The sequence below is a fragment of the Diadema antillarum genome, unplaced genomic scaffold (assembly GCF_040938485.1).
Source record: "Diadema antillarum isolate AM-2024a unplaced genomic scaffold, OU_Dant_1.0 scf00000148, whole genome shotgun sequence".
NCBI classification, from domain to species: Eukaryota; Metazoa; Echinodermata; class Echinoidea; order Diadematoida; family Diadematidae; genus Diadema; species Diadema antillarum.
The window spans coordinates 400,114-470,765 of NW_027271037.1; the positions used below are offsets into that span (position 1 = coordinate 400,114).

The 70,652-nt window shown below is 39.6% G+C and overlaps 2 protein-coding genes across 2 annotated transcripts in view; one reads left to right on the plus strand and one right to left on the minus strand.

The window, feature by feature from the left end:
* The window catches only part of LOC139721709 (uncharacterized), a 3,050-nt gene extending 1,472 nt beyond the window's left edge, over positions 1-1,578 (minus strand). The window contains exon 1 of the mRNA XM_071633036.1: positions 1-1,578. This exon is cut by the window's left edge and continues 134 nt beyond it. Within this exon, the coding sequence (XP_071489137.1) occupies positions 1-1,578 (1,578 nt within the window).
* A 16,259-nt stretch (positions 1,579-17,837) lies between these two features.
* Positions 17,838-60,193, plus strand: LOC139721710 (sodium- and chloride-dependent neutral and basic amino acid transporter B(0+)-like). Its single transcript, XM_071633037.1, has 13 exons — positions 17,838-17,879; positions 40,673-40,814; positions 43,746-43,877; positions 44,304-44,649; positions 45,668-45,800; positions 48,696-48,830; positions 51,239-51,342; positions 52,851-52,975; positions 53,809-53,921; positions 54,361-54,489; positions 56,052-56,267; positions 59,045-59,209; positions 59,984-60,193. Exons 1-13 carry the CDS (start codon positions 17,838-17,840, stop codon positions 60,191-60,193), a joined length of 1,992 nt encoding a protein of 663 aa, XP_071489138.1.
* The last annotated feature ends 10,459 nt before the right edge of the window (positions 60,194-70,652 follow it).

Consider the following 70,652-nt stretch of genomic DNA (forward strand, 5'->3'; position numbering starts at 1 on the left):
CTTCTGAGGACCGGTAAGCCATGATGAGCCTTTCAAAGACCGAGCTGAAACCGGGCGATTGCCACAGTCTGCAGGATTGTTGGCTGTAGGCACATACCTCCATTGTGAAGGTTGGGAGAAACTGAGAACCTTGTGAACCCGGTTTGCCACATAGGTATGAAATCTTCTGGTCGTGTTGTTCAGGTACCCAAGAACAATCCTACTGTCCGTAAAGAAAACTACTGTTGCGGCCTGAATGTTCAACTCTCTACACACCACATTGGCAACTTCTGTGGCCAAGACCGCAGCACAAAGCTCCAGTCTTGGTATGGTGTGACCCGACTTCGGAGCCAGTTTGGACTTTCCAAAGACAAAGCTCGCACTGGGGTTTTCAGCATCCCCATCCATCATGTACGCAACAGCAACGACTGCTACCTCTGAAGCATCGCAATAGACATGCAAGGTCCCTTTCTCAGGACAGGTAAGGTAGTTGCGAGGAATCGATAGTGACTCCAACTCCGACAATCCTGAGGTCCAAGACTCACAGATAGGCCTGTACACCTCAGGGAGCACAACATCCCACTCTACCTTGTGAGTTATCATTTCTCTGAACAGGACTTTTGCTTGAATCATAACTGGGTCAAGGAAACCCAATGGATCGAACACTCCATTGATCATGAACAAAACTCTCTTTGTGTAGGGTTTTGTCGTCAACTCGATTTGGAACCTAAAAGTGTCGTCAGTCAAGTTCCATTGAACACCCAAGCTCCTTTGAGTTGGGATACAATCGCTCAATGTGAGGTTCCTGATGTCTTTCTGAACCTCCTCTGGATCAAATGCATCGAGCACTGTTTGGGAGTTTGATGCGATCTTGTGCAAGTGAATGCCAGCTTTCTCCTGCAGCATGGCCCGTGTCCTCGTCATGAGTGAAACGGCTGTTTCTGCATCCTCACATGAGGTGAGTCCATCATCAACGTAGAAATTGTCGTGGATGAAATCCCTAACGTCTGGCTCAGCGTCTCTGGCCAGGTCCTTTAAACCATAGTTTGCTACGGCTGGAGAAGGGGAATTGCCAAACACATGCTTGAGCATACGGTACTCGATGAGGGGTTTGTCAAAGTTGTTGTCCTCATGCCAGAAGAATCGGAGGAAATTCCTGTGCTGTTCAGCTACTGAAAAACAGAAGAACATTGACTCAATGTCTCCGCAGACTGCAACAGGTCCTTTCCGAAACCTCAACAGCACTCCAACCAAGTCATTGGTCAGATCAGGACCTTTCAACAAAACCTTGTTCAGGGAGTGTCCCATGAACTTGGCCAAGGAATCGAAGACTCCTCTGATTTTGTCCTTCTTCTTTGGATGATACAGGTACCAGCACTCTTCACGTGCATCAAGAGGTGGTGCCACCTCTGCATGGCCTTTGGAAATGACCCCTTCCATAAACGTCAACATGTGTTCCCTCTTGATTGGATCCCTCACCATATTCGTCTGGAAGATCTGAGCTCTTTTCAAAGCTTGTGAACGATTATTCGGAAGGCGATCCCTTCGCTCTTTGAAGGGGAGTGGAGCTGTCCACTTGCCATTTTTCAGGCCTCCCATCTCTACCATTAGACGGACGAGCTGTCGTTCCTCGATTGACAGACTAATACTGTCATCTTCGTTGTCAAAGAGATGTTTCAACCTGAACTCGTTCGGACAGGGTTCAAGACATGTGGGCCGGCCCGTAGAAAGAATCTGAGTGCGCAAGGGAGAAATCCTCACAGTCTGTCCAGCACTTCGGTGGACCCCTTGAAGGCACACATCACCAATGATAACCCAACCAAGGCATAACTTCTGTGCGAATGGTGAGTCAGGTGGCCCCCAATCTTTTGGTCTAGGACATGGTGCGCCTCAATCACATCCCTGCCTGTCAAAAGAGTTCCTGTGCAATTGTGGTCGACTGGTGGGATCTCTACACTCCTCAAATGATCATATGCCAGGACTATCTCCGGAGTAGGAATCTCATCCTTGAAATCCGGAATGTATGAACACTCTGTGACTGTTGGCAACTCCGAACAGACTGTGCCGTGGATGTCCTCAACCACAAAATCGTCAGCACATCTACCGTGAGCAGGCACTTCTCCACTGCATGTGCGTAGAGTGTAGCTAATCTCGTCATAGGCAACATCGAACTTATCTAGGAGTTTAGATGTGGCTATGGTCTTATTACTTTGGTCATCTATGACTGCATATGTCTTGACCACAATGCTCTTATCCCTCTTTGATCTCACAAGTACTGGAACAATCTTTGCACAGGACTTTCCTCCTATGCATTTTGAACCCTTCATCTTAGAGCATGCACTTGTGATGTTGGTTCGAGGATTGTCTTTGGGAGGATCTTCAGGTTTCTGCGTACTCTTCGCAGGTTTGTTACTATTCTCCCAGTGAAGAATCGTTAAGTGGCGTTGAATACCACATGATTCGCATTTCACCCTTGCCTTGCACTCCCGGGCTGCATGTCCCGGGAGACAGCACCTGAAACACAGCTGGTACTGTTTGAGAAGATTCTTCTTCTCAGGTACCGTTTTTGCAAGGAATACCTTGCACTCAACGATCGAGTGTGGCTTATGGATAGGACAAAACTCCTTTGAAGCTGAAGGACGAACCTCCTTCACGTCAGTAGCCCTGACACTGACCGTTTTCCTCGCAACATCCTGATGCTTCGTGTCACAAGGCAACATGAAGCTGGGATCATTGCGAATCTTCGCGTGATAGCGAACAAACTCGCTGAACACCTTGAAAGGAGGGAAAGTCACCCGTCACCTTTCCTTGTACCGGGATCCCTCCATTACCCACTTCTCCTGGAGATTGTATGGCAACTTCTGTACTAATGGCTGCAAGCCTCTGGCAGAATCCAAATGCAGAAGACCTGGGAAATCCCCATTCTCTTTAGCATACTCGATCTCCAGGAGCAAATGATCAAACTGCTCTAGTTTTTCGTTCTCCCTATGTGTAAGTCTAGGGAAATCTTCAATCCTCTGTTGAAGATCGTGTTCTACGTGGATGTCATGGATGGCAGAGACCAGTTGGGAAGATTCCTTACCCAACCACTTCATGATCAAACCCATCTCTTGGGAGGGTGTCAGCTGGAGCTCTGTGATAACGCGTCCGAGCGTAGCCTTCAAGGATCTATAACTGAATGCACGGTCATTGAATTTACCCAAGCCACTAGACACTAATTCCTTCTTAAGCATTACATTATTTATGTCAGAAATTACGTTTACAGTGTCTAGGTTAGATGGGATAGCAGTACCTTCCCTACGATTAACACTCTCAACCTTTGTTTCATTGTCACACTTTGACATTTCAACATGCTGGGATGAATACACACCCTCTTCAGGAGGTACATCAAGTTTTGTTTGTACTTGACCTTCCTGTTTTTCTTTTACAAACTGAGGGGAAGGAATTGAACTCCCCTGGTTGATGTGATTTCCATCAACTGGAATCTTACCATCTACATCAGGTGAGGACAAATAATCCTCCACACGTTCATTGACATCTTTTTGCGAAAGATTCAATAACGCCCTTTACAGACTCTTCGCATTCAATCAAGCCTGCTTCGAAAACAGAGACTTGCGCTGCTGCTACAGCAGCATCTCTTTCTCCCTCTAACACAACACGTTCTGCCTCTTGAGCAGCCCTTTGCTTTGTAAGATTTGCTTCCTTTCGAGCAAATTCTAATCTAACTCTAGTTCCCTCTGCTTTTGCACGAGCTAATAGTGCTTCAGAGGCCACTGACGAATGTCTACTTGCATTAGACGGTCTTGTAGACACACTCCTGTAGCACTACGGGAGCACTACATGTAGCACTACGCTTGCCTTCATGTTTCCGCAAAGTAAATGATTTCCTTTAAGCCAGAGCTACTTAACGTGCTATACCACTTGCTTTCACATTAAGATATAGAAATGTTTCAGCCTACACAATACCGTCATAGGACGACATACTTGTGAATGTAATACGTAAAACACGTATGTCAAAACACAAAAACACAAAAGACAGTCTTTTATTCATACTGACGTCTAAATGCATTATTTAGACTGAAACTGCATGTCCACACAGCAAAATTATCACTAATCTTCATCATTACTAGTATCGAATCCAACTTCATATCTACCTTTGAATCTTCACCTGGAAATCTTACTCAACAAACTGAGTTGCTTAACTGTATGAATCAAACTTCTTATCTTTACAGGAGTTGTGAATTAATTCTGAATGTATTACCACCATATAAACCAAGTTCTGAATACTGCTCTACACATCATATCAGCTCACGGCCAAGTGATAACACAAAGAGCCACTGCGAGTCTACAACACTACAGCTACAGTAACGCTACATGCAACGCACAATGCACAATGCGAAGCTGTCAATCCTACGCTATATCAATATGCACCGTACATGTGCATAACCTACACTAGCGTCACTTAAACGCTAGACCGTTCCTATCCGGACACACAAAAGGCATTGAAATTCTCTTTTATCAAGAATTGTGAACAACGTAATAATCGTAAACTTACGCAGAACAATCAAATGCAGGACTTCCATCCGGAATTCTGTGATTATCGTGAGATAATCTTACAAAATTGTTGCATTTTTGCTAGAGTCACGAACGAGCAAACCGTCGGTTCGTGCGCCATCTTTCTAGCCCATTATGGAAGGCCGAAAATCACACTACTATATATTGCGCGCGCGCATACATTTAACACACAATCACCGCTGCATTTGATGCGCTAATACTAGTACTAGCCTACGTATGAGAAGCCGAAATTGCAAAAACAATTCAGCGCGAACAGCACAAATTAGCCCGCATTTTTTTCGAGCTAATTCGACAGCTGAGTATGTGCAAACAGCATCAGTAATGTGTGTGCCATCTCAAAAATTCCTCATGATTTGTGTGCAGTTTGCCTCGATCGATCGGGTCACACACGCTAGGCATGATGGGATGCATCGCGCTAATTTCTCGAGTCGCTTTCACATTATCAAATAGCGCGCTACTATCCCGCTATTTCAGAAATTTCCCGAGTTGGACTCGAGAAATTTTCTCGATCAGGGCGATACAATTAGCGCGCTAATTTGTGTTCACATTCGGCGTTTCACATCAGCCCGATGTTTCGAAATAGCGCGCTATTTTCTGACTTGGGAAATTAACCCGATCACGAAAAAAAACCGCTATTTGATATTAGCCGGGTTCACACGTACAAATTAGCGGGATAGCGATCGCGATGCTCATCCCGAGTTTTTTTGCGAGCGTCCACACGTACCAAATTAGCGGGATAGCGATCGCGATCGGTATCCCGCTAATTTGGCGAGCGTCCACACGTACCGAATTATCCCGCTAATTGCCGATAGAGATAACAGCAAAGCCTGCAAACTGGGTCACGCAGCGCCCTTCTCTATCACTGCCTGCGCGCACTTCTCTTTGTCCATTGTCTTTTACGCGTCAGTGGTGTGGTTCGCGCGCTGTTGTTGTTGTGCTCCAAAGAGGTGAAGGACCTCTTCGCAGAGGCCTCGCTGTAGTGATGTGCGCATTGCATGATGGGATATAAAAACTCGAGATTCTAATCCCGACCGTTCACACGTATCAGCGCGGGGCCAATTATCCCGCTAATTGATGAACCAGCGCAAGATTTCTTGGGATTAGCATCGCGATGCTTATCCCGCTAATTTTCGGGTTTTTTCTGTCCACACGTGCAAAAAACTCGGGATGACTATCGCGATGCAAATCTCGAGATTTGTATCCCGCTAATTGGTGTACGTGTGAACCCGGCTAATGTGAACACAAATTAACGCGCTAATTGTATCGCTCTGATCGAGAAAATTTCTCGAGTCCAACTCGGGAAATTTCTGAAATAGCAGAAATATTACTGTAATATACAATACATTTACTGTATATTCATGAGAGTTCATGATCATTGCTCAACAACAGTGCATTATTTCAAACAAAATACATTGTAACCTGTTTGACTCTGAATTTTGATGTCAGAGAAATAATTTGATATGTCACAATTTCTTATTACCGTGTATAGTAGACTCTCATTACACATCAAAAACACAGGATTAACACAAACTGGTTACCAGTTATGTCAAAGAAATCTTCCTGGTCCCACTGTAGATTTTGTTTTTTAATTTGTTGTCTTTTACAATTCTTGGTTAAAAAATAATTGCTTCGAAGTTCAAAAAGAAAATAAATTTATTGCTACACAGTTCAAACTACAGGTACAAATGTTCATGTGCATTAACAGAACTAGTTTTATTTTTATCAAAATGGGCCAAAGAACATACTGTACTTCTCATGAATGACTTTGTATGTAAAGAAAGTATATGTAAACAAGTTCTTGGTAATTGTACAACTCAAAAACCGACTCTACACATGTGTACACTTGTATGTATGCATAGATGAACATGCGATGTACAATTACATGTGCAGACAAACGGCATAACAGTTCAATTTTCAAACACCCACCCAAACACCAAAACACACAGCCCATCCCCACTTGGCATAATTGTACCTGTATCTACATGTACATGTACATGTATGTAATTCACTTCATCACAAAAACACAACCTTGAAATAAAATATTTCAACTTTTCCATAATTATATCACTTGTAATTACGATATGTACCCATCAACATGTCCAATGAAATGAAAATATTCACGCCTAAAAAACAAAGTACAGTATGAAAAGTAGGTGTGTAAATGTACATTGTATTTGCTTCTATGAATAAGAGCAGGGTACAGTAATTGCAGTGGTAAAAAGAAAATTATTGCACATGTAGCATGGAACTGCAAAAATTTAGGTACAGCAGAAAGCAATGTACCAACCACTCACCATTACAAACCTTAAGGAGGAAAAACACTCACAGTGGATTCTTGTTTTAAAATAATCATATGAATTTTCTAACAAACAATCTTCAAAGCCCAAAGGTACAAGCTACATGTAAACGTAGTATTTTTCAGTTTAAAAAAAAAAATCTGAGCTGCGATGTACAGCTGTACAGCTGTACATGATTCTTCATGTTACCAGTATATCTGATAAGGCCTGAAAATTGAGTGCTTTTAAAAAGTGGATATAATCGTCTGGATCACTTGGGCATCCACACAAAACCGTAGTGTGTTCGTTGCTTACATCAACACCCAGGCCAGTATATACGCAATGGTAGCTATCAAAACTCTAATTTCACCATCTGGTGCCAACATGCTGTCCTCAATTTCCTTTCGGATATCAGTTTCCGTGTTCCGGTGGTACATATAAACGTATTGACATACCTGTGCCAACCTTCTGGAAGCAGTGCCATAAAGGTCGCGTACACATCACTGCACATTTTTCTTATCATCCTTTCACAGCATGCACCATGGATCTTCAAGTCATCTGCCAGCCACTTGAACATTGTATCTAAATCTCTTGCAGCAGACTTGACAACATGTTTTAATACTCTCGTATTACCTCATCTAAACTACTTTGCAATAGCTTGGGCAAACTCAGGTGTGACCAATGCCAGGAGATTGTCTTTATTGCAGAAAAAGCTGGTCCGTATTATTAATCACTGTGATTTTCTTGCCCATTAATCGCCTATATTTTTTAATCTGAAGATTTTAAAATCTAAATATAGGTCCTATATATTATTATCAAAGTGCAATTCTTATGTACTGTATGCTTTAGGAAGATGCTTACAAAATGTTTGATTAACTATTTTCAAATGAGTGATAATAGAAGATACGATATGAGAATCAAAGATAGATTTACATTGCCTTATGCCAGAACTATACCATCGTATAATTCTATATTTTTTAATGGACTCAAAATTTGGAATGCTATTCCGGTCGAAATAAGACAGAGTTCATCGCTGAATGTGTTTAAAAGAAAATTAAGATTGCATGTTTTAAATCAGTGTGCCGAAATGGGTGATCAGTTGGTGATAAACTTTTTTCTTGTAAGATATGTCAGTGTGTGTGTGTGTGTGCGTGTATGTATGTGTGTATTAACTCATAAAGAAATGTATTCATTCAATATCTTAATATTTTATGAATGAAATAGTATGGGGACAGGACTTTTATATAGGGCATAGCCTTTCTGTCTGTCTCCGAACACTTTCAAATGTATTGTATTTTCGTAGTGATACTTATTGTGATTATTCTTTTCTTGTTATTATGGTGTTGTCAACTTTCTGTATTCTCCTGTTTTTTTTTGTTTTTTGTTGTTACTGAAAGTGTTGAATAAATCTGAATCTGAATCTGAAAAAAAAGTTCTGGTTCTGCTGCTGCTCCCTGAAACCGTCAACGAATCCAAGCTTCTCAGCAGCACATTAAATGCTCTTCTCAATATCGCTGTCAGAAAAGCCACGCTGAGACGCTGATATTGACATCATTGATCATAAAATATAAACAAGATTTGGAGGAAATATTTGAAATACTGCACAGATCTTGGTCGGAAAACGCAAGACTCGGAATCAATACGAAAAGCACATTACACAAGCTGTATACGCGATCCGGGGATCCCCGATAGAGAAGTAAAAGCCACCTCGAGATTAACATGTACGAAAGGTCTCGATACTTTACATGTGCGAATATCTGTTCTATTCATATTTATAAGATTTTTCATTTGTAATTTCCAAATTATAGTTTTTTTTCCTGAAAAATGGATTCAAAACGTTAATAATTGTGATATTGATCATTTAATACATAACAGTTATGGAACAAGTATAAATTAGTCTTAATCTTATGCACGGTTTATGCACGTTCTGATTTCATATATCTTCTTATGATCTCTAAGATATATTATTTGAGCAATTTTTAATAGAAAGAAATATAATTTGGAAATTCCATTAATATATGATGAGAATAATACAAATATTGGCGTAAAATACGGTATGTTATATTGCTAAATGCAATGTACCTGTTTTGCAATAAGACTACAAGATTAGAGATCGATCGACTTTTTTCCTTGCCTGGTGGAAATGATTGACGCGATCTCATCGACCAATCAGGATGCTCGAAATGAATATAGGCGGAGCCTCATCTCGAAATATTTCGGGAAGACTTGGCAAACCAGACTGGACTGTTTTGGAGGTCGAGATGCGTGCGTGCGCGGCAAATTAATACACGAGCGTACGGTGGGGCATACGCGTGCTGTAGCGGTGTGTGCGCGCGGTTAATGATCACACAAAACAGTCCAGGCAGTGGACTAGTCACACACAAGCACAGCTGATTAGTTCACACCAGGGAGGTGAGAAGTCCCTGTTGACTCACGCGACCAGTGGATCAGTGTGCAGCGACGTGAAACGGATTTTCTGATCACTTTTCTCTTCCTTCCGGCGTACCTGGCGTCTCCGAACAGCCTGATCATAAACCGCAGATTAGATCGCGCACCGTTAGATCAGGGAGGTGTAAGAAAAGGAGAGACAACTCTTCGTAATTCATGCAAACACATGTTTGGGTTCAAAGCGTTACATTGGGATTTCTAGCATTCCACTACACGCTTTGAATGCTCTGCACCGCTCTAGTTGCAAGGCGAAGTTTGGAGACGAAGAACGCATTTCACCTTTCGTTGAATTACAAGCTTTATTTTCCCGTAAAATTTTAAATTAGAAAAGAATTCAATATTATAAACATGTATTTCTAGTTTCTTCGTAATGCGCAAATCGAAATGAAATGAAATTAGGCCCTCTTAAAAACCTAATATTTTTCTATAATGCACACATTTCCGCATGTTAGTGTTCTATCCTTTAATCTGGGATATTTTGATCTTTCAAATAAAGTACTCCGCTAAAGCGTGCTTCAGCGTGCTTTTAAACTATTTGCTGTTCAAATTGTCAGTTTTACACTGCAGTTTGATTCGCTGCTCCAATTCAAGGTACACAAATTCATTGTTGCCATCACATTGAAAGAAGGAGAGCGAAATGCAGTAGGGGCAAGTATCTCTAGATGTGAGAGCGCTGGTCCCGATTATTGATGCTCTCTTTTGTCAAAGCACCTGATTTCCACCTGTAGTTAAGGGCATAACTTCTCGGCGGTGCCGCGCATCCTTCAAAGGAGAGCATAACCGGGGGGCCAAAAGCTAAAAACAGAGGTCGAGTTGCACTCTCTCTACAAACTAAGTAGACCATGCTTATTTTCAAGTTCTTATTGTAACAAACAACATTCCACTGGTCTACCTCAAAAAATTTGTTGCGAAAGCCTCCAAATCCAAGATGGCGTCCAAGATGGCCGCCATATTTACTGAATTTGTTATTTGAAAGATAGAATTTGATTGAAACATCAGACTTCAACAAATTTGATGTCATATGAAAGAGAATAAAATTCTCTACAAGTTGATACCATTTTTGTGGGTTATTGTGATAACTGGATTGAGATTTTAAGGAAAAAACACTCATTTTTTGATATTTTTCTGAAAAAAGGAAAATCATGAAAATGCTTGATTCAGCATAAATCAGAGAAAGACTGAAGAATTATCTTGAAACGTTTCAAGAATTTTGTTTGACATTATTATAATTAATATTTGGAGAAAATTAAGGGTCAGTACCATTTTCGATTCAGGAGTTATAATGTCTCAAACTTGAAAACTCACTACGTAAAAATGGCCACTTTAGTTGTGACCAAGACCTTGTTGGTCATAAAAAAGTCTGCGCACGCCAAGACTACTACACGCACCACTGGCACTGGCGCTCGTAGCAGCACCAGTGGTGCGTGTAATAGTCTTGGCAAACGCAGACTTTTTCTTTGACAAACAAGGGTTTGTGCCTGCAAACTAACTTTTAATACCAAGTGGTAGCTCAGGTGACGCTGATTGTTATTATTTCAAAGTAGATTGTTCTAAAGCAGATGAGATGAAGCAAAAAAAAAAAAATCAAATAGAGGTAGTAGCTGGAAACTTGGCACCAATCTTGTTATAGATAGTTTAAGACAGAATTTAGATCAACCGCTCAAAAAAAATCAAGATGACAGCCATCAAAGTTGACATAGTGCATTGCGCCAAATTAAATGTATTATTTCGATTTTGATACAATTTTGTCTGTTGCGCTATCTTAAACCGTCTTGGGTTTTTATGGACACATTTTTAAAACCAGGGATATTCTACTCTCCGAAAAAGAAAAAACAAATCGAGTGGAAGTTTTTACTTTTGATGTGAGGTGTGAATAATAGAAAACGGTGAATTTAGAGTGAAATTGGAGTGACTTTTGAGTAAAAATGTTCATTTTCACTCATTTTAGAGTGACTTTAGGCAGGGCCCCACACTAACTTTTATTTTTGGTGGCCCAAAGGCAAATATCCGACCTTTTTCGATGGCCCGATCAGGCCACCAAATTTTTCATTTCTGACATTTTGGTGGCCCGACGTGCGTTTTTGGTGGCCCTGGGCCACCGAACCACCGTTAGTGTCGAGCCCTGCCTTAGGGATCACTCGTCACTCTTCGAGTGATCCCCGAGGTCACTCTAAAATGAATGAAAATGAACATTTCACTCTCGAGTGATCCTGATGGGAAAGCATCTACCAATGGCATAAGTTCAGATCAATTGTGACACTATAACCCACATGAAATCAGCCTAAAAACAATGTAAGAAAAATCTGATAACAGTAAATGCAGTTTCAGCATGCTTATTTGTAAATGTGAATATACAGCACGAATAATCAATTTGGACGATTTTATTCGAACAATATACTGAAAAAGTAATTTCGCACAACACATTTAAGAGCAAAGTTGAGAAATTGCCGCCATGTCGTTTTTTGTTTTTGTTTTTTTGTTTTTTTTTGGGGGGGGGGGGCTCGGATCAGAAGGGCTTTCAAGGACATCTGCGGATCAGACATTATTACACATATTATACCATCATCATTCACGTTTCTACAACAGCAGAGTAACATACAAGTAAAAAAGCATATCTTTGATACAGAAGCATTTCTTTTTTATCAAAGATTGGGCCTTACCCAAACACTGGAATGAGCTCCACCCCCCCCCCCCCCCCAAAAAAAGACCCTCAATACGGTTTGCATTAGTACAATATCGTTCGGATGTATAGAAACATGTAATAGACAGCAATATAAAGTTATAAGTTGAGATTTAACTTTCACGCAACACACTAAAGGTATTGTTTACCATTGGGAGAGATATCACATTCGATTTATATGTGCAGGTGTTGTATCACAAAACATTCTACCATGTAAAAAAATTATAATAAAGCCAAAAACATACGGAGATAACACCATCTCTTTTCAAGAAACCATGACCATGATAACTGTTAACAATTTAGTATATAAAAAGACATTCTTATCAGATCTATTTAGTATATCTAACAATATTTAGCATTAATTATACTGATTTAAGTCTGTACATTAGTTGTTCTATCCCTAACTCACAGTTTAGAACTAGCTTTAGGAATTTAGTACAGCTGGGTTTTTGTTTTACGTGCACTAATGGTAAATGATGCCTTGAACGACAACCTCGATTAATTACCGCCATCATGAATTTTGTGTGGATACAATTTTTATCGCTAAATATTACACGTTGGCAAAATTTGTGCCAAATTCCAAGCTCCTATCTCTTTTTGGAAAATACTTTCTGTTCAATCTTATCTGCTTCAGAACAATCTACTATGATGAAATGCTACAGTAATAGCGACCAGCGTCACCTACCACTTGGCATGAAAAGTTAGTTTGCAGCAACGGCGTAGCCAGGATTTCATCTTAGGGGGGGCGGTTAGTGTGCGAGGGAGCGAAGCGACCGAGCCCGAGCGAGCGGAGCGAGCGAGGGGGGGAGGGTGTGGGAGGGGGGTGTCCCCCCTCCCACGTGAGAACTTTTTGCATTTTGATGTTGTAAATGGTGCAATTTCATGCATGTTTTTGCGCGTTTTATCGACGTGAAACAGTTCCACTTGTTTAAGGTAGCAGTTTATTTTGATGTAGAATATCATTGAACAATTTGCCTATAAAATGGTATAATTTAAATACACTTCTTGTATTAATTCTTTTCACTGAATATCATGAACGCGACTGAACCCGAGCGAGCGGAGCGAGCTAGGGGGAGGGGAGGGTGTGGGAGGGGGGTGTCCCCCCTCCCACGGTAAGAACTTTTTGCATTTTGATGTTGCAAATGGTGCAATTTGATGCATTTTTTGCGCGTTTTATCGACGTGAAAGTCCCACTCGTTTAAGGTAGCAGTTTATTTTGATGTAGATTATCATTGAACAATTTGCCTATAAAATGGTATAATTTAAATAAACTTCTTGTATTAATTCTCTTCACTGAATATCATGAACGCGACTGAACCCGAGCGAGCGGAGCGAGCGACGGGGGAGGGGAGGGTGTGGGAGGGGGGTGTCCCCCCTCCCACGGTAAGAACTTTTTGCATTTTGATGTTGTAAATGGTGCAATTTGATGCATGTTTTTGCGCGTTTTATCGACGTGAAAGTCCCACTCGTTTAAGGTAGCAGTTTATTTTGATGTAGATTATTATTGAACAATTTGCCTATAAAATGGTATAATTAAAATAAACTTCTTGTATTAATTCTCCTCACTGAATATCATGAACGCGACTGAACCCGAGTGAGCGGAGCGAGAGAGGGGGGAGGGGAGGGTGTGGGAGGGGGGTGTCCCCCCTCCCACGGTTAGAACTTTTTGCATTTTGATGTTGCAAATGGTGCAATTTGATGCATGTTTTTGCGTGTTTTAACGAGTTGAAACAGTCCCACTTGTTTAAGGTTGCAGTATATTTTGATGTAGGTTATCATTGAACAATTTGCCTATAATATGGTATGATTTAAATACACTTCAGGGCTTTTTACACTTGTGTTTCTTAACCCCGGACTTTCTCTGACCCAGGACTATCGTTAGTCCCGTACCAATTTTTCAGCTTTTTACACTCGCCAATTAATCCCGTACCATCTCTTGTCCGGTGCTAAGGAGAAAACTGACCTTTTTACACTCGTATTTCTTAGCCCCGGACTTTCCAAACCCCATGAATATTCATAATTACGCTGTGTACTGTACACGTACACGCACGCACCGGCAGCACTTGATTGCCTCGTTTCTGATTGGTCAGTGAGGGTCGGACTTCGTCTCCGTCGCTTAGCCCAGGATTATTTTTTCGTTCTGTTTACACTCACTTGCTTGGCACCGCAATTGCGGTGCTAACCCCTGCTATTTTGCAGGGCCACATAGTACCGTACTATCGGTGGGGCTAGCCCACTTTGGCAAAAACGAGTGTAAACAGAAAGTGGGCTAAGGATAGTCCCGTACCAACGGTGGGGCTAAGGCCCCCCCTTAGCCCCACCGTTGGTCCGGGGCTAAGCAAAATTTTTACAAGTGTAAAAAGCCCTTTCTTGTATTAATTCTTTTCACTGAATATCATGAACGCGACTGAACCCGAGCGAGCGGAGCGAGCGAGGGGGGGGGGGGGAGGGCGTGGGAGGGGGTGACCCCCCTCCCACGGTGAGAACTTTTTGCATTTTGACGTTGCAAATGGTGCAATTTGATGCATGTTTTTGCGCGTTTTATCGACGTGAAACAGTAACACTTGTTTAAGGTAGCAGTATATTTTGATGTAGGCTATCATTGAACAATTTGCCTATAAAATGGTATCATTTAAATAATCTTCTTGTATTAATTCTTTTCACTGAATATCATGAACGCGACTGAACCCGAGCGAGCGGAGCGAGCGAAGGGGGAGGGGAGGGTGTGGGAGGGGGGTTTTCCCCCTCCCATGGTGAGAACTTTTTGCATTTTGATGTTGCAAATGGTGCAATTTGATGCATGTTTTTGCGCGTTTTATCGACGTGAAACAGTCCCACTTGTTTAAGGTTGCAGTATATTTTAGTGTAGATTATTATTGAACAATTTGCCTATAAAATGGTATCATTTGAATAATCTTCTTGTATTAAACAATTCTTACACTGAATATTATGAAAGCTGTCTGTTCAGCAATCAAACAGAAAAAGCACAGGGTGTAGATAGGGGCATATCCCCTCCCACACGAAGGTGATTTTGCGTTTTCAGACCTGAAATTCAGCGATCATGTGTAAATTTTTGGTGCAATACTTTTTCATCGAAGTGAAATCACGGAATTTAGCTCTTATTCCGAATGTACACCATCTGTATGTATAAAGTCTAGTGAGGTAGAGCTTAGGGGAAGGGGGATTCCCCCTCCCGCTCGCGGAGTTTTTGCGTTTTTAGAATTGAAATAAAGCGATCTGGGTATAGCCACAGTCTTTTTCTATGCATGGCGGAAGGGGGGGGGGAGGGGCGGGCGAGCAGGGAGAAGGCGTGGGCGAGTGTTATCTCCACCCTTCTCTTCCGATGGAGCTTTTGCCTTTTTAAGGTTGAAATTGAGATATCTCGTATACGCATATTTGATGGAACCAACATTTGGGAAATCAAAAAAAAAAAAAAAACTGATGGGGCGGGGGGACTGAGGGAGGAAAGGGTCGATTAAAAGGGGAAATTCCCCTTATACATGAGGGAACCTTGAGTTTTTCGGAATATAAGTGATAAGTCTTGTGCACTCAGAATTATTCATATTTTTTTTTTTAATCTAAAAAGTGTACTAAGCTAGGGAAAGAGGCACAGAGGGGGAGGGTTTGGGAGGGGGATACCCCCTCCCAAGCACGAGAAATTTTGCATATTTTGAATTGAAATTCAACGATCTGGTGCACACTTTGAGTGAAATATTCAAAAAATATCTTATTTGATGAAAGGTTCAAAAGGAGACCCGCTTCATGTGCATGCATACAATATACACGCTTTTTTTTTTCCGCCTCCCAAATCCCCGGTCCAAATCTTAGGGGGGGCGACCGCCCCCATCGCCCCCCCCCCTGGCTACGCCAGTGGTTTGCAGGTACTTACAAGTCACTAGACCATAACAATATTACATGTGACCATGTAAACACATTGTATGCAAAATTTATAATGCATAGATATAATTTTTTTCAAGTTTTAGATGTTAACTTGTCAACAGTGTATGATATTGCCTATAATTCCAGAAATATGAATTATGTCTTAATCTCAGTAAATCTCAATCTCAATCGCAGGTTTCAAAACAATTCTTCAGTTCTTCTGTGATAGATATCAAATCATGCATTTTTACATTTCTTCCTTTTTTCAAAACAATATAAAGATATGTATCCCCCCCCCCAAAAAAAGAGAAGCAAACAACACCCCCCCCCCCCAATTTATCACAATACACAGCTAAAGTGGTATCAACTTTTAGGAAGTTTTGCTCTCCTTCATATGACATCAAATTTGTTGCAATCCAATGTCTCTATCAAATTTTATGTTTGAAATGTTAAATTCAATAAAAATGGCGGCCCTATTGGACCGCATCTGTACTTCGGAGGTTTTTACAACAAGTCTACAGAGGTGTACTTACGGAACATTGCTTAGTATACTTAATATTATGTATGGTCTTGTTTATAGAGAGAGTGGAACTCGAAAAGTAAGCACGATCTTGGATTTGACCCTCTGTGACGTCTTTGGGAACAGATGCGTGCAAATATATATTATGTAAAATTGGATTTCAAGTTTTAGACATTATAACTCCTGAACCAAATACAATACTGACCCCTAATTTTCTCCAAATATCGATTATGTTATGGTAAAGACGTTAATTTCTGCATGGTTTTCATAAACATTTTTAATTTCATTTATTTTTTACTTTTTAGAGAAATATTCATGGTGCATTCTGCAAAATGTCTCATTAAAAACCTAAGATGGTTTGAAATACCATTAAAATGTTCAGAATATATAAAAACCATATAAATAGACAGCAAAACAGACAAAATTGTATCAAAATCGAAATGATACATTTACTTTGGCGCAATACACTATGTCAGCTTTGATGGCCTGCAATTTTGAATTTTTTTAGTGATTGATCCAAATTTTGTTTTAAACTTTCTATAGCAAGGTTAGTGTTTCAAGCTTCTACCTCTATGTGAAAGATATTTTTTGCTTCATCTCATCTGCTTTAGAACAATCTACTTTGAAATAAGAGCAATCAGCGTCACCTGAGCTACCACTTGGTATGAAAAGTTAGTTTGCAGGCACAAACCCTTGTTTGTCAAAGAAAAAGTCTGCGTTTGCCAAGACTATTACACGCACCACTGGTGCTGCTACGAGCGCCAGTGCCAGTGGTGCGTGTAGTAGTCTTGGCGTGCGCAGACTTTTTTATGACCAACAAGGTCTTGGTCACAACTAAAGTGGCCATTTTTACGTAGTGAGTTTTCAAGTTTGAGACATTATAACTCCTGAATCGAAAATGGTACTGACCCCTAATTTTCTCCAAATATTAATTATATGTCAAACAAAATTCTTGAAACGTTTCAAGATAATTCTTCAGTCTTTCTCTGATTTATGCTGAATCAAGCATTTTCATGATTTTCCTTTTTTCAGAAAAATATCAAAAAATGAGTGTTTTTTCCTTAAAATCTCAATCCAGTTATCACAATAACCCACAAAAATGGTATCAACTTGTAGAGAATTTTATTCTCTTTCATATGACATCAAATTTGTTGAAGTCTGATGTTTCAATCAAATTCTATCTTTCAAATAACAAATTCAGTAAATATGGCGGCCATCTTGGACGCCATCTTGGATTTGGAGGCTTTCGCAACAAATTTTTTGAGGTAGACCAGTGGAATGTTGTTTGTTACAATAAAAACTTGAAAATAAGCATGGTCTACTTAGTTTGTAGAGAGAGTGCAACTCACTCCTTAAGTAAGCGACTTTTTGGGGTTTGGCCCTCCGGGTAGCAGGAGTTGTCTCTCCTTTTCTTGCACCTCCCTGGTTAGATCTTGCTCTTGGTACTCTGGAAAGGGCTACGCCTCACGGAGCAAACGACATGACTTCCCGAAAGACATGTGACAAGGCCGTAGAAGACTGCGTAAGTGAATTAATGTTTCCCTTTTATCTTTTTAGGAAACTAACCTGCCAGATTCTACTTAACACCGCCACGTTCAGAGAGTGAGGTTACCAGCCATTGGACATTATAGTCACATCCTATCATCACCGCAAAAAGCGGTGTCCTATTAAAAAGTAATCCTGCCCCAATTAGGTCACATTGGTACACCTAGTTTTGACTTATCAAGCACATTGACTGTTCAGAGTACAGAGCATTCAAAATGATTACTACTACGATGTCATTTCAAGCCTTGTTTAGTAACAAGCATCAATCGCTTTCTTGGTGTTCTTTTAAGAACTTCAAGCCTCCTTGCCTATTGCTGTAGAAATTATAGTGAAATAATTTTGTATCAAAGTTGTAAATTTGATAACTTTCATTCAAACAAAAAATTCACGAATATCATTATGGAAGATTTCTAAGAAGCTGTATAAGTGAAATGGAATTAGCCTATTTGCAATTTTCTGCGTTCGCACTGTCTTCAGTGGATATCCCCAAATAGGTTCAAAGTTTGTTGAATACATACTTGAAATAGGCCAGTTTACAGTTCCACTTTGTGCCTGAGCAGAAAAGGTCATTTGTACAAGCATCCCTGATGTAACGAGTTTTCATGCAACCCTTATAAATGGTGCTTACTAGCACATCCACCTGACAGCAAGCCTGGTATTTAGCCATGTTGGTAGAAAATGTGTGTTTATGCATTTAACATAAAACAATAAAATGACTGCCTGCTGAAGTGTCAACTGACAGACAATTCTTGTCATCTGCTCTGCGTAAGTTCATTCTTTGCTTGAACGTGAATTCCATAAATTGTGGGCATGTTTATGCATCTTGCTGCTTTTAGAACGAGATAGACCCCGTTTACCGTGCGAGGCCGCGGCCGAGTCTACCTTCATTTCATTGTAAACGCGCAAAAGGCCAAGTGCGAGGCCAAAATTGGCCTCGCATTTGGCCTCGCTCTGTAGGTGGTCTCGGCCGCGGCCGAGCCGCGGCCGAGCCCGGCGTTTTCTCAGTGTAAACGCAAACTGGGCCAAATGCGCGGCCAATTTTAGTCTGGCTTCCAAACCCTCTGCCTGTACTACTTCGCTGTTCAGGATATTAACCCCCCCCCCCCCCCTCAACGTCGAAAACTAGTATAGTTTAAGGTAGTTTTGTCCTGCAAAGGATTTTTTCCTTCGGCAAATGCCTTTGCCCGAACGGCGACTTCGTCGCCACGGAATTCATTTGGCAAAGGGTCTGAAAACCAGACAATGCCAAATTGCGTTTGTTTACAAGCAGAGCGCCACTACGACAAAATATTGAAAGGTTTGAATCAAAAGCGCGGCCGAACCCGGCAGTGTAAACGGACAAAATTGTGGGGCCCGGCCTCGCAATTGAGGCTGGGCTCGGCCGCGGCTCGGCCCAGCCCCGCACTGTAAACGGGGTCTAAGTGCCTAACCAACTGAGAAAAAAGAAAGGTACAATAGACGTTTTCACATCAGCCCGATGTTTCGAAATAGCGCGCTATTTTCTGACTTGGGAAATTAACCCGATCACGAAATAGCGCGCTATTTGATAATATGACCACAAATTAGCGCGCTAATTGTATAGCTCTGATCGAGAAAATTTCTCGAGTGGAACTCGGGAAATTTCTGAAAGAGCGGGATAGTAGCGCGCTATTTGATAATGTGAAAACGACTCGAGAAATTAGCGCAATGCATCCCATCATGCCTAGCGTGTGTGACCCGATTGATCGAGGCAAACTGCACACTAATCATGAGGAATTTTTGAGAGGGCACACACACTACTGATGCTGTTTGCACATACTCAGCTGTCGAATTAGCTCGAAAAAAATTCGGGCTCATCAGTAGGCGTTTTCACATCAGCCCAATAAAAATCCAAGCTCGAGATATTTTCCAATTTACCGAGTCAGAAAATAGCGCGCTATTTCGAAACATCGGGCTGATGTGAAAACGCCTTAAATCTCTTCGGGCTGATGTGAATAAGAAATGAAATAGTGCTCTAATTCGCAATCGCGAAAAATATCTCGAGCTTGGACTTTTATCGGGCTGATGTGAAAACGCCTAATGTGCCCATGAGCTAACTGTAAACTGGCTTATTTAGATTGTTTGCATGAATTGTTGTCATGCCGGGCACAGCTAGTCTATCATTAGGCGTTTTCACATCAGCCCGATAAAAAATTTCTGAAATAGCGGGATACTAGCGCGCTATTTGATAATGTGAAAACGACTCGAGAAATTAGCGCGATGCATCCCATTATCCCTAGCGTGTGTGACCCGATCGATCGAGGCAAACTGCACACAAATCATGAGGAATTTTTGAGAGGGCACACACATTACTTATGCCGTTTGCACATACTCAGCTGTCGAATTAGCTCGAAAAAATTCGGGCTAATTCTCTTCGGGCTGATGTGAATAAGAAATGAAATAGCGCGCTAGTTCGCAATCGCGAAAATATTCGAGCTTGGATTTTTATCGGGCTGATGTGAGAACGCCTCTTATCAATTAGCGCGCTATTTCGTGATTGGGTTAATTTCCCAAGTCAGAAAATAGCGCGCTATTTCGAAACATCGGGCTGATGTGAAAACGTCTATTATGTTAAGCTTCTTGGCTGTCAGGAAACATGAAACAACTATGCTGCGATCTATCAATAAAATTTGAAATATATTCGTGTCTGATTTCCACATGTACGCATACAACTTGTAGAAGCACTGAGACAAACAATGCATTACATGAAATGCTTAACCAGGGAGGTGTTATGGAAGGAGAAAAAGACCCCGTTTACAGTGCGGGGCTGGGCCGAGCCGTGGCCGAGCCGCGGCCGAGCCCAGCCTCAATTGCGAGGCCGGGCCCCGCAATTTTGTCCGTTTACACTGCCGGGCTCGGCCGCGCTTTTGATTCAAACCTTTCAATATTTTGTCGTAGTGGCGCTCTGCTTGTAAACAAATGCAATTTGGTATTGTCTGGTTTTCGGACCCTTTGCCAAATGAATTCCATGGCGACGAAGTCGCCGTTCGGGCAAAGGGCTTTGCCGAAGGAAAAAAAATCCTTTGCAGGACAAAACCACCTTAAACTTTACTAGTTTTCGACGTTGAGGGGGTTAATATCCTGAACAGCGAAATAGTACAGGTAGAGGGTTTGGAAGCCAGACTAAAATTGGCCGCGCATTTTGGCCCAGTTTACGTTTACACTGAGAAAAGGCCGGGCTCGGCCCCGGCTCGGCCGCGGCCGAAACCACCTCCAGAGCGAGGCCAAATGCGAGGCCAATTTTGGCCTCGCATTTGGCCTTTTGCGCGTTTACACTGAAGCGGGGCTGGGCCGAGCCGCGGCCGAGCCTCGCGCTGTAAACGGGGTAAAAGACAAAATATCTCTTTATTTAACCGACATGCTCCGTGCCGCGAAGTGATGCGCTCTATATAGCTTTCTCCCAAGTGTAAATAACTTGCTAGTCTAAAGAGAGCACTTTTGTTTTAATAAGCCTAAATTATATTCCTCGATCCTTTTTTTAGGACAATAAACCAATTCGTAATTAGCTCATGTGCACATCTCACTCGGTAAAAATAACCTTCTTTTTTTTTCTCGTTGTTAAGGCACTTCACTCGTTTTAGAAGTGACACAGGCTGTGTTTATCAACTCCTTTTCTCGGCAGAAACAGGTTATCCAAACAGCTTTCAAGGAATTTTCACGAGTTGATCAACGCAAAGCTGTTTTGAAAGCCCTTTAGGAAAGCCTTTTACGAAAGGGTGCGTTTATCAACTCTCCTTTCTCGGCAGAAACAGGTTATCCAAACAGCTTTCAAGGAATTTTCACGAGTTGATAAACGCAAAGCTGTTTTGAAAGCCCTTCAGGAAAGCCTTTTTGAAAGCCCGAAATTTGTGATCCAAACAGGTTTCCTAAACAGGTTATCAGAAACCTGTTTGTAAAAGCCTTTCGAAGTTGATAAACGCAAAGCTGTTTTGAAAGCCCTTTAGGTCGCCCTACTGCGGTTACGCAACCATGCGTTTCCAGTTTCTGAAAAGACGCGCGCCACGTAAAGTGCACACGAGTACGTGTACTCAGGTGTATACATACAGCTGTGTGTAATGCACGCATATGCTTGGAACAAGGAGGTGTTTCTCTCACCATGGACCTACTACACATGGACATTTATCGCGCCTTAATTAATTCATGCACCTGTTTATGTCAAAGGCGTCACAAAAGCATTTTAAACATGCTTTCCTGCTTTGATCTCATCATCACCGCCGACAGGCAGCCTGGATAAAAAGAAGACGGCGCTTTGGGGAATACAAAAATTACATGCGCAGAAGATAGTAATTCTCTTAAATCAAGAAAAACGCATGTGCAGTTGTAGTATACATTGCGAAATTATCGCTCAAGTAATTTCATTTGAGAAATGTGCATACTTTATGAGAAAAAGCAATTATTTTGGAAGGTTGGCTGTGATTTGGAATCTAATTTTCACCATTTTTCGCACATTGTTCCGAAGTAAACATGGACAGGAACCGTGGATGACATGTATGTCCTATCATTAAGCCATGTTCCATGCTTGTCCACAAGTGTCCACTTCAGTAATTATCAATTTTGTAACAGGAAAACTGTCATGTTTTTGGGTTTGCTGATTCCTTTCATCGATGTTTATTCAAAGGCAGATGAGGCACCTCAGCAAAATAAGACCGTAATGAGGGAAATTTTTCTTTTGTTATTGACGATGCACGATTGCATAATCGTCATTATCCAAGCACCTGAATGTACTGATTAAGATGCACATAATCAGGTGGCGGCGGTGATGATAGGATCAAGGAAAGACTTTCGTTACTAATCCAAGTGTGTAGTAGGTCCATGCTCTCACAAACAAGGTTTGAGAAATAGAGTAACAACAGCCTCATTCCCTTTGATCCCATGTCTCGTGCCGCCACTCAGAAATATTTGAAGTATGTGCTAAACTGGAGCTGCCTCACAGATAGTAAGACAATTGATTCATGTGGCATTGTATCATGACTCGTCACTCTCAAAGGAAGATATGTCTTTATGATGGTAATTGCTTTTCGCCGTCCCGTCCTAGAAAGCAAGCGGCACATTCATAGTACAGGCAGTCAGGGCTATTGAAAGGGCTATCGAACGGGCTATCGAAAGTTGATAAACGCAGCCGACAAAAACAAGCGGCACATTAATAGTACAGGGAGTAGACAGGGCTTTCGAAAGGGCTATGGAAAGGGCTTTCGAAAGGGCTATGGAAAGGGCTTTCGAAAGGGCTATGGAAAGGGCTATCGAAAGGGCTATCGAAAGGGCTTTCGAAAGTCGTTTAAACTGGGGAAAGTCTATGGTCATAGGAATTTATGAGTTTGATGTTGGCTACTTTCCCCGCTAGTGGTCAGCACTCGACCCCCAAAGTCCCGCGCCAAATTACGGGGAATGACGTGATGACGTGTTTTTGCCCTCTGATCCCCAAACATAAATGACCCTCTGAGCTGGAAGGTGGCCCTCCTGCCAGAATTTATCCCTCTATTTTAGCATTTATTGTTTAGTGGAGTGGGTCAAACAGGAACTCCAAAGACAAATTCAGGGATAATGACCCAGAACAATGATGACGTTGGTTGCCATAAGGACACTGATATTCATTTGGTTTATCATTTTGATATACAAGAAACAATAAAGTCTTTACCAGTGGTTACAGAGAACAAGTGAATGAAGAAACTAAAAGACAGTGGGCGAGTTAATCAGAAATTGAGATGAATCATAGAAAATTGAGTTTTCACAGAAACGAATAGGAGGAGCAAATTGAACATTTGACCAGTAAGGAATTAATTTTTAGTGACCACCCCACCCCAATATATGATTGAGCCAATGAAATGCTTTAGGGAAAGGAAGTTTGTAAGTAAATTAGTTATAAAAGAAAACATGTCTTAGCCGAAAAATCAGTTCGAGTGGCAAGCACAGTGGGAGCGGCTTCACACTATGTAGTGAAGCAAAGGCTGCAGAGTATTTTGGAATTTTGAGGAACTTTGAGAATAGTTGGAGACCACAGAGATAAAGTCAGGAGTTCCCCTTTCTTGGTACATCACGCCCCCCCCCCCCCCTCCTCCAAGTCAACCAAGTAATTTTTATCGTCGTTGAATGCACCATCGACCTACGCTGTGAATGTGATGAGGATCTGACTGTCATGACTGAACCGGCGAGCAGCAGGACATTAGGAAAAACTATGAGTCACGATAAGACAAAACTTTGGTTTACGCCAATTTGGAGTGCAATTTGGAGTGTCATCGGAGATGTTGAAGCGCCCTGTCAGACTGATACAAAGTGGAGAGTGATAGTGACGAAGAGAATACTGACAGCGTGACGGCAGATCGCTCAATGGACGGCCCAGTCACACTGACGAGATCGACAATGACATGCAGACGAGGACCACATTCGTCGACCGAGAGTAATCATTTAAGAGGAATGACTTTAATTTACGTTTGAAGACATTCCAAGAGATGTAGTAGTCTGATATGTTAAGGGGAAAATCATTCTACTGTTTGCAGTCTTGTGAACATACTTGTATCTTTAGCGAAAACTGTTCGAGTACGTGGACAGTGATAAGTAGGCCCCTATAAATCACTCTGTCGAGTAAATCATATATGAACCAAATGGCTTCTTTTGAACATGTATTGTGTTGAAAAGTTCTTGGTAATTCTTTTCCAGGCAAAATTTGTACATGAAAATTCCGATGTTAAAAGCATGTGATGGGAAATGTAAACAGTATGTGCGAATGCTTCTATGTTTCCTGCTAAACTTGTTTGTTAGTGAGGAAAAGAAAAGAAATGAGAAGAGAAGTCTCGCTCTACCACGTCTATTATACCACAACGCCTACGGATATCTTTGTTTCACATTGTTAGTGGGGAAAAGAAAAGAAAAGAGAAGTCTCGCTTCATGAGAGATGTTCAGATCCCGCTCAACACCACAACGTCTACGGATGTCTATGGGGCCGATAGAGCACCAACAGTAACTGCAGAGCAATTGGCACGCTATCTTTTGAACTTGAGAAACAATACTTTGTTTCACACAAGATGATAGCAGAAAGACAACTGATAGTCATCTGCTCATGTGAAATCAAGAAGAAGTTTTTCAAAACATTTCAAGAGGCATCTTGGTGAATTACAGTCTGTTAAACATGCCAATATACTGTGAAAAACAAATTGAAGGCCACCTGCAATAGGCCACCTGGAATAATGCCTCGCATTTTCCGACATCACAAAAACTTTGATCAACACGTTCCATATAATTATACTCGTGATGGAGAGGGAAAATTATAAACAACAACATTGCAAGATTGATGCATTTCTGCCAAGACAACAGATAGGAACTGATATTCCACGTAAAATACATAAACATGGTATTTTGATTTTTCCATGCATTTTTCCCATATCATTACACACAATCATTACACACGTATACTTGATATGGTGTTCAGCTCACTGTGTGCAGACTGAGCACGACCCGATGATTCAGAACCTCTGCCTGAGAAAGGATTGTAGCCTATCCCGTAAGTCAATAAGAAGCTTTCTTATCATCTCGTGCATCCTGTACTCTATGTGCAATGCTCTCATCATAGAGACAAGCTTGCCTTCACCCTAACTGTTTAGATATTGCCAGTGGAAGACTCTGATGATCGCATACAGTGGCTGTGCACCTATAAGAACGCTGGTCTGACCTCAGGATGTCTATCCAGTTTAGTCGTGGAGGAGATCTGTGTGCCGATCCGTACAATGTACGTAGGCTCAATCGCGTGCTTCACTGAAGACGCAGATGCTGCCCTGTCTTGAAAGAGATCAAGGGTATAGATCTAGACCAATTTCAGCAGGTTACACTGAATCATCACTTGCTGGCAGAGAGTCTTAACCGGATCATGCAGGTGATATTACCCGCTGCCAGCGTACCCTTTTTCACACATTGGATGCAAACCGGATGGCGGCCATATTGGAAACAACCAATATTTGGGCATGGGGGCACAACTCTTGGCCATCAGGCCCAAGTGTTAAGGAGTATCGAGCATAAAGAAGACAATTAGAGTAAATAGTAGTTCCACTCCTATTTGGAATTGAGGTACCTAAACAAGTCATTGAAAAAATGCCCCAAATTGCCTGACGTAATGACCCAAACTTAATTGGATGACAATAGCAAGTTGCAAGACACAGGGTTGCTTCATGTGGAATGCATGTTATGCCTCACAGTATGTCGCTTTCCAGATGGTCCATGACGTCACTGCATGCTCCAGGACCATGAGTCATTAATCGGAACCGTACAGCCCATGAGCTTGACACTGACCAACACAGGCCCGCCAGCTCGAAACTAGGTAGCATTGCCCATGAGCCTGACACTTAGGCAAACCAGGCCCAAAAGAGTCCGACACATGGGGAGGGGGAGGTCCACAAGACCTACACTGAATAGATTACGCTTTCTGATGTAATACATAATTATATCAATCTCGTGGGCCTTGTTTTCCTCGAGTGTCGAGCTCGCGGACCGCACAGCTTGTGGGCCTATTATATTTGATGTCGTGCTCATTGACCTTGTTCATCTAGTGTTAGTAGAGCAGATAAGCCGAAAAATTGTGCAAAATTTGACTAAAGCATGAAACTTTCACCAGTGTTAGTACATGTTATAAGATTCATTTTAAGATCGGGAGGTAAGTCTGAATTGACCTCTGATGACCTCCGAAGGTCAATGAACTCAAAAGTTGATACGAATTGATATTTTGCGTCATTGATTAACGTTAGATATGGTAATGATGTACTTAAAACTCATTTTTGTTACAGTGGAATTGTCTTCATGCTCCATAGAACCCTGACAGGTTTCTACCTTTGACCTTTGACCTCAAAATTTGACAAAAATGATATTTTGCATCATTGATTGATGTTAAATATGGTAATGATGTACTAAAAACTCATTTTGTTACAGTGGAATTGTCTTCATGTTCCATAGATCCTTGACAGGTTTCTACCTTTGACCTCTAATGACCTCCAGAGGTCAATGACCTCAAATTATCAGAATTTTGATATTTGGTGCAATTGGTTGATGACAAACATAACGATGTCCTAAAAATTCATTTGTGTTACAGCTGATTCGTTTTCCTATTCCTCAGATCAAGGGATATTATTTGCACGTCTCTGCCTTTGACCTCTGAGGACTGTGACAGGTCCTGACCTCAAAATATCAAAATATTGATATTTGATGTACAATTGCATATTCAATGGTTAACTGTATACCAGGGCCCCATTTCATAAAAGATGTTAGGATGGCAACTCTTGCTGGAATGGCAACTTCCAATAGCAACAGCCAATGAGGAAGCTGGATTCCTGTCGTTACTATGACAATTGCCATTCCAGCAAGAGTTGCTATCATATCAACTTTTCATGAAATGGGGCCCTGGTGTGGAATCATGCAATATGCTATTAGCATTTCATACTACAAGAAGTGTCTTCTCATTCCACAGAACATTGGTCATTAACCTGTGTATATCCAACGTTGACCTCTAAGGACAACGTGAGGTCAGACTTTTAGAATATCAAAATTTGTGTAGGATTGCAAATGTTGATGTTTGGCTTCATTGGTTTAATCCTAAATGTTTAATCATGTGCAAATCACGCCTTGACGTTATAATCAAAGTATGTATCCACATTCCACAAAGCATTGGTTCATAGTAACAGGTCTCAGGAATGTGAGCGGTCAATTACTTCAGAAATGAAGCTTACGTGTCTTCAGTGATGGCAGTGACCTCAAATATAATATTTATGTTTGGGTTAGTTATGCAGACTAGCTTGCATGAAATTATGTGCAGCATTATCTAATTCGCACTGGACAAAATTTGTACGCTTAAAAATTGAAGGTGGGGTGAGGAGTACCATATTTTGGGTTGATGCTTAATAGTTTGTGAACAGGCATATGGCAAAGTCCCTTGAACTGGATGAAAGGGTGACAGATGCTAACCAGAAAACAACAGGCCCACCTCATCAGATGTACGTCACGAGTCAAACAACCCGAGTCGTACAGCCCGTGAGTTACGCAGCCCACGAGTCATACATCCCGTGACCTAAACATAGTAGACAGTGGTGGAGCGGTTAAGCCCTCAAAATCATGAGAATTGTGCAAAATTTGACTAAAGTATGAAACTTTCACCAGTGTTAGTACATACCATAAGATCCATTTTAAGATCGGGAGGTAAGTCTGATTTGACCTCTGATGATCTCCAGAGGTCAATGAACTTTGAATATCAGAATATTGATGTTTGGAGGCATTTGTGAATGATAGGCTTAGATCTTGGTTACGCTGCACTAAATATGCATTTGTACTACAAATCTTCTGATTCCACAGGACATTGACAGGTTTCTACCTTTGACCTCTGATGACCTTTAGAGGTCAATGACCTCAAAATACCATAATATTGATCTGTGATGTTATTAGTTAATGATAAACATGGTTAAGATGTGCAAAACAAGCATATCTGTTTTGCAATGAAACTGTCTTCATATTCCAAAGAGCAAAGACAGGTTTCTAACTCTGAACTCTGGTGACCTTTTAGAGGTCAATGACCTCAAAATATCATAATATTGATCTGTGGTGTCATTAGTTAATGATAAACATGGTTAAGATATACAAAACAAGTATACCTGTTTTACAAGAAATTGTCTTCATATTCCAAAGAGCACAGATAGGGCTCTACCTTTGACCTCTGGTGACCTTTAGAGGATGTACAAAACAAACACAATTGTGGCCCAGATGGCTACTAGCACATGTTTATAATAAAGAATAAAATAGAACAGAATAGAATAGAATAGAATAGAAGGTAAAAGAAAACAGAACACTGCAGTCGTTTTCCTAGACACCCTGTGAGGTCAATATATGCTCAGTCTTTTCCCCTTCTTGGAGTTTATGAAGCCGTTTATCTTCCTTCCAGCTATTTCCCTTCTTTTTTTTTTGTGGTCAAAACCACCTCTTCCAAGAAAAGTCTATGGTCATAGGAATTTATCAGTTTGATGTTGGCTACTTTCCCCGCTAGTGGTCAGCACTCTCCATCCCCAAAGCCCCGCGCCAGATTACGGGGAATGACGTGTTGATGTGTTTTTGCCCTCTGATCCCCAAACATAAATGACCCTCTTGAGCTGGAAGGTGACCCTCCTGCCAGAATTTATCCCTCTATTTTAGCATTTATTGTTTAGTGGAGTGGGTCAAACAGGAACTCCAAAGACAAATTCAGGGATAATGACCCTGAACAACGATGACGTTGGTTGCCATAAGGACACTAATATTCATTTGTTTTATCATTTTGATATCCAAGAAGCAATAAAATCTTTACCAGTGGTTACAGAGAACTAGTGAATAAAGAAACTAAAAGACAGTGGGCGAGTTAATCAGAAATTGAGATGAATCATAGAAAATTGAGTTTTCACAGAAACGAATAGGAGCAAATTGAACATTTGACCAGTAAGGAATTAATTTCTAGTGAACACCACACCCCAATATAAGATTGAGCCGATAAAATGCTTTAGGGAAAGGAAGTTTGTAAGTAAATTAGTTATAAAAAAACATGTCTAAGCCGAGAAATCAGTTAGAATGGCAAGCACAGTGGGAGCGGCTTCACACTATGTAGTGAAGCAAAGGCTGCAGAGTATTTTGGAATTTTGAGGAACTTTGAGAATAGTTGGAGACCACAGAGATAAAGTCAGGAGTTCCCCTTTCTTGGTACATCATGCCCCCCTCCAAGTCAACCAACTAATCTTTATCGACGTTGCCCTTACGAAAAAGTCCTGTGGTACTCCTGTGGTAATTACCACAGGACAGTACCACAGGACAGTACCACAGGACAGTACCACAGGAAAGTACCACAGGACAGTACCACAGGAATTGTCCTGTGGTATTTTGGGACATACCACAGGACAGTACCACAGGAATTCCTGTGGTATTTTGGGACGTACCACAGGGCAGTACCACAGGAAAGTACCACAGGACCGGTACCACAGAACAGTACCACAGGACAGTACCACAGGAATTCCTGTGGTATTTTGGGACGTACCACAGGGCAGTACCACAGGACTAGTACCACAGAACAGTACCACAGGAACTGTCCTGTGGTATTTTGGGACAGTACCACAGGACAGTACCACAGGTCGATCATGACCACACAGCATTACCACAGGGCAGTACCACACAGCATTTCCATCGTACCACAGGAGAGTACCACACAGGATAGATCAAAAAAAAAAAATCTGGGAGAATTTTAGCCACATATCAAGGAATATTCCTGATAGGTGAGTGATGGATTTCAGGACAAACATGGCCCTACTTAATAACCTGTCCTACTCCTAACATATAACCTCAAACGAGAGTCTAATGGCCAAGTGCCAATCTAGTCCTATAATAGATCTATATTTAGTCATATTCTATTCCTAGGTAGCCATCGACTCTATCAGTACATATATATATGGCCGTCTATCCGTAAAGCATTAAGGCATGGTTACTTACTCGATTATACTTCATTATCAAGATATGAAATTACACTTTCATAACAATATCTATGATATTGGGAATAACATAACATAATTAGACAATCTTTCATAAAGTTCAAAGTAAGTTCCATCATTAATACGTTGACTTTTTAAGTCACATATATGTATTTTCTAAGATCTAGAGTGCTTTTTATGAATATTCATGAGCTATGTAAAAATTTGTACCACAGGAGTACCACAGGAGTACCACAGGAGTACCACAGAAGTCCTTATGAAATTTCTCATGCTTTACATCAGCACTTTCACTAAATAGGTAATACTGTAGGAGTATAGGACAGGATAAGTAATGGCAAATCAATTGTTATAATTCACAGCATAACTCATCTATCAATTAATTGAGGAATATTTATATGTGCTTTTTTGTTTGTATTTTTGTTATAAATTTAGTTGATTCTGCCTTACAATTTTCCTGTGTGGTACTCCTGTGTGGTACTGCTGTTTGATATTCTCCTGATGTGATAGTCCTCTGGTATAAAATGTTAAGAAAAAAAAATATCCTGTAGCATTTTTCTGTGGTACTTACGAATTTAATTTCCTGTGTGGTACTTCTGAGTGGAATAGCACCATAGTATTATGATTTTCCTGTGGGATTTTGGACAGTTCCTGTGGTACTCTCCTGTGGTATACATCGAAAATTACCACAGGAATTCCTGTCATACTGTCCTGTGGTACGTCCCAAAATACCACAGGACAAGTCATGTGGTACTGTCCTGTGGTACTATCCTGTTGTACTTTCCTGTGGTACTGTCCTGTGGTACTGCCCTGTGGTACTGCCCTGTGGTACTGTCCTGTGGTACGTCCCAAAATACCACAGGACAAGTCGTGTGGTACTGTCCTGTGGTACTATCCTGTGGTACTGTCCTGTGGTACGTCCCAGAATACCACAGGACAAGTCGTGTGGTACTGTCCTGTGGTAGTATCCTGTGGTACTGTCCTGTGGTACGTCCCAAAATACCACAGGACAAGTGTGGTACTGTCCTGTGGTACTATCCTGCGGTACTTTCATGTGGTACTGTCCTGTGGTACTGCCCTGTGGTATTGTCCTGTGGTACTGCCCTGTGGTACTGTCCTGTGGTACGTCCCAAAATACCACAGGACAAGTCAAGAGGTATTGTCCTGTGGTAATATCCTGTGGTACTGTCCTGTGGTACTGTCCTGTGGTATGTCCCAAAATACCACAGGACAAGTCGTGTGGTACTGTCCTGTGGTACTTTCCTGTGGTACTGCCGTGTGGTACTGTCCTGTGGTACGTCCCAAAATACCACAGGACAAGTCGTGTGGTACTTCCTGTGGTACTTTCCTGTGGTACTGTCCTGTGGTACTGCCCTGTGGTACGTCCCAAAATACCACAGGACAAGTCGTGAGGTATTGTCCTGTGGTAATATCCTGTGGTACTGTCCTGTGGTACTGTCCTGTGGTATGTCCCAAAATACCACAGGACAAGTCGTGTGGTACTGTCCTGTGGTACTTTCCTGTGGTACTGTCCTGTGGTACGTCCCAAAATACCACAGGACAAGTCGTGTGGTACTGTCCTGTGGTACTGCCCTGTGGTACTGTCCTGTGGTACGTCCCAAAATACCACAGGATAAGTCGTGAGGTACTGTCCTGTGGTACTATCCTGTGGTACTGTCCTGTGGTACGTCCCAAAATACCACAAGACAATTCCTGTGGTACTGTCCTGTGGTACTATCCTGTGGTACTTTCCTGTGGTACTGTCCTGTGGAACTGCCCTGTGGTACTGTCCTGTGGTACGTCCTAAAATACCACAGAACAAGTCGTGTGGTACTGTCCTGTGATACTATCTTGTGGTACTTTCCTGTTGTACTCTCCTGTGGTACGTCCCAAAATACCACAGGACAATTCATGTGGTACTGTCCAGTAGTACTGTTGTGTGGTATATGTCCCAAAATACCACAGGACAATTTGTGTGTATACTGTCTTATGGTACTGTCCTGTGGTACTTTCCTGTGGTAATGTCCTGTGGTACTGCCCTGTGGTACATCCCAGAGTACCACACGAGCCTGTGACACAGTACCACACAGTTCCTGTGTTAACATATATTTGTGTGGTACATTGTGTGGTACCAAACAGTACCACAGGGAGTACCACATGAGCCTGTAAAACAGTACCACACAGTTCCTGTGGTAACATTTATTTATGTGGTACATTGTGTGGTACTGTCAAGTACTACAGGGAGTACCCTACAAGCCTGTGGTACAGTACCACACAGTTCCTGTGGTAACAATACAAGTGTGTGGTACATTGTGTGGTACCGACAAGTACCACAGGGAGTACCACAGGACTTTTTTGTAAGGGTGAATGCACCATCGACCTACGCTGTGAATGTGATGAGGATCTCACTGTCATGATTGAACCGGCGAGCAGCAGGACATTGAGAACTTTGAGTCACGATAAGACAAAACTTTGGTTTACGCCAATTTGGAGTGCAATTACAAACTCCAAATAGTCAACTGGTGTCATCGGAGATGTTGAAGCGCCCTGTCAGACTAATACAAAGTGGAGAGTGATGGTAACTAAGAGAATACTGACAGCGTGACGGCAGACCGCTCAACGGACGCCCAGTCACACTGACGAGATCGACAATGACATGCAGACGAGGACCTCATTCGTCGACCGAGAGTAATCATTTAAGAGGAATGACTTTAATTTACGTTTGAAGACATTACAAGAAATGTAGTAGTCTGATATGTTAAGGGGAAAATCATTCTACTGTTTGCAGTCTTGTGAACATGTACTTGTATCTTTAGCGAAAACTGTTCGAGTACGTGGACATTGATAAGTAGGCCCCTATAAATCACTCTGTCGAGTAAATCATATATGAACCAAATGGCTTCTTTTGAACATGTATTGTGTTGAAAAGTTCTTGGTAATTCTTTTCCAGGCAAAATTTGTACATGAAAATTCCGATGTTAAAAGCATGTGATGGGAAATGTAAACAGTATGTGCGAATGCTTCTATGTTTCCTGCTAAACTTGTTTGTTAGTGGGGAAAAGAAATGAAAAGAGAAGAGAAGTCTCGCTCTACCACGTCTACATACCACAACGCCTACGGATATCTTTGTTTCACATTGTTAGTGGGTAAAGAAAAGAAAAGAGAAGTCTCGCTTCATGAGAGATGTTCAGATCCCGCTCGACACCACAACGCCTACGGATGTCTAGGCTGAAGGTAGGCTTGAATGTCTTATAGGGCCGATAGAGCACCAACAGTAAGTGCAGATTAATTGGCACGCTATCCTTTGAAGAGAAACAATAGGCCTACTTTGTTTCACACAAGATGATAGCAGAACGACAACTGATAATCATCCGCTCATGTGAAATCAAGCAGAAGTTTTTTAAAACTTTTCAAAAGGCATCTTGGTGAGTTACAGTCTGTTAAACATGCCAATATACTGTGGAAAACAAATTGAAGGCCACCTGCAATAGGCCACCTGCAATACAGCCTCGCATTTTCAGACATCACAAAAACTTTGATCAACACGTTTCATATAATTATACTCGTGAGTCAATATTTTGATATTTTGAGGTCATTGACCTGTCACAGTCCTCAGAGGTCAAAGGCAGAGACGTGCAAATAATATCCCTTGATCTGAGGATTAGGAAAACGAATCAGCTGTAACACAAATGAATTTTTAGGACATCGTTATGTTTATCATTAACCAATTGCACCAAATATCAAAATTCTGATAATTTGAGGTCATTGACCTCTGGAGGTCATTAGAGGTCAAAGGTAGAAACCTGTCAAGAATCTATGGAACATGAAGACATTTCCACTGTAACAAAAATGAGTTTTTAGTACATCATTACCATATTAAACATTAATCAATGATGCAAAATATTAATTTTTATCAAATTTTGAGGTCATTGACCTCTGGAGGTCATCAGAGGTCAAAGGTAGAAACCTGTCAGGGTTCTGTGGAACATGAAGACAATTCCACTGTAACAAAAATGAGTTTTTAGTACATCATTGCCATATTTAACATTAATCAATGACGCAATATATCAATTCTTATCAAATTTTGAGGTCATTGACCTTTGGAGGTCATCAGAGGTCAATTCAGACTTACCTCCCGATCTTAGAAGGAATCTTATAACATGCACTAACACTGGTGAAAGTTTAATGCTTTAGTCAAATTTTGCACAATTTTTCGGCTTATCTGCTCTACTAATAAGAGGGCACTATTCGAAAATGCCATGTAGCTGCGTACAGTATAGAATAGTGGGAATCGTGCTTGTTCGATTTTCGTGCAGCGTATACCATCTCTCGTTTATGAAATGATGAAAATTTTGGTCTGGATTTACCATTTTAGCAAAAATAAGCACGTAGACTGATGTTCTGATGCAGTGTTTTGTATCATGATCAAATATAATGTTATTAAACAGTTTAAAGATAATCAATTTTAATAGATTTACCCAAAATGCCCCCTAGTGGAGTTGAGTCAGTTTTTTTTTTAATTCATATTATTATACCTAATTTACAGCTTTCTTTCAACAAAAATGGTACGTTCAATTGTAATCTCAGTTTAGAAACTGATAATAACATTGAGGGGATGGTCGTGTAGGAGGAAGAACTCCTCCCTGCATGGGATAGGGAGTTCATGGTGCGGGTGATGGTGTACTGGGTTGACTTGACGGCGCTAAAAGAATGTTAAAGTAGGACACGCGTGCTATCTTATGTTGTGACCCGCCATGCCCGAATAGCGTATAGCGAATAGCAAATAACGAATACCGAATACCCTATACCGAATACTTCTATGTGAACTCAGCCTTACGCCTGTTGGTACAAATGACATGTTTTTCTGTTCATACCTAATTTTGAACTACGAAATGCCTTCTATCACCCTCCGAGGACATTATTGGGTAAATACCGGATAGTGATAGGGTTAGAGTAAAGGTTAGGGTTAGGTTTAGGGTTATCAGAGTATGGTTTAGGGTTAGAATAAAGATTAAGGATTAGTATTATGGTTAAGGGAAGGGGGAGAGTCTTGGGTAATTGTCCAGGAGTAATTGCCCTAGAACCCCAAATTGCAACAAATTTACCGAACAGCAGTTCACTTTCATTTTCAATAATTCAGGCAGCAATTATCTGGTGTGCGAAGAAAGGAACAGGTAAATTAAACTGTTAACTAAATGCGCAGAAATGGGCATTTCAACTAATCACCTAATCTGTCAGATTAAACATTAAAGTTCTAACCTGACAAATCTAGACAAGATGACTGAATATAAACTTCTTGTGAGCTAGTAATATTTCCCCTTTCAGATCTGGGATATTAATGACAGTCTAGGGGATTTTTAAAAAAAAAGTGACGGATTTGTTTCATTCAGTAATGCCAATAGTCCCATACACAATATTAACCTTCTCTCTGAAGCACAACTTTGCCTTTTTAGAATTGTAAGACCATTGCTTTCTGTTAACACATTCATACTCTCTGGGAAAGCGGGTTTGAGCATGCAAACAGATATCAAAGCCAATACAATGCAATAAAAAGATTGTCGCGCCATAGAACCTTCGTAGCAACAACAACAACAACAACAACAACGAAAAGCTGCTGGAAACTGCTTATCCAATAGTGGCAAACCAATGGAGTCAAAAGGGGCCTGAGCTTTCGATCCTGGCAAATTCTTTGTCAAAGGCAAAATGACAAACAGCCAGGGAACGCATCCACATCCACAGAATACACAAAACAAGTAAAATCAGGGGAGGGCTCGGGACACAGAACAAAGAAAGGGAAGGGTTGGAAATCATGGGCAGGGAATCCAACAAGTAAGGGAGAGGGATTAAAAGCAAAAGGTGGACAGATAAGAGGTGGGTCAGTGATGATCCCAGCGATCATAAGGGGCAACCTGTGAAGGAAAATGATGAATAGGGAGGCAACATCAAACAAGATAACGAACAGCAGAGGGATAAAGAAAAGGAAAAGATGGGATAGGTATAGAACCTTTGCGAAATTTTGCAAAAATCACGAAGAGACTCCCCTTCTTAAACAACTATACCTGTTGTAACCTTTAAGTCTGATTATAGAATGCACATTGTAGAGCTATAAATGGTGAGCAAGTTCATTTTTTCATTCAAAGGATTTCAGCTGCCAAGGAGAAAAGCTATCGGAAAGTTTTGAGAATGATAGTCTATACGAGGAAAACAAAAACCTAAAGGTTGGAATAATATGAATATTTTCCGACAATATTCGTGATAATGATATTGCGTCGACTACGAATCGGTCGCCATTTGTTTTCAAGATAATATTTGTCAAAATGAGACCATAGCAAACTACATTGTTTACGGTGCTAGTCGGTAAACATGGGAGTTTGTTCAATCTTAAAGCTACCGCGTGTTTAGTCCATCGCTGGAGTCGAACGTTGAGTATATTAAACTTTAAATGACCTACAAAATATCACTGAGCACAACTTTCTGCTTTGTCCCGATACTAGTCCTTGCTCGATCCCTTTATGCAGAGGCGTGCCCACTTTATTCTATCTGTTTATTCAACCTTGAGAGTAGTGTTAGATTTCAGATAGTTAGATAGATGAATGGGCGATCTTAATAAATAACAATTTTAATGTCGACTGACGCTATTCGCGTTTGCATCTGTTTGTACTCAATTTTTTAAACTTGTTTTCCTTTTTTCATGAAGGGGTATTAATCCTCTGTGAAATGAAAAAAAAAAATATTTTTTTTCTATCATTCCACTGATCAGGTATTGATTTTTGTTGCCAAGTCAAATGATATTACATCAAATACGAAATTAAGTGGAACACTAAATTTGGGAATATGGTATGCTAACTCTGCGCAGCAAGAGTATTTTTTTTTTTTTTTGCTTTGGACGCATGTCATGCCGAAGGGTAAAATAAATTGATTATGGCCCATTGTAGGGATACTTATTTCCTTACACACTTGAATACCAATGATATCTTCAAGGCAATGTATTCAAGTATTCGTCATCATCTCTCTTTTTTTTCCCACAAAAGTTATTCATCTGAATACCAACTGTGCTGAAGCGTCTTTAATAGAAGAAGCAGTGGCGGATCCAGGGAGGACCGCAACCGGCGCACGCTCCCCCCCCCCTTTATTTTTTGTTGAAACAAAAGAAATAAAATGAAAAAAATGGAGGGAGGGGTGCGTGCGCCCCCCCCCTTTAATTTTGTAAACGCGCCCCCTCTTTACGGAATTCCTGGATCCGCCCCTGAAGAAGTTGTAAAGAATAGATGGCCCTTGACACAATGAATATAATGGGTATGTGTGAAAGTACTGACGTTCGCAGTATCAAGCATCGTCAAGGAGGTGTTACAGATGGGGAAAAAAGTACTACTGCTTTCCTTGGAAGTCATGCTCGACCCCACCGAGAAGTAATGCGCTGAACTATCAAGATGCTTAACAAAAGAAAGCATTTAATAATCAGAACTAGATTGTGTAGTGCTCTCACAACAGAATAGACCCCTACTCCTATCACCCTGCAGTTCGCTCAATTATCTTTTCAGTGGGTGGGCAACAATGAATGTGTGCGCTTTGAATGGCCGCAGAGTATTAAAAGGCACTGGTAAACGAGACCTCCTGATGATTTTTAGACATTTACTTTGAACAGCTATAGATTAGTTATACTAAGTACAGAGTTACAGTATCTAAAATGATCGGGATGAGGAATAAGAATGTTTTAAAAACTGATAACAAATTACAATGAACAAAGATGATGACATAGCAGCCTCACTAAAAGAATGCATGAGTCGGGGCTCGAGGAAGCACAACAAAAGAAAAAGTCATGGATAGGTTATGTGGATACGCAATTGACCTTGCTAAGCAAGCGCTATTATAATGGAAATACCGTGCTACATTTCTGAAATATGTGAGCCTCTACGTCATCATCATAGTTTAGTGTAATTTGTTTTAGGTTTTTCAATGTATAGGTTTCTCTGTTCAAGGACCACAATAATTTCCATAAATCTATACAAGGAGCTGAAGATTTATGTACTACATGATGTGAAATTATGAAAATCGTCTGGAGTGCCCCTTAAAAAAAAAAAAAAAAAAAGCTTTTCACAGCAAAAATCATGCAAGTACGCGGTTTCACGTTATGGTGGAGATCTAATTCATACAGTTATTTTTATTGAAAGATAAAAAAATGTAACATGCGCAAATGCGCGCATTATGGAGAAGTATTTGACTTTAGAAATCAATGTCTTTGCATTATTTCTTAAACATTTGAAAGGAAATTGTAGAATTTCATTCAAGATTTTAGTTGAATTGTTGGTTGCACTTTAATAAAATGTGAAGCTTTTTCCGATTCTATACCATTAATGTTGTCTTGGAAGTACATCTGTAGGTCGGCGCAGAGCATGGCTTCAAAGCGAGGAGGAATGGTAAAACACCCCTCTGCAACGCTCTAGAACCCAATTATTATGTTTGTATGGATTATGGCGAGTTGCGACTCCATCTAAATTTATAGTATCCTTTTCATTAGTCGCCTGCTGTTTTGGCGATCACTGACCTCAGCAATTCAATAAGCCAGTTTGTAGCGCCAATTTGCGCATGATTGAAATCATGCAGATACAGTTAATTTGCCATAACGGTCATATTAGTAATTCATTCAGACAAGCATTTTGTTATGTAATTAATATAATCGTGTAATTCTTGTAATCAGCACATCAACCTGATGATAATAAAGTATGCATTTAATCCTATACTAATTGAATAATAATGAACAAAATTTGAATGCATTTTAAGCAACAAATGAAATAATGTTTATGCAAGTTTCCATAAACAGAACATTCTGTCACCTGGTGGTCTACGCAAGATCATTCCTGGTCTGGACGTGAATTCCATAAATTGTTATGTCGAGCAAGTTTGTGCACAAAGTTGCCTTGAACATGGACCTAATATACTGTACAAGGACATTTATCGTATCGTTAATCAAATCTTCATGCACCTGTATATCTCATAAGCGCCATGAAGATATTTTAACATGCCTCACTGCTTTGATCCCATCATCGTCACCGCCAGCAAGCCGGGAGAAGAACAAGACGGAGATTTGAGAAATCTAGAACTATACGCGCAGAAGAAAATAACTCACAAACATCAACTAAAATGAACGTGAAGCTGTGGTGTATGTTAGCAAATTATGCCTCAAACAATTTCGCTTGGAAAAGGCAGGCAGTTTTTAAAAGAAAGCGAACATTTTGGCAGCATGATTGTCATTTGTAATCTTGATTTCACTTTCCGCAGCTTATCCCAGACCAAAAAGGGACGGTAATGGTAGAGCTAGAGCAGGTATATCTTGCCATTAGAGAAGGTCTTATCCGTGTGTGAAAATGTGGGAATCGGCAATTCCCCATCTTTTGACACAGATTTTGTCAGGTTTTTGCTGCTCCTCGTCATCTGTATTTATTCAAAGACATTTCCGTCTGAAATGAAGACTGAAATGAGGGAAACGATTCTTTTGTTAGTGACGATACATGAGTACACAATCGTTATTGTCCAGACACCTGAATGTACTCTTTAAGATGCACAGGTGGCGGTGGCGATGATAGGATCAACTGAAGACCTGCGTTCATAGTCCATGTGTAGTAGGTTCATGTTTTGAAAAACGAGTCAAATGCATAGCCAACCGAGAAAAAAAAAACACACAAAAAGTCATTTTCCGAAATGTGCACATAAATAATTCCGAACTGGCTTTCACTACATCATGATATTCCGATGTATGCACTCTCCATCCCTCTGTAACAACGTTCCCTTACCTGTCACATGTAATGTATAAACCACATCAATTCACACTAATTGTTTGAACACTTTTCACAATTTATCTTCTTCTTCTTCTGAAATTGCTGTGCATTAGGCCCCCTGTTATTTTCATTTTCTGATGGGTGACATGAATATTCTTCAAGCTCTTCTTTTTTCACTTACAATGTCCGCATTTGCATTAAGATGTATTACACCACATTATACTGAGAAAAAAAAGGAGGGAGGATCATAAGCTGCATGTACAGTTTCGTCATGATTATGACAGTATGCTTGTAACCGAATAATGGATGATTTTAGTGCTAAGGGAAAAAAATGTCCTTTCTTCCTTGTACAATGTACTGGATGACTTCTGTCTCGGGTGTTCAACTCTTGAATGCCTACATATGCCAGGAATTGCCAAATAACGACGCTGTGTTTGTATATTACCTTCATTCTTAAAAGTCTCAGTTGGTTAGTAATTTTCATTCCATTTTATCGTTTATCGTTATAGCCGCGGGAGAATGACACGGAGGAAGTGGTGGAGCGGCAGACGTGGAGAGGGCGCTTCGACTTTGCCGTTTCTTGCCTTGGATATGCCGTGGGACTATCAAACATTTGGAGGTTCCCATTCCTATGTTACAAGAACGGCGGAGGTATATTGCAATCAATTGTACCTGGGAGGTATTATACATGGAGAAAGTATTACTGCCTTCCAACATAACTAAAGAGGTTGTATCTCATTGGGCTGCAGACTATCTAGTATTTGGTGACCTTGTCTTGACTCGAGACTCCTCAACGTCTCCGCTTTGCACTTTTAACAGCAAAAATAAGAAAAGCACGATCTAGTGCAACATTGTATTTGAAAAATCAGATATGCCAGGTTAAAAGGTTGAGAACTAGCCTGCACATATGTGCTCATCATTGAGAAATGTGGAATTATAAAGGACTACAGATGTGCATGTGAATGATTTTACATTCTTTCCTAAATGAATAACCATTAATTCTTCTAAATAATTCTTTCTTAATAACTAACATTATTTCCCTTAAATCTTGCGTTAAAATGCAATTTGTAATTTCATGAATTGATGCATTTTTCGTCTCCAAAATTCGTCTTGAGGCTAAACCGGAGTCGAGCAATACTATCTAGAATATTTGACATCCATCCTAATGCTTTAGAACGCGGGGATTAAGAAGATAGATAACAGCTCCGTGGTTATTTGTGTGTTGTTTGAAAGTTTGCACAGTGATGTAAATGGGAATAGAGGTTTGCCTGAACACCATCTACATGTATAGTCCTTGATATACTCCACTGCCTCAACTGGCTTTTACTCTATTGGCTCGCTACTAACGGATAAGCAGTATACAACAGGGGTTTTTTTTTTCTGTGTGTGTGTGTGTGTGTGTGTGTGTGTGTGCGCTACATTTAGTCTTTGAGATAAAATATATTTGGCGAAAGAAGGCCCAGAAAGAGCAGAATGTAGTAGGGAATTAAGCGACGTGGGGACTACAGTATAGGGAAGGTAAATAGTGTCAGCCGAAGGGCAGCAGTTGGCTGCGAGTTCTATTCTCTCACAGCTCTTTCCCACAGGAGTCCTCGGATTCACTCCATTATTCTTTCTTTACCCGATTTTTCTTTATTTGCCCCCACCTTCTCTCCCTCACTCTCCCCCCCCCCCCCCCCCCTTGCCAAGTTTCGTAATACATCGTTTGAAATTTAACTCTTTTTTTTCACTGCTCTTGCTCAACTTCAGGATTTTTCGACTTTCCCCCTTTTCCCTCCTTTCTTTCTGGTTTATCTTTTTTCCCTCCTACCGTCCTCTGAACTATGTATACCTGATTTTTAGTCTTTCTCACAACTGTCCCTGTCTCCTATTGTCCCATTTCCATTATAGTGTAACCTCAACCTCAGCTAAAAACTGTCCTTTGTCCTTATTTGCCTTCCTTCAACACTACCTTTCGTGTATCATTATTTTTCTTCTTTCATTCTCCCTGTGTGGCTTCTTTCCTCTACTCTCCTCTTTCTATAAAGATCCTTTTTCTTTTATCGCTGAATAACACGCGGGCCTCTCTCCCTCAATAATATTTTATTATTCTTCATTGACAATAACAAGCACCCCGATTAAATTGCTACCTCATAACGGGCTATGAAAAAAAGTTACGATATTGATGATACCATTCGTACTATTTGTGTTATACCTTGTCGTCACAATAGTCAGGAACACGATATGATTTATTTAGATTAGCCTTCGCAGTCCTCAAAAGAATTGACCTCAATATAACCCAAACTAAAGGGGTTCAAGAGAAGGAGCTCCAACTGGCTGTATTTTTTTTCAGTTTTCTATGGATACACAGACAGCATTTCGCAGGGGCATTTTGTGCGTTGATGATTATAATTCAATGCTACCGTATTTCATTGTATTTTATTGTATTTATTTCTGAATATTCTGAAGATTTAGTTCCAAGGTTAACAAAATGTCGGCTTTATTTTGCTTTTTATTCTGTCAAATTAAATGGAATATCACCTAGCAATAAAGCATAGCAACAGAAACCAAAACTTTAAAGATTCATAACCTTTGTATCGATTGTCCGATTTTCTTAGAACTTTCGCTGATGTGTTCTACTAATATTGCTCCTTTCATTCAATCCACGTTGCTCTTTGGGTTTGCGTTCCCTTTAAAAGGATATGGGGTACTCTTCAAGCATTACTCTTTCAGTAATGTGTCACATCAATGTTGAGACATTTAAAGTCGAGTAATTTTGAGTTTCATTAGCCTTCGCGCAATTGTTTTATTCGCACATTACGGTGTCTGTACCAGTAGGACTATGTACCGCTCATCTATTCTCAAGGGGCAGCGAAAAGCAAGTTAAAAAAAAGACTTCCTCAGATAGTGGCTAGTCATTATGCAGTGGCACAGGAATCCATCGTCTGCATCTGTGGGGCAGCTCCAGTTTGACACATACTTTAAATGTTGTTTTTGAGTGCCGGCAGCGCAAATATGATCAAAGGAAAGAAAACTATCGTGACCCCATCTTTTGAACCGCCTTGACCAAAAGTAGCAAAGTGCTCCTTTTATATATATCCAAAAAAAAAAATATCCCGGATCCAAGTGGAGGGCTCGAGTGAGGCTTCCACGACAGGAATCCACCTCCTGCTCTCAAGGATCCAAATCCATATCCATGATACACACTGATTTGAGGGATCATGACTTATATTTTTGTATAGGTTGTAAGCAGAGCAATCTTTAGCACTGCATGCCTATATCATGAATATGTCCAGAAAGTAATAAATACTCAGTTTCTTTGTCAAGCTCAATGCAAACAGAAAAGGTTCACTCCAATGTTTGTTATGATTCATCTGCTCAAACGGGCGGCACCTTTTAAGACTCGAGTTTAACCTGTTTCGCTATTTCGACATTTAGGGAATATAAGGGTTGACGTAATCTTTATTATACAAGTGTTATATCGGCGACATTGGTGTCGTGGAATTAGAAATGTGAATAATGTCATCCCCTCACGATCCGTCCATTGTTTCATTTTATCAAAGTATTATAATTTTTTTGAATGTTAACTTTATTTCCACAAAGGCGCCTTCCTTATTCCCTACTGCACCCTTTTGATGTTCGCCTGCATCCCCCTCATTGTCCTGGAGTTTGCCCTCGGTCAGTACAGCAGCAGCAACATGGTGACTGTCTGGAGAGCTTTGCCCATCATGAGAGGTAAACCTGAAAACCACATCAATTACATCATTAATGGTATGGTGATTTTTCACAGCGTGTATAGTATGGCAACCGTACCGCAACATGTACGGTAAGCTTTAAAACTCTTTAAAACCAGGACTGTAGCAATACATGTCATCGATAGAAACTTTTCTCTTGCCCTTTTAAAGGGTGTTGCAAAGGGTGAGCACAGAAAGGTACTCGAAGTCCGGAAAAAGAAACGAATGCCTGCGTAATCTATTGTACTTTTGCTTTCATAGTCTTTGTCACTCCTCAAAGTGGCAATCGTCTACAGTGCTTTGAAGCAATGAAGAGGCAATTCAATCATAATTCCTTCTCCTTGCAATGGAATGCTGTGTATAAATCATGTCCCGTTCTCTCTGATAAGACAGAAATCACAATATCAAAATACAAACACACACACAGGTCTGTCCTACTGCCAGTTCTTGTCGTACTCGGTAACCCTCGGCTACTACAACATCATCATCGCTTATTCTATCTACTACTGTTTCGCCTCCTTCACGCGCAACCTGCCGTGGGTGGGATGTGACCACTCGTGGAATACACCGTACTGCAGCGAACATTTGGGGGCTTGTCTGGGAGATGGAGGCATCATTATTGCCAATGGCAGCTGCGCAAACCTGACGATGCTCACAGAAGATGAGCTCGGAGAGTACAACGTTATTGTGCATAATGAGACCTTTGTTGATCTCGGCAACTATACAGACCCCCTAAAGATGAAGAGACGACTACCAAGTGAGGAATACTGGACGTAAGTATTAATAGTATTTCAGTATTAGAGTCTACTTCCGTTCACAAAGAATAAAGTATAGTTGGATATAATCACCATGCGATAATTATGTACAACAGACTCTGGCAACATTCTCTTCAAGCAAAAAGCTTCAAGAGAGCTTCAAGAGAAAGAGGGCCCTCCCCCCCCCCCCAAAAAAAAAAAAAAAGATAGGGGTGGAAGCAGAAAAGGTAAGAAAACATTAAGAATTCATGGCCTTAGACATGGATACGGTGCTCCAAGGTTATTAGTGACCCGAAATTCTTACACAGAGGGGAAAAATGGAAAGACCACAAAGACACACCGGCAACAAAATGCCTTGCTGAAGTGTTGGAGCTGTAAACCCAGTACACGAATTATTGAACTTTAGAAAAGGATTCCGGTTTGCTTCGAGTACATCTTGTAAAACCAGAATCTAAGAATCCTTTGGTGATCATAAAGGAGACTTCCGGATGATTTTCAGACGTTTACATTTGAACAACTATCTATTAGTTATACTGAGTAGGCCTACAAACTTTCAGAATCTATAGTGATCGGGATGAGGAATAAGAATGTTTTAAAAATTGATTGGTTTAACAGATTGCAATGAACAAGGATGATGACATAGCAGCCTCACCAAAAGAATGCAAGGGTCGGGGCTCGAGGAAGCATAGCAAAAGAAGAAGGCGTGCATATATATTATGCAAAGGTGAACCTGTTAAGCAAGCGATATTGTAATGGAATTACACTGCTACATTTCTGAAATATGTGAGGGTCCTATGTCATCAACACTGTTCAGTGTAATTCGTTTAAGAGATTTAGAGTATTAGCTTCTCTGCTCAAGGACCACAATAAGGTCCACACATTTATACATGGAGCTATTCATGTACTGCGTGATATGAAATTACCCCCCCCCCCCAAAAAAAGAAAGTTAATCGTCTTTACTATAAAGTATATAGACGGTGCTCATTATTTTATTTTTTCCCTCATTCGCTTCCTTCCTATGCTTGTCTCATGCCAGGAACCAGTTTCTAAATGAGTCTTCCAGCATATCTGACGTTGGAGGTGTGGTCTGGCAGGTTACCCTTAGCAACCTCTTCGTGTGGGTTATCATGTTCGTCATCATCGCCAAGGGTATCAAGACTTCTGGCAAAGTGAGCTAATGCTAACATTGAAACATTCTCGCAAAAAAAAATGACACGCTGTCATTTCGAGAAGCATCTTATTTTCTACATGACTTTGGCTAAAATTTCATCAGGCTCTTTATGTGACGGGGAAAAAAGCAATAATATGCGTCGCAGCTTCCTATCCTCTTTAGGTAGGACCATTAATGTTTTATTTTTTTATGGCAGCAAACTTTATGAGACTTGTGTTGTGGATGTAATGTTAGATGTATAATATGTTGGCAGGGTGTATGGGAGGAGGTACCATAATCAATAAGTTGGCTATGATGACTGCGATCCATCTTTGTGCGAGTATCCGACAAAACTGTACTGTATATATGGGTGATATTTTGTCTTATGTCTTTAGTAAAATGCACATCATTTTCAATTTTAGGAAACAAACACCCTGCAACCGTATAAAAGTAATGAATATGATGAAAGATTACAGAGATAAAGAATGCAAAGAAAGCCAACGTAAATGAATAGCTGGAGATGGATCCATATTAGTTGGAAATAAAGCAATTGAGAAAATTAGGAAGCTATTAAAAAAAGGAGGAATGACATAGGTGGATTAACAAAAGTAATGGGAATAAATCGATGAATTGCTATTTTGAGGAAAATGATTCCTTTTGCATTATGTACAGACAGATAACAGGAATAGGACGCATGCAGGGTGTCTATGTGTATATAAGTTCCTGTGTGTGTACGTGTGTGTGTGTGTGTGTGTGTGCGTGCGTGTGTTTGTGTGTGTGTACGCGCGCGTGCGCGCGCGCGTGTGTGTGTGTGTGTTAAGGCTGGGGGTCATGAGTTCGTTGGAAGTACTTGTGAATGTTGAGGTAGGGGAGGTGTACATGGCGTTCATACCTCCCATGCAGACCTAAGTGGATGTTGGGGAGATGGGATAAAATTCTGGAAGTATCTTTGCTCTTACTTATTGACTATAAGTAGTAAATTTCATATAATTATATGAATGCATCGCAGCTTTCCTGGTTTCCTTCCTCTTTAGATAGGTCCATTAATGTTTTGTTTTGTTTGGTTTTTATGCAGCAAACTTTATGAGACTTGTGTTGTAGATGTTATTGTTAGATGTTGTAGAATTATGAATGCTTCAGATATGCATTGAAATATGAATGCTGAAGTATTTAAAACTCTCTCACACACGCACACACTCATACATTCAATTCTTAGTAAAACAATTATTTTACATAGTGCGCCAAGATTTCGGAATTGAATAGGTCAAGCTCGGCTTCTGTGCAAAAAAAAAGAAAAAAGCCTGAAAAATAATGTCAGCCTTGGTGACATAGTCACTATTTCCATTTAATTTTTTTTTTTCTAATTTGAGCTTCGCATGTCTAAATCTAGCGGAAGAGTGGGTCTTACGCATAAGAAACCCATTGGCCCGAATTCACGAAGGTGGTACAATTGAAACCATGGTGTAAACCGTGAACAATTTGTATAGAGCTCCAAGTGTCGCAAGGCCTATTTCGTTACGACATCAGTCATTTCGTAACGAAATGACAACATTTCGTCGACGAAATAATCATTTCTTTAACGAAATGACTGATTCATCGACGAAATGACTGATTTCGTAACGAAATAGGCCATGCGACACTTGGCGCTCCATATAAATTGTCCATAGTTTAAACAATGGTTTCAATTGTAACACCTTCATGAATTCGGGCCCGAATGTCTAGATAGATTTACGTGAGCACTAACATTATGATAATACAATAATAATAGGGTATTATTTACCTAGGGTAGCCTCTTCAGTGTTACCACTGCTCTACCAGAGGGCCCTGCCATTATTATTAACCTAGCATTGCCAGGTACCCATTTATACACCTGGGTCGCGAGGGACATGGTGGGTAAAAGTATCTTGTCCAAGGACGTAAGCACTGGGCGGGATTCGAACTCGGGTCCTCCGATCGGGAGTCGAGAGTCTTATCCACTATGCCACATCGCCCACACTAACATTCTGTCCCAACAGTCTGTCCCAATAGACACTGATAGATTTGAGCGATCACTTGACAGGACAAGCCAATCATGTGACATGAACATGAATCGTCATCCACTCCATACAGTATGCCATGCCAGTCACTAGTTTCGACCAGGTCTGGACATTATACAGCGACACTGCGACAGTGTCGCGACAACGTCCAGAAAACAAATTTCTTCTAAAATTCCCATAAAATCGCCGGAAAGAGCGAGGGGTACAGACACTCACCGAAAACCTTACCAGTGTACAAAGTAGGTTTCCACGAAGGGTAATGTAATAGTACGCATGCAGGTTGAGGATATGAAATGAATGTTACCACTGCCGCGTTCTCGTAGAAAGTTGCAAGGCTATAGTGTCTGTAGTTACATTGTATACCCTAACTGGCTCGGATAGAATCTGGCAAACTTTACCGTGACAACGTGCGACGATATGCTGGGACCGTTTAAACAGGTAGGGTGGGGGAAAAAGTTACCCTGATGTTACCTGGACGTTGTCGCGGTAGCTCTTGTTTAAAAGGCTCTGTTAAAAGGAGACTCCAGGGATAACAATGTGGATAACACCACTGCCTCTTTCTGTCAGGTGAGCGCATTTTCAAAGTATTTCTTGCTTGTGAGGCTTGTGCAATCCACTTATCAGTGGCGGATCCAGAGGGGGGCGCAACCGGCGCACCCCTTTATTTTTCGTTAAAAATAAAAGAAATAAAAAGAAAAAAAATTAAATGAAAACCGGAAGTGGAACCAGAAATATTAGTCACGCCCCCCCCCCCCCTTTACAGAATTCCTGGATCCGCCCCTGCTTATTAAGTGTTTTTCCGTGATACAGTACACATCCGCTGTACAACTGGTTACTTTGTGACATGATGGATGTGATGGTCTGTATTCTTTTTACAGGTGGTGTATTTCACCGCTCTCTTTCCTTACGTGATGCTGACAGCGCTCCTCATTCGAGCTGTAACTCTGGATGGTTATTACGAAGGCATTATTTTCTACCTTAAGCCCAACTGGACAAAGATCGCATCCCCACTGGTAAGCAAGGAGACGATAAGGAGCAAACAAAAGAGAAGATAAAAAGTATGCATGTTTACAGCACATGTTTACATAATCATGTATCTTTGAATACATGTACATAACGAAAATAGTGTAGCTGTAAGACATGGATCCACTGACTGCCTATCCGTGTGGCAGAACCAGTATGCCAAATGTAAAAAAAAAAAAAAATAGAGTGGTGGCATAAAACATGGGATTAAAATGAAATGAAACTGGTGAGACCTCATCTCTTGAACCAAATGGACCATTTCTGTAATGTATATTACAATTGATTGATCCGAATTTCTTTTTCAGTATGTAGCCTTACAGGCGCGCCGGAAGCAGTTTTGGATTGGGGGGGCAAACATTGGAGGGGGCTCAAGATTAGACCATGCATATGTTACTCAATATACACATACACACACACACACACACACACACACACACACACACGCACACACATCTATTATATATATATATATATATATATATATATATATATATATACATATATATATATATATATATATATATATATATGTAAAGTGGCGTACGGTGGGTCGAAACATGGGGGAACCATAAAGTAATTTTGACGGTCTGTATGCTTGTGCGTGTGTGCGTAAGCAATAATGGGACTACAATACATTACGGAATATGATACATTCAACAACGCAGTCATTGAGGAACATTTTAAGTTTTCCTTACATGGATTATGGAATGACGGTGTGAAACGCTCGACAAAATAAATATACTGTCAGCAACATAAGGTGAATGACATAAGAATAAAATGCGAGCGAGCTTGAAAATTTTGATATTCTACAGTTCCAAAACTGGAGTTTTAATTGTAGCTATGTATTTCGCTTTGGAAATAAATGGGGGCGCATCGGGCGCAACTGCTGGCAATTATTGGCAGCAACATTAGGAGAATGGCATAACGATTCAATGCGAGCGAGCGAAGCGAGCAAGCTTGAAAATTTTGACATTCTACAGTCCCAAAACTGGGTTTTGTGGCTATATCTTTCACTTTGGAAATTAATGGAGCGGCGCATCGGGCGCAACTGCTGGCAATTACTGGCAGCAACATTAGGAGAATGGCGTAACGATTCAATGCGAGCGAGCAAAGCGAGCGAGCTTGAGAATTTTGACATGTTATACAGTCCCAAAACTCCCGTTTGTAGCTATATCTTTCGCTTTGGAAATTAAGGGGGGGGGGGGGGCATCCGGCGCAACTGCTGGCAATTACTGGCAGCAACGTTAGGAGAGTGGCATAACGACTCAATGCGAGCGAGCGAAGCGAGCGAGCTTGAAAATGTTGACATTTTACAGTCCCAAAACTCCCGTTTGTAGCTATATTTATCTTTCGCTTTGGAAATTAAGGGGTGGGGGCATCGGGCGCAACTACTGGCAATTACTTTCAGCAACATTAGGAGAATGGCATAACGATTCAATGCGAGCGAGCGAAGCGAGCGAGCTTGAAAATTTTGACATTCTAGAGTCCAACAACTGCCGTCGTAGCTATATTTTTCGCTTTAGAAATTAAGGGGTAGGCGCACCGGGCTCAACTGCTGGATGCGAGCGAGCGAAGCGAGTGAGCTTGAAAATTTTGACATTTTACAATCCAAAAGCTGCCGTTTGTAGCCATATTTTTTCCCTTTTATTCATATATATACATATTTATTTTATTTTCTTTGTTTATTCATTTATTTTTATTATTATTACTATTATTATTATTTTTTTTTTTTTTTTTGGGGGGGCTTTTTGGGGGGGCAAAAATGCGTTTTGCCCCCCCCCCCACTTTTTGGATTGGGGGGGGGGGGGGCGGCCGCCCCCCCCCCCTGCCCCCCCCCCCCCCCACTTCCGGCGCCTATGTAGCCTTATATAGAAACGACGCGTTACAAATCTGCTTTCCCCAGCCCCGTTAAGTTCCTTGAGCAGAAAAAAAAAAGAACGTTATTGTTGATAGATAGGGGAAGTTTCCGGCAAGTTTTGTGGTAAGCTCTTAAAGCAAGGCTTGCATAGAATTTAAATGTATTTCATGGTCTATTTTACAAGAGTTTTAGCTGCAGGTAGAGATACACTGAAAGAATTCATGGCAATATTTAAAAACGAAACATTTCAGAGGAAGTATGTCTGATTCGACTCTGCGTAATTTAGAACCAATATGTTTTGTCCGTGGTACGTTTCAAATACTGTTAGAATTTTCTCCAAATGTGTACTACATAACCGATTTTTTTTTTTTTTTTTTTTTTTTTTTTTGGTCATTCGATGTTTTTGATTATCGGAAGAACAAGTGTGACCTCATCATGCGTTTCCCTCATATAATATTGCCTTGCCACAATTGTTTCATCATTTTCCATGCGATGAAAGAACATCATTCATCTCACTCCTTCTCATCCAACTTTCTATAGCCGTGGAAAGATGCTGCGCAACAGGTTTTCTTCTCGGCCGGGGCTGGCGGTGGTAGCTTACTCACTCTGAGTTCCTTCAGCAATTTCCACAATACTTTTATCAAGTTAGTAAATGCCGCTTTAAACAGTCATTCAGTAATATATGATCTAACTTGTAAGTTTCAATAACTGATTGAATACATAACATTTGAAGGAGTGCATACAAATTAACATTTGAAGAGTGTTATCCCAAAACGAGCTTAATCTATTTTGTTAAGTTGAGTTTTTATAATTAAAGCTCCTAAAAACAAAGAATAATTATGATAACAAAATGCAGGACATTCTTTATCATAACTTCTAGAATATTCTTCGTTACGCTACAAGTGAGGTATTACTGGAAAGGTTTAATTTATACTCTGATGATGGACTAACTTAGAAATGTTTGAAATGGTGCTTAGACCCCGTTTACAGTGCGAGGCTCGGCCGCGGCCGAGTCCACTTTCATTTCAGTGTAAACGCGCAAAAGACCAAATGCGAGGCCAAAATTGGCCTCGCATTTGGCCACGCTCTGGAGGTGGTCTCGGCCTTTTCTCAGTGTAAACGCAAACTGGGCCAAATGCGCGGCCAATTTTAGTCTGGCTTCCAAACCCTCTGCTGTACTATTTCGCTGTTCAGGATATTAACTCCCTCAGTGTCGAAAACTAGTATAGTTTAGGGTGGTTTTGTCCTGCAAAGGATTTTTTTCCTTCGGCAAAGGCCTTTGCCCGAACGGCGACTTCGTCGCCACGGAATCCATTTGGCAAAGGGTCTGAAAACCAGACAGTACCAAATTGTGTTTGTTTACAAGCAGAGCGCCACTAAGACAAAATATTGAAAGGTTTGAATCAAAAGCGCGACCGAGCCCAGCCCGGCAGTGTAAACGGACAAAATTGCGGGGCCCGGCCTCGCAATGGAGGCTGGGCTCGGCCGCGGCTCGGCCCAGCCCCGCACTGTAAACGGGGTCTTAGACAATTTGGCAATAGAACTCTTCCTTTGAAGGAGTGCATTGCAAATTCACATTATTTTTGTGCCCATGTATGTTTGGTGTGTGTCTGTGTGTTTGGACGCGCGCGCGCAACACACTGTCTGTATGCATGATTATTTCATGATTACACATGGTGATAAAAAAAAAGTTTTAACTCCTAACAAAATTTCACCTCGTGCGAAATCATTTGAGCTTTGTCCGAGTCATGAATGCAATTGGATATGATTAGTAGATAAATTAGATAACGATTTACGGTATGAAATTTAACTTGCCTTTATGAATGGGAAATACTGTATATTGTTTCTCTTACGTATGGGAATAAACCAGTGGCTGTCATACATTGTAATGGTGTGTGTTTATGAGATACATTTGAAGTAAGTATATATGGGTCAGCCAGGACTGCAAACTCAATATGCGTGAATTTTGTTTCGTTCCTTTAAGAAATTTCACTTCTCGAAATGACCACTGTCGCACCTACCATTGCCTACATGTTCTGTCCTTCTATTATGTTTTTTTTTTTTCTTTCGGTGTATCCCGTCCCACCTTCTTCCTTTTCTTCTTCAATCTCCTCCTTTTCCAACCTTGCCTCTTCATCCTCCATTCTTCCAGCGATGCAATGCTCGTTGCAGTCGGCAACAGTCTCACGAGCTTCTACGGTGGCTTTGCAGTCTTTGCCATTCTCGGGTACATGTCCAAACAAAGTGGGACCCCAATCAAAGACGTCGTCAGAGGAGGTAGGGGTAGTTGAAGCGGGGATAGTGATGTAGGACTGGTAATGAGCGGAAGACTGCTTCATGAAGTAAATAAGAATGTTCAGTTTCCCTCAAAATGATAACCTCCACTGATTCACTTTATCTGCACTTCAAGATTCAAGTTGTTGGAAACATGTTTGGTTTTCCTCGTTGTTGTTTTATTTCAATTGTGTTTAATTCTCATTAATCAAAAGATAATGCATAATGCAAATTATAAATTGTCAAATCGTTAAACAATTTCATTAAATACATATCACAGAGTGTAATGTGAAATATATGTACGGATATATGTATAACGCGAAAAAATGTACAATATGCAATGGTAACAAAGAGATAAATTTAGCGATGGAAAAAGAGTGAACTATTGAAAAGCGCACCTTGTACGACGTGGATCATGAAAAAAAGGCATATGTTTACACACTGTATCTATAACTCTGGATCTAGCTCTAGAGAGACAGCGTGTGTGAAGTGTTGACTAAACAATATCAGCAGCAAAGCTTGCAATTAGATAATATTGTTGAACTATTAAGGAGACGTAGATCGTCCTTTTAAGGTCGTATGTCTCCTCGAATATGGTGATTATGACCATTTGTCTCCCTAAAGCTGGATCCCTATATTTTTCCAAAATAGTTTTTGTGTCGTTAGAGCATATTTTAACAACTATACATTTGTTGAAAAAAGTCATAAGAGCGTTATAAGAGCGTTCTCTGTACTTGTACTTGGTCACCTGATTGTATCATAAGTGCGCAGTGTGTGAAAGTTAGCAACTTCGTGTCGTTTGATCATCCCTTGTTTTCCCATTTTCTGTGTTTCAGGCTTCGGACTTGTGTTTGTGGTTTGCCCCGCTGCACTAGCGGAGTTCCCCGGAGCTCCTGCCTGGTCGGCGCTTTTCTTCTTTATGCTGTTTCTTCTTGCTTTGGATAGTCAGGTAAGATAATTTTAGAAATAATCAGGATAGACCATCCTGTATATAATGATTATAATGATCGTTTCATTTTATTCACAAGTTACAAATAGATATAGTAAGCCCTTTTTATAACTAATTATTCTTGCCTTTTTCCGAATTTTGTGAAATTTTTCCGCAACAAGACGTTTCTTAACTCCAAAAGTAACAAAAAATGTTTTGTTACAAGACCTTGGGTTTTTAATTCATTTGCGGAGATCGCTCTCAACCTTCTTTTCATAGAAAACAAAAATGAAATAGATAATTCAAAGCTGTGAATGACCGGTAATTCCTCATCATACTCAAAAAACAACTAGAGTAGTGTCCTTAAGTAGCACAGGCTATGTCTCGTCTTTTCAGATTTGATGGACAAAAATAAAATTTTTATTTTTTTTTTATGCTTTTCGTTCGCCATTCACTACAGTTTGTCTGCCTGGAGGCCGTGATCACAGTGTTCCTGGACCACTTTCCCAAACTGCGAAAATGGCGCGTGATTGTTGTAGCGGTTTCCTGTATCGTCTGCTTTCTGACCAGCTTCAGCTACATGACAAATGTGAGCAAGCATCACCTTCTATTGCATATTTGAATTTGACCAGCGTATTACAACAAACCTAATTGGCCTATGACCAACAGAGTCACGCCAATCAAAGATAAAGTAATGTACATTAATCGCTTCAATTGGTAAAGCAAATTCTGCCACCTTTGGTATCGTCTCGAAGAGCAATGTTCACAACTTGCATTAAGATGGAGTGCTGCACTGACTCAATGTTTTGCTGAACCTTGAAGTCACACCGGTAAGATACAAATTAATGGATTGGATGCACAAAACGAGCCAATCACTTTGAAATTGAAAGACTAAAGTTAAGTCGAAATAAAAAAGGAAAAATGAACAAACAAAAACAAAACAAACCTGAAATAATGTGTTCACTGTTATACAATGCATTTCAGTCACAATGATGTCATAACTGCATATCACTACTTTAATGAGAGTACATGTAGTCCTACTAGGAATACAATTTTGGGAGACAATAGCGTTTTACACATTGAGCAACGTTGATAGGTGTATAATTTACGACCTGTGGGGTTTGTTCTGAATTGAACTTCGTATTAATTCGTTCGACACCCTTTCGTTTCCACTTTGATGTGTGGTGAGTTTGCGTGATTTCGTCGTTTCTCCTATCAGTAAAGACCTGTTTGGAAATGTGCTACATGTATTTAAGCACGTGGTCAAGAATGTTGACGAATGAAATATCATATTTTCTCTTATGGCCCCGCGACCTTCCTCCAAATAAGATTTTGTTTAGCATGCTTTTGATATCAACGAGGCTGTTGGAGCACACGTGCGAAATTCCAACCTCAAATCGGTTACCTCTAGATTTAGGGAAACCCATCTAAACACTAGAGTTGAGAGGGACATTGCTGGCATTGTACCTTCTCTCCTATTGACAAGAAAATCATGAAAGGGCTTCAATCTGGAGTTTTTATTTGTAATTGGGCATCCAAGTATACTATGACACCTCGCTTTGTTTTCAAAGTGTTTCTGTATGTGCACTACTGTTTACAAGTGAACGCGCCGAAGCAGTCACAAATGTCAAATTTTACATATTGTATACCCAACGATGTTCAGTTGGTAGTAGTGCGGAATTGCAGGAAATCATAACAATACCAATAGCCTTGCATTTTTTTAAATTCAGTATTATAGTCTAATCATGGCATTGCATGGTGGGGTCACTGTGGCATAGTGGATAAGACTCTCGACTTCCAATCAGAGGACCCTAGTTCGATTCCAGCCAGTGCAATGCTTGTGTAAACGTGCTTGGACAAGATGTCTTTGCCAACAATCACTGTCCCTCTCGATCCAGATATTTAAGTGGGTATACTTAGCAACACCAGCGGTAATACTGATCACAGGGCCGTCTGGTATAGAGAGTGGCGATACTGAAGAGGCTACCCTGGGTACGGAAGACCATAATAAATTCTTATTTTTTCTTACGATGTACTTTGTCGTTTCGCATTATGTTTTCATGTACGGAATTGCAGTATATTGCATGATCTTGTATTGGATGATGTCGTATTCTCACATACTTATTTTCACCATGCTACTATCGACCCAAGGCCGGACCCTACTGGGTAGCACTGATCGACAGCTACGCCTCGGGCTGGATTTCCATCATCAGTGGACTGGCCCTCCCCCTTTCCTTCGGCTGGGTTTACGGCATACGACGCCTCAAGAACGACATACGGGCCATGCTCGGCAGCAAGCTTGTTGATCATTGGTCCTTCATGTACTGGCAGCTCTCGTGGCTTTTCTTCACTCCTGCCATTCTGCTGGTAAAGTCAAGTTACAAAAGAGAAATGCTGCCAGCTTTTGATAACACGGACGTTTTGCTCATGTGTTTGTTTTACGCAAATCCTTTCCAGAAGTTTATTTTGCGAGTTCGTTGTGACCTATCACGCCACTGGCGATACCGACCAAATATTGCGTTTGAAATATGAAACTAGAGATTGTAATTTGTCATCACTGACAAATTAAGGTGATCCGATTTTTTTTATCAATGATTCGAGTCCTGATCGCAATAGGCATGACCATACAAGTTTCATCTCTGTTTAGAGACATTGTCCGTGTGATGTTTGCATTCTCATTTAGAAAAGGGAGTCATATCTGCCATCTTTGGTACCAAATTCTGTATACACTGAATAACGAAGATACAGCAATGAATACATATGACCTTTGACCCACCTTTGCACTCCCAAGATTGCATCTGATGAAATAGTGGTTATTTTGTGAAATGATTCTCGCGACATCGTCGATACGTGTGAAAAATATGGGAAAGATAGGACAGGTATTCACTAAGATACAAGATGAAACATTTATGACCTTTGACCCTAATTTACATACCCAAGATGTTGTCCGATCTAGTAGTTGTTATTTTATGAAATAATGTACGTGGCATGAACTAAACATGTGCAAAATATGGGGGTGATAGGGCGTGTTTTTCTTGAGTTATTGCAAAGAAAGTTGCAGAAAGAAAGAAATATCTCAATACATAGAAGATAAGCTTTAATTTCAACCAATTTTTTATCGTCATCCCGACATCGTATGAAAAAACAAAGGAAATAAAACGATAGCGCAAAGTCTCAGCTACAACATATTAAAATCTGGGAGAAATTCACCGAAGGGTAAGTGAGCTAGTGCTCGATAAAGACAATCATGTCAATTTTCACATTAAAGAAAATTCCCTCCCATAGAGATAACACGTCATAACGAAGATACAAAAAGAAGTACATATGACCTTTGACCTCAAATTGTACAGACAAGATGGCATCTGAGTAAAAAGTGGTTATTTTGTGAAATGATCCTTGTAACATGGTCTTTGCGTATGCAAAATATGGGAAAGATAGAACATGTATTCACTAAGATACAGGGTGAAACACTTATGACCTTTGACCCTAATTTACATACCCAAGATGGTGTCCGATCAAGTAGTTGTTATTTTATGAAATAATTCACGTGACATGAACTAAACATGTGCAAAATATAGAAGTGATAGAGGCCGTTTTTCTTGAGTTATTGCAAAGAAAGTTGCAGAAAGAAAGAAATATCTCAATACATCGAAGATAAGCCTGAATTTCAACCCAATTTTTTGACGTGATTCTGACATCGTATGAAAAAACAAAGGGCACATTAACGGTAGCGTAAAGTCTCAGCTACAACATATTAAAATCTGGGAGAAATTTACCGAAGCTTAAGTGAGCTAGTGCTCGATAAAGATAGTCATGTCAATTTTCATTTCCAGAAAAACTGCACTCCCATAGAGATAACACGTAAACTGGTCAAATTTGACAAGATTACTTTTAATCCATTTTTACGAGGTGATACCGTTATCCAATCAAAATATTGTAATTTTATGTTTGAAAGAACATTAAATAAGCTACATCATACTGAAATCTGGGTGAAAATTGACAAAGGACTAGTGAGATATGCTCGAATGAACTTGAAATTTGATGACGTCATTTTGAAAATTTACTTTTTTTACTTTATTAAGAAATTTGATATCTTTTAATCATTTTGTCAGCATTGCCACCCCATGAAATGACATGTACAACTCATCAGCTTTCAAAATATGTACAGAAAATGGGGGGTCACCGTCCATCCTGACGAGTAAAATCGGATTTAAAATTGGCAGTTTTTTGGCATAGTTGCACTGTATATCGCCATTGACGCGCGCGCGGAATTTCAACTTTGACGGGCCCGTATGACGTCATATTGAGTCGGATTGATTTGAAACTTGGTATAAATATTCCTTAACATTTCAGACATCCGATCAAAGTGAAAAAACTGGAAATTTCAATTGCACATGAGCTGTGCGTGCGTATATGCGCGCGCGCGTACGCGTCCGTCCGATTTTTTCAATTTTTCAAAAAATGCTCCAAATGGTCTGAAACGTGTGCAAAAAAATTTTGAGCTCGATTGGAGCATACAAATATTTCAACGCGCGCGTACGCGACGTTTTAAGAGAATATATGAATTTTGAGAACATGAGTAGAATGCGCATAATTTGAAATATATGTGACGTAAATTTCATTGAAAAATTTCATTCCATTAATGAGATATGATTGAGAATGTGTTTTCATATAATGACGTCATAGTGACGTCACGGTCCACTGATCACAATGATACATTAGATTTGTCGTCTTTGGGACATGATGCATACATGGTATAATTTTGAAATTGATAGGCAGCGGACTTTCTGAGCTAACCTCTGCACAACTTTTGCGGAGAAATAAAGAAACAAAGAAGAAGAAAGAATCCGTACAGATACAGAAGGTGATCCGAAGGATACTCGGATCACCTAATAAAACGGAATTAGAAAAAACATGTTCCTCATCTTGTTGAGCATTGATTATTTTGAAGATTTTCCCCTTCCTTTTCTTAATTCCTTAATACGTCAGTGTGCACATCTTCAAATTCCCGACTTTTCACATCAAACATCAAGAGCAAAGATGATTGAGATCGGGGTAGTATAGTCACAGTCTCCCTACACAGTGTAATGAGAATTGTTGCTACAGCCAATCCCGTCCTGTTATTAATCCATTCGATCATACAGATCATCCTCGTTTACAACATCACCAACTGGTCGAAGCCGGAGTACAACGGACCATTTCCTGCCTGGTGTCACGTGATTGGCTGGCTCTTCATTGTGGGAACAATGATCTTCATCCCAGCCGTTTGGATTTACGACTTAGTGCGGACACGGGGAACATTTCGGCAGGTGGGTATCCCAATGTATCATGATAGAGACTGGTGAGACTAGCAAGAAAAGAGAGCTCAACTCCATAATGAAGTTATCCGTGATTATATTTACTGTAAGTTTCGTTAGATCGGATTGAGAATGAGAAAGTTAACTTTAGTTATGAATTTGCTCTGAGTGCAAGGCGTTGTAAACACTGTCCAAATTCCCTAGCGCAGAATGGTTAGATGTTTTCAGGAAACTATCGTACTCAAACCAGATAAGGTTATGATGTCATTGCCTCACTATTGCCCCGATGGCTCAGACGGAAGCACAATTCGTGTATCACCAAAAAAAAAAAAAGAAGTTCAACAATGGCTTGATATTCCCTCGTTGAAGTAGTCACTATATAGCTTCATTATTAAAGCTCTGGATTTTCTTTTAAAATTATAAGTGAATTAAGATATTGATTTATCTTTTATGACTCCATAACGAATTTGTACAGATTTTCGCGCATATTTCTTAGAGAATTTAACGTGAATGGAAGAACAGAAAACATTGCGGTTTTTTATGTATCAAATTGGAATTAACTAGGCATAATGAACCATGAGGTAATCTAACTCAAGAAAATGAATCGGTAACAATAATGAAGTTTTTTTTTTCTTGTTGAAAGCCCGCCACTGCTTTTAGAATATAAAATGAAGAACGTGCCTTTAACCAGACCAATCGAGAACGATGTTTTCGCGATGTCAAAATTATCGTGCTTTCAAAGTATGTCGAATGCAATCTGAAGTATTGATTTCTATCATGCATCAGCGCCTCCGCGTCCTCACCCGACCGGTGGACGACTGGGGACCCGCTAACCTCGAGGATCGTATCGAAGCCTACTGGGTGCACGTTCAAAATGGAACCACTATGGGGGGCAGCTTCCATCCCGAGAAGGCCCCGCTACCGTATTCTAAGGACCCGCTCGGGACCGAGCTCCACCCGCTGAATGCTGCTGCACGAGTGAATGATGAAAGTTAAGTTCAGGTGTGAAAAGTTTTGGAGTCTTTCAAGTGAGATACTCTTTCGAATGTGCCCATGCATGGTGCCTACATCATTAGATTGGCCTTCGTGAAAAAGCACGACATATTTCTTTAAAGTTGCAAGTAAGCATTTGCAAGGGTATATAAGGCAATATTTGCGATGCGTGTTTGTTTTTTGTTTTTTGTTTTTTGTTTTTGTTTTTGTTTGTTTTTTTTTTTGTTTTTTTAGCACATGTAGAAATTCCATAAAGCAACCATTATGGATGTATAACCCTAAGTCTCTTTTCATTCCTGCTGCTGGGATGTGAATTGTAAGCTAAGAGAAGAGAAAAAACCGACATCATAGAAAGTTTACAGGTCGGAAGTTTTTATTTCCTTCGCTGTCCTTTGATTGAAATAGCAGATGCCTTGTCGTAATTTGTGTATGAAAGGCTGTACAATTACCTTTATCATTATGTAGCTTTATTATGGACGTATTTACATTGATTCTAACATGTTGTCGGTACTACTAACATTTTCTACTTGCTCTTAGGTTCCTTCACATTACAACGTTTCCATATAGAAATTCGAAATGAGAATTTATAATTTACTAATCAAAACTTCAAACTACTTTAATATTGTTATCTACTACGACCTGTAGTTTCTTCAATTTCTTTTGAGGGCCTAATGATATATCAGTTTAAATAAAAAAGGAATAAAGAGAGAAATTAAAATATAGTGTATGTTTTTATGGACCTATAAGGTGCTTTCTTCGAAGTTGGATGTACTGCGACCAAAATAGTGACTGTGTTCAAAACGAAAAGATGTGATTAGACATTCTAAGGATATTAAACGCTGTATCATGAAACTACAATTCTCAAGACCCACTGTTTGGAATTTTAAACTGTCTCCGTGTGTGTGTGTGTGTGTGTGTGTGTGTACGCGAGTGCGTACTACGTTATTAGCATTGAGGAAATGAGCATTTGTATAACGTGAATAGTGGCCCATTGTCTGACCGATTGGAAACTTAAAGGAATGGCAGAGTATTGATAGAGATGAGGATTGGGTTTTTAACTTTTTATTTTTTATTTTAACCTGCGTTACGTTATCAAAAAACAACAACACAGAAATTAATGTTGGAAACATCATTAGAGAAAATTATATTTAACACTATTTAATGTTTAAGACTACAACACATCAATACACGATAAAAATATGGTTATTAAAGTGAACACGTTACATACAAATTGATACGGCTTGAGGTATCCCACATAATATACCATGAAAGGTGCTTATGTGTACGAATACGTAGATATATATCGAGAAACAATGCAGAGCTGTCAATTTCTGTAGGCGTGGAGGGTATACTGGTGTAATGTCGAAGGTAAAAAAAAATGAATGGGAAGAACAACTATATAGCTAATAACAGAAAATAATGTTATTTTTCTTTGTTGTTGTTGTTGTTGTTGTTGCTGTTTTGTACGGATTGTAAGCATCCCGCAAAGAGGAAGCCAGGGATTAGAAAACTCGCAAAGAAAGACGCACCTATTTTTTATTTCTTGACAGCACTCCATTTTAGGTTTAGATCACACAAACTTTCATACATAGAGCGCTATTTGTTTAACAGCTTTTGAAAACTTGACACTTCCTTAGGATATAGATTATTACAGAAATATAATTATGTATACAGTAGCATGGCGGCCTGGCATTTCTCACGCAACTTTAGTATTTTAAGTCAGTATTTATTTCCGTTAAAACATATGAAAATCACAATTGAACACCTGAATACAAGAACGACCCAAGTCCAATTTTTGGCCAAATTCAGTTTGACATGGGAAATTGTAGCTTATGCATGGACTCATCTTGTGTATATCCTAATTACCCCTGGAAGTGCCTGAAATGAATGAGTTAAATCTTATATTAATGTAAGAATGAAGGTCTTGGGTCATTCTTACATTCATATAATAGCGCCCTCTCTCATCCTTCTCTCATCTCTATAGCAGAATATCATGTATATGAATCAAAGAACGACCCAAGTCCACCACACAAAATGGCCTCTCCACAATTAATGTGAATGTTAATTGTCATAATAATATATGTTCTAATTTGAATATACAATGTTGCCTTCCCATCACAGTTAAATAGAATATTATTGGACAAATAAAAAAGATATGAAGTTGTTTTTTGTTTTTTTTTACTCGAAATGGTCTTCCATGGACTTGGGTCGTTCTTATATTCATATACTCAATTTAAAACAGCTGGAATGCCCATATTTAGCGTTGCCGCCATGTCGGTAAGTATGGTTAGTCGGTAAGTATGGTAAGTCGGTATTTATTTCCGTTAAAAACATAATTATGAAAATTACAATTTAAAACAGCTGGAATGCCAATATTTAGCGTTGCCGCCATGGCACCACTGGTCTTCCATGGGGTCCAGTTACATAATAATGAAACAAGTATTTACAATTAGAAAAAAAAAATAGAATGATGTAGAGATAAAATTGGAAAGAAAATAAAAACAAAAAAATACAGAGCTTAAGGTTACAACAGACATACATGACATCACTTATTCAAACATTACATAACAGAACAGAACAAACTAAACCCGGCTCTCCTGTCACAACAAGCGATGCATTCATGAATTTGTACATATCCTAGAAACATATAGAAATTTAAGGCTGATCGAGCAGCCGGCGGTAGGTTATTATATATAAATGCCGCTCGATGTGTAAATGATCTTTTGAGAAATTCAGTAAAGGGTTTGGGTAAACTATGTTTGTTTCCGAAACGTAAAGAAGGAGGGTGAGAGAGATAATCGAAAGATTCAGACAAGTATTCTGGGTCATACCATTGAGTGTTCTCAACATTATCAGCAGGTGATAACCATGCATTGAGACCTGCGTTTTCTCTGGAGTTGCTAAACATAAATGCTACAATTGCTCCAATGTTGGTGATATAAAAACTTTTTTCTCTAAATTAACTCTTCTTTTGTGAATGAGGCTCTAAATTATATTTTACTCTATTCGTATTGCAAGCTGATGTCGGTCCCTGAAGTCTTATCTTGGATCCACTCGTCCATCATTTCGCTCTGAGCCATGGTTAAACAACCCTTCCAAGTTCCGACTTGACCTGTTACAACATGGGCATTTGATTAAAGAAATCAAACGTACACATATGGGAGGTTTTTCATCAATTTAGTCAGCGCTGACAATTTCAGCAAAATCCTTGGTTTTGATTGGCGGAGATGCTCTGGTCACTGACTGTTACCATGGATATTGTCAGAGACTGACAACTTGTCAGCGCTGACTAACTTGATGAAACACCCTCATGATGTCGGGCAACGTTCAGACTATTTAGTATACTTAGTATACTGCTATCAAAATGGACTTACGATGTTTTGTTTTTCTAAATGCATGATCAGGAATTACCTATTGAACGCACTTCGTTTTGAATGGAAGTTATCATCTTCTATTAATGTACTCTTGGTTGATGTTGTTTCGGATATTTCCTTAGAATGTTTAAGGTATACCTGTATATGATAACTTTTTGTCTTTGTTCATGAAACAAACAAGAAAAAGAAAGAAATTACAGAGGTCAGGTCCTAGCATTTCTTGTTGACAATGAACATTCAAAATGCCCTTTGATAAGAATCCACTATAACACTTTTTTTTTAAGTTCAAAGTTCAAAGTTCAAGTTCAAAGTTTATTTCATTTTTCAACAAAAAGCATATGTTTCACTTCATTTTGTAACAGAAAATAAGGTTAAGTAGAACATAGTGAAATAAAAAGAGTATAACAATTGAGGACCTAAAGTAATCATACATTGTATTGCAAGAAAGAAACATAAGTGATCAAAGCGAAATGCATGTATACCGTTGTTTTAAATGCGAAAAATGGAGGGACCCACTAAAAAGACAGAGCTTGTAGTATGTGGGTCCCTCTGGAGAAGAACATCAACGAAAAGATCCTAAATTGAACCGTCGTATATACAAACAAATAACAAAGTGGAAGAAGTCTGGAAGCCCACTAGAAATTAGATTAACAAATAAATACATTTACATAGACGCGAACTAACATAAAACAGGACTAGACAGCAAGACAACTACTAAAGAAAAGGTTGTAAAGGACAAAACGGGATGGACAAGACTGACCAACTGAAGACAAAATAGCAGACAAGAACGCAAACAAGAGACAGAATCAGTAACAGAACAACAGAAACAACATAAACATAAACAGCGATCTTCGGCAGAAGCATGCCGAGAGAAACAGAAGATAGTTGCTGGGGAAAGCGAAATTTTGACGCCTTGAAGAAAGACAAGAAAATAGAAAATAGAGGGATATATGAACCGAAGTAGCACACGGAGAGTCAGCTACTAGACTCTATGGGTAAAATATGGCATAGATGACAACATTGCAAACCTCTTCGAATAGGGGACAAAGTAAACAGGTTAGTATAAAAAAAGCCAAAAGGTTAATTCAGTATTGTAGAGTCATACGATTGCAATAAAAAAGACTTAAGTCTCCTCTTGAAAGAGTATGTGGATGGAGCATCTTTTAAGTCATGATTCAAAGAATTCCAATAATTTGGGCCTACATAAATAAGTGAGTTTTTAGCAAAAATCGTTCTTAAAAGAGGTAAATGAAATTCACCAGATCGCCTAGTGGGATATTTATGAAATGATTGATTTTTGAGGAACATAGAATTAAAAATAGATGGAAGCAAGTTATTACAATACTTGTACATAAATTGCCCTAAATTAAACAAAAACAAATCTGTCATTTTTAAGAGCTTGTTGGAGGCAAACAACATATTTGTATGAGAACATACAGGGGAATTACAGATAACACGAAGAGCTTTCTTTTGTAAAAGGAACACTTTGTCTAATAAATTCTGATGGGTGTTGCCCCAAACTAATACTCCATAATCAAGATTAGGCAATATTAACGACGAATATAACATAAGTAATGATTTTTGTGAAATATAAAATTTCAATCTATTTATTATACCTATATTACGTGATACTATATTACAAACATTATCAACATGTGATTTCCAGGAAAGTTTGTCATCCACAATGACACCCAAAAATTTCGTATGTGAGACTCTTTGTAGATGAGAGTCATCTAATACTATATTCATACTTAAACTGTCAACAGTGTTACTAAAAAGCATATGTTTCGTTTTTTGAGCATTGACAAGTAGCCTATTGGCCCTGACCCAATTTGTCACTTTCTTCAACTCAATGTTGATTTTATGAACAAGAAAATCAATATCATTATGGGCAAAAAATACATTTGTGTCATCTGCAAAATGAATAAAAGAGAGGCTGTCGGATACGCGACAAAAATCATTGATATAAATAATGAACAATAACGGCCCTAAAAGACTTCCCTGTGGGACGCCGCATTTGACTTCTCTGACATCTGAATCATAGTTTTTAATTGTCACAAAATTGTTTTCTATCAACTAAATAACTCCTGAACCACTCCAAGGCCTTCCCACGTATTCCATAATGCGATAACTTATAAAGTAAAATATCATGATTGATAGTGTCGAAGGCCTTGGAGAAGTCCAAGAAAATTCTAACTAAATGAGAATGGTTATCAATTGCATGAACAACTCTATCAACAAAATGCAAAAGAGCATGCGTAGTACTATGTTTCTCGCGAAAACCAAACTGATAATTCGTAATAACCTCATATGCCTTCAAAAAATTAATCATTCTCTTATAAATGAGTTTTTCTAAGACCTTGGACAATGACGATAATAATGAAATTGGGCGATAATTGCTGATTTCAAACTTATCACCTGCCTTAAATATTGGGATTACTTTAGCTAATTTCATTTTATCGGGAAACACACCGTTAAGAATTGACAAATTGAATATATGAGCAAGTGGATCAGCAACCGAGGAAATAACACCCTTAAGTACAAAATTATCTATCTCATCATAACCAGAACTACGTTTATTTTCAAAAGAGGAAACTATATCAATAATGTCAAATCTGTTAGTTGGTGTGAAAAATATGGAATCAGAGTTACGCTGACCTAAAAATTCAGTAAAATGAATCTCTGTTGCAGGAATGTTATGAGCATAATTTTCGCCTATTTTTGAAAAATAAGTATTAAAAATATTTGCAATATAAAGGGGATCATTAATCAATTCATCATTCACTTTAACTCTATCAATGTCAGAGTTTTTACTCGGAACATTCATGGCCTGTTTTAAAACTTTCCAGGTATTTTTCATATCAAACTTATATCTCGATAATTGCTTAGAATAATATCTTTTCTTTTCAGAACGTAAAATCATTGTCAAAGTATTTTTGTATGATGTATATCTATTCTTCGATCGCTCAGTTTTTTCCATTTTGTACTTATAATACAAACGATTTTTCCTATTAATTGAACGAAGAATTGATCTTGAAATCCAAGGTAACCTGGGTGGTTTTTTATACTCGGTTCTATTTCTTTGTTTTGGAATTACATCATCTAAATGATGATTGAAAATTTCCATAAAATTATGAAAAGATATATTAACGTCATAGCTGCCAAATACTCCTGACCAGTCAGCATTCTCGAGAGCCGCATCAAAACTTGCTAACTTTTCAGGTGAAACTCTACGTCTGAACAAAAAAGATGAAACAGGTTTAGTATTAGCTGGTGTTTTAGGTGTAAAACAAGTCATTATTGGAAAATGATCGGTCATATCTGACAGAATTATAAAAGAATCGGGGAGGGGTAAAATATTACAAAACAAGTTGTCAATGAGGGTGGCAGAGCGATCTGTAACACGTGTGGGTTTAGAAATAAGCGGAAGAAAAGACGAGGACAGAAGTGTGTGGAGAAACTCACTAGAGATATTATCATGCTCAGACTTCAGCAAATCAATATTAAAATCGCCGAGTAAGAAGCAATCCTTATTTTTAAAAACGTGTGAATTAGCCAGATCTGAAAAATAATCTAAAAAATCATTAGAATTTGAATAAGGGGGTCTGTATATAACGCCTACCATAAGATTTCTACATCCTGGGATGAAAATTTCTATAAACAAAGATTCAACAATATTGTCCATTCTAGAGATATCTTCATGAATAATAGTATCATAGGAACGTGCTACATACAATGCAACCCCCCCCCCTCCATTCTTATCAGACCTATTGTTAACAAATAAATTATAACCCTCGATTGCGAAATAATTTTCTGCATTGGAAGCTAACCATGTCTCACTTAATCCGATAACGGATAGCGACTGACTTGCATCAGATTCTAATAAGAATTTTAAATCATCAAAATGTTTATTCAAACTCCTTATATTTAAATGCAAAAAAAAAAGAAAATGTATCCTCAGAAAAATTCTGAATTATATTTTTGTATTGATTCACTGTAATATAATTGCACAACTTATTTTGGGTGATATTATCATTACTAAAATCAAAAGGCAATTCATTTGCAGCATTTAATACTGATATCCAGACCCCCTTTATTAGAGAAAGAAAGAGAGAGAAAGAGAGAGGGGGAGAAGGGAATGCCGATTCCTGAATAAGATTTTAAAATAGCTGACGAAAGATTATGTCATGAAATAAATGCTATGTTTAATTTCATACTGCTCTAAACTGTGGCTTGAAATAGCTACAATAATGACACTTGTCATGATTTTATGATAGCAATATGAGTTTACTTTGTATACATATGGGATTATCGTGCCATCTGTTTGGTGTTACATTACAATTCGTAACTACATCTAACCTTTGTACATGTAGGAAAGCTTTCCATAGAGCTTCGTCACGTATTCTCCCTTCTCTTGTTCGATAGCATCGTAGGTTTTCTTCATTCCCGAGAAGGAACTGTAATCGACAACGCTACGGAGTTCGTCGTCGGATAGGTCAACACCCAGGTGCTCCGCCACTTGGCGAACACTGTGTACTGGATTCTGTTGAAAATGAGTAAGAATGAGTAAAATATTCAATTTCCCCATCTTAGCCACTGGCCACACCTGTTAAGTGCCTGTCCCCTCAATCTTATGCTATTATGAGATTATCAAATTTGAAGTCCGAGAATATAATTGATATGATTACACATATTCTGTGGAAGCAGGAGAAAACTCTTTTTTCACGATGTTAACAACAACCACAATACCTTTTTCATGTCTTCGTAGAAGAGGAAAAGAACATTCCTCTCGTGGCGAATGTTCCAATACCCTTGCACGTGCGAGAACCAAGGACCGAAAGGTACCTCTGTGTGAAAATTCATAAAATGAAACATTCTCAAGTTGATATGAATACTTGAATATAAGAACGACCTAAGTCCATTAGAGAAAATTTAGGAAAAATAGAAATGAATGAATAACTTAATACTGCTTTTAGTGTTTTCAGTTACTGGGATGTTTTTCAAATTTGAAAATAAAACAGTCACTTGAATGATATTCTGCATTTGCATGACTTCGTAAATGGTTTCCAAAAGGCGATAGCCAAATTTGGACTTGGGTCGTTCGTATGTGCAGGTATTCATGTTCAAAATGCCAACATTTGATTTCTTTCACTGAGTAAAGTAGGTGAGTAATTGGCCCATGGAGGTGTCAGTCCGACGTGTTTTTGTTTCACTCAAAATTATGAATTTCCAAAAGGATTTGGTGACTTTTTGTTGGCTACTTTGCAGCTTTCCCGTCAAACTTATCAGTGTATGCATTTTTTCAGGTTCTTACAAATAAATACAACACTCGAACAAAGTACTAAAAGAAAATAAAGGATTAATTATGTGAAATTATAATGCACATCAGCTTTCAATGCAATAGTGCTAACAAATACATATTTCCGATCATAACAGCCAGAGATTTATGTTTTAGCAGCTATCCATGCATTTCGTTTTCAGCGAAGTATATGTAGAACATGCGCTTATGTGACCTTCATAATAATCTGTGATTATCGAGATGAATGTGTGGAACATATTTCTAATTTCTCACACTGGTGGTACAAGATTTACATCTATTATTTATTAAAAGTTTCCGGAATACGACAAGGCAATGCTTATGCTTTAGTTACATACCGTCGTTGATGAATCCCTGCACAGCCGCTTCCAATGTGAAATTCCCGTAGAGCGAATTCCCGAAGAAATGGAAAAAAGATGCGGCCAAGTCTTTCGGATTGCGAGCTACATATATGACCTAGACATACAAAATATCAACATACGAAAATGAATTACATGCGTCGCATACACAAATACTACTCTATGACAGCCACAATATGAGGTGTATGGTGTACATCCCGGATTCGTATGAATAATTATCCTATTGATATGTGTATGTATTGTTTATGTCTATATTTGCCAGACATGGTACACATGCATGATATCTACTAACTCATGTATAAGGTTACTACAAGTTCTTGGAATCCGTGTTTATTGGTTATTAAGAATAATATTGAACAGGGCGATCCTCCTCATTAGGAGATAAAAGGCTGCCTACTGAGTAAAAAAAAAAGCATGTGTTTTTTGAAAAAAAAAAGATTAGTACACGATAACTACACGACTACACAAGGTTTGAATTTAGAAAAAATGTATTACGTATTGAGGACTGAAAATCGGTGAGAGCTTACCTTATGAAAGTAAGATCAGGTGGCAGTATTGATATTCAATCATCACCGTTACTTCTTAAATATCTGAAACTTGAATTTGAGAATATACCTTCCCAGTCTGGAGGAGATGAGGTGGCAATAAGTCAATCTTTAGATGGGTGGGAATGACCCGGGGCGAGGCAGCAATGGCGACTTTATTGAGATGCGGCGTCATGTCCACTGGACTTATATGTTCCTCTTTGCAAGAGAGAGGAAAGCGCTGCTGCAGGTTTATCATCTCGACCTTTGACCCCGTAATGCTTCTATCCATGTTTTCAGGGATACCTCGTGCGTGGATGAGACTAACTATTTCAATCATCCAATGGCTGCCTGAAGTAAGAAGCAATGTTTCAAAGTCATGAATGGTTTTTCTATAGTTTGTGTATGCTGACATTTACAATTTTCATACATTCTTTCCTTGTCCACGAAATGAGCATAAAATTATGACTAGTGTATATATGAAGAGTTTGTTTGCAAAAACCGATAAGTCCATATTTGTCAAATGGAGATATTTGCAATTAAAGGTCAAGAAAAATAGAGAGAAGAAAAAGAAAAATTTTGCTTCTTTTGATCAAAACTTCAAAAATGTACCTGTATATGTAGTGACCATTATATAATTTAAAAGGTAATATTTTGTACTTTATGAAAGAGACCGTATTTCAAAATCTTCAAAAATGGACTTATCGGTTTTTGCAAACAAACTCTTCATATATTTTCGAAATAAAAACTGAATCAAATATGTGGGTACAAAAGCATCTAAGAATATTCTATAGTAGGCCTTCCTTTTTTAAATTGATCACAATCAATAGAAAAACATTGTTTGACTATAACTTAATATTGTTTCTTCTATTACTTTTTGCACGTTAA

What these genes read in the sequence shown, in the direction of transcription:
- LOC139721710 (XM_071633037.1), top strand. Translation starts at nt 17,838, where the DNA reads ATGACTTCCCGAAAGACATGTGACAAGGCCGTAGAAGACTGC. An exon ending in ATGTTACAAGAACGGCGGAG is followed by an intron (nt 40,815 to 43,745) that starts GTATATTGCAAT and finishes ATTTCCACAAAG; the next exon opens with GCGCCTTCCTTATTCCCTAC. An exon ending in TTCTTGCTTTGGATAGTCAG is followed by an intron (nt 53,922 to 54,360) that starts GTAAGATAATTT and finishes CATTCACTACAG; the next exon opens with TTTGTCTGCCTGGAGGCCGT.